This window comes from Ornithodoros turicata, chromosome 7 (assembly GCF_037126465.1).
Source record: "Ornithodoros turicata isolate Travis chromosome 7, ASM3712646v1, whole genome shotgun sequence".
Classification (NCBI taxonomy): Eukaryota; Metazoa; Arthropoda; class Arachnida; order Ixodida; family Argasidae; genus Ornithodoros; species Ornithodoros turicata.
Genome location: NC_088207.1, coordinates 20,154,105 through 20,213,520, shown reverse-complemented (window position 1 = coordinate 20,213,520; position 59,416 = coordinate 20,154,105). Strand labels below are relative to the sequence as shown.

General features: G+C 46.3%; 2 protein-coding genes across 5 annotated transcripts in view; one reads left to right on the top strand and one right to left on the bottom strand.

Annotated features, from left to right (window-relative positions):
• The first annotated feature begins 2,805 nt into the window (after nucleotides 1–2,805).
• Nucleotides 2,806–57,284, top strand: LOC135400297 (beta-mannosidase-like). 3 transcript variants are annotated; one of them, XM_064632107.1, is made up of 18 exons: nucleotides 2,806–2,958; nucleotides 12,717–12,852; nucleotides 20,155–20,301; nucleotides 22,482–22,630; nucleotides 23,436–23,641; nucleotides 27,721–27,791; nucleotides 30,625–30,815; nucleotides 34,882–35,029; nucleotides 35,146–35,288; nucleotides 35,363–35,539; nucleotides 35,615–35,697; nucleotides 38,768–38,946; nucleotides 39,526–39,708; nucleotides 47,141–47,238; nucleotides 50,174–50,318; nucleotides 54,482–54,705; nucleotides 55,580–55,771; nucleotides 56,925–57,284. In XM_064632107.1, exons 2-18 carry the CDS (start codon nucleotides 12,738–12,740, stop codon nucleotides 57,210–57,212), a joined length of 2,739 nt encoding a protein of 912 aa, XP_064488177.1. In that variant the 5' UTR covers nucleotides 2,806–2,958; nucleotides 12,717–12,737; the 3' UTR covers nucleotides 57,213–57,284. The 3 variants fall into 3 exon arrangements, with proteins under 3 accessions (XP_064488177.1, XP_064488176.1, XP_064488178.1); XM_064632106.1 differs by lacking the exon at nucleotides 2,806–2,958 and adding an exon at nucleotides 5,811–5,956; XM_064632108.1 differs by lacking the exons at nucleotides 2,806–2,958; nucleotides 30,625–30,815; nucleotides 34,882–35,029 and adding an exon at nucleotides 5,811–5,956.
• A 1,375-nt stretch (nucleotides 57,285–58,659) lies between these two features.
• LOC135400299 (solute carrier family 22 member 2-like) overlaps nucleotides 58,660–59,416 on the bottom strand; it is a 14,467-nt gene continuing 13,710 nt past the window's right edge. For both annotated transcript variants that reach the window (XM_064632109.1, XM_064632110.1), the window contains one exon: nucleotides 58,660–59,112. In XM_064632109.1, coding sequence (XP_064488179.1) covers nucleotides 58,953–59,112 — 160 coding nt within the window. In that variant the 3' untranslated portion in view covers nucleotides 58,660–58,952. The remainder of the gene's footprint in view (nucleotides 59,113–59,416) is intronic.

The window sequence follows — 59,416 nt, the reverse complement described above, 5'->3', positions numbered from 1 at the left end:
GTCACCTGAAAATTCTACATTTGTGCTAGGATTAAGCTAATGGCTCCTGTACCTCATAGGTTCCTTTAAAGATTGGATATTGTGATAGTCACGCTTTCTGTTGTTCTGCAGTATTTATTCTTTATTTATTCCTAGTATTCTCTAATAATGTAGATTTACTTTCATTCAAATGTTGCATCTTGTTTATATGTTTACCGTGTCAATAAATTCGTAGATGTGCATTCCTTTGGCTTCTGGATTTTCATTTTCTGTTTCCCGATAATATTATATAGATGGCCTGGCGGAGCGCCTGGAACCGGGGCGCGAATTCGATGGGGAGGGTATAGGAGAGAGCACGCAGCGCACATACACAGTTCAATCAAGTCGGCCCGCAGTTTTTGGTGCCAGATTTCGGCTTGCCTTCGCGGTTCCCTACGGATGATCTCGTGTGCGAGGGGGACGGTGGTTTTCGAGGTGACACTGTGGAAGTTACGGCTGCACTTCACTGCTTTTGCCACTCAAGCGCTGGCTCTCGTGTGGAGAGGACGTGCGGTTGGTCGCTCCGCCAGCGCCGCACCGCGTCAGTTGAGGCCGGGCTGTCGATGGGAGCAGATGCTCCGTCGTCACGGATGAAAGGTGAGCTATTTGCCGTAGCGGTTAGCCCTTTTTTTCCCAATGTGTCTGGTCTTGGCACATTTTTACCTAGCTCTGCACTCATCTTAAGCCTTTACACGACATGCCTGGACTTGTTTTGCAGTGACTTCCTTGCTGTTGAGTTTTGTAGCGTTGTGCATCTTAAGCATGGAGGAAGGAAACACAAGGAGCGGCTCTTCCCTGCAGACTAGCATAGCCACCCACTATCGGTCGCTCGAGTCAAAATCGCCATTACGTCCTGTCCACCACGTGATCTCCTCTAAAGTTTCGGTTTTGCAAGGCTTTGTTTCTCGCGTTGCTCTCTGTGTGATTTTGCTTTTCGAAAGTAATTTATTGTGAAAATGGCAGCACCATCATAGAAACGATGTATGGTAATGTGTTCCTGTCCCTGCCGCGGCTCTTGTTGAACTGGAATCAGCTCTGTCAAGGGAACACGTTTTGTTCGTAAGTACGCAGTCAGTTGTCTTAATCGCCTGCGTGTGTTTGAGTCACCTTGAATTGTTTGTTTGGGACCTGACCCTGTGCCGCAGATTCATTTCATATCCATTCATTCTGTACCACTTAATCAGTAAAAACGTACATACGTTGGAAGTCACCGTTGCCATACATCATGTTTCCGGTCCCGCGTACTCCTTTTGCATTCTGCACACTGTGACTGGTCTTCTAATAGAAGAGTAAACACTCAAACATACAGAAATAAAGTGCAAGAACACGTTTAACGTAATACTGCCCTCTGAACTGTGACACAACTACAGCTCGCGTCGTCTGTTCAGGTGGCGCCAGGCTGTCTGGAGGGTCATGTACGCCGTCACATGGTAGACAGCAGCATCCCAGAATGCAATGCGAAGCCGTCCGATGGAAAACTGCCGGAGGGGCCACTCCTTGTATTTCCTTTCTCCATGGTCTTAAGCCTTTTCTCTGTGCTGTCAGAGGTTTAGAGGTGTTCATTTTTACCCTCTGCCTAGCATTTTGCGGTTGTTATCTTGTGTTAGCTGCTGAAATTTATAGCATTATGCTTTGATGCTGCGGTTAGGCCTAATCACTCGTCTTAAGCCTTTCCCTGATGTGTTGTGTTTTCTCCATGCCGCTGCATGTTTAGCGGTTAAGCTGTTTCCCCAACAAGTATGTCTCGACTTGTTTAGCAGTGTTTTCGTAGTATTTTATTGCTGCTGTCATCTAGTGTTAGCCTTCGAGCTTCGTAGCGATGTGCGGTTACCCAGCGATTAGGGCTAAGCGCCCGTATGAAGCCTTTTCTCCGTGTTGCCGCATGTTTAGCATTTGCCATAGCAGTTAGACCTTTGCCCCACTGTTTTGTATGCGCTCTCGCATATTTAGATTGCTTTAGCAGTGTCTTTCTTGTTGCAATTGTTACCCGCCGCTAGTGTTTTGTCATTTTTTCTATCAATGGTGGTGCCATCTGGTGTGATGCTGTGCAACTATGTAGCCACCTGTCATCAGTCTCTGCAGCTACCAGCCGTCAAAAAGCAACGTGGCGGTCGCTGGTCACTCGGCCGTTCCGGAGCAATTTCTTCAATAGGCATCGTTGATTTTCAAATAAATTGTTTCTCTCCACTCTATTTCTGTCTATTTTTATTTTATCATTTTTTAATGACCACGAGTATCAGGAAACATGCAGGGTGATATGAACACGAGTTACATGCTCCCGAATTAGTGTGGTGACTCACTGGATGGTCCCAATTACTGTGGTCGTCGTAATTGCTACTTAATTGCTAATTTTATGGTGTCCAAGCTGCTTGCGTGTTTCATGATATTTGTGGTCATTCCCTACTACTATATAAACAATGAAAAAAATGTTTCGATCATTTCTCTGAGTGGGGGACAACGCGCACCTTTATATGAAACGGTACAATACAGATGGCCAGATGCAGATACAAGTGTTGTTCTATAGCATTCAGTTGCCACTTCGCTGAGCTAATTGAGTATCTGTTAAAGATATGTCCATTCTCCAGGCTTCAATGTTCGCTTTATAGCTCTGCCACTTAGTTTTCCGCAACAGCAGATATGCTAATTACCCGCGTCGTGCGACGATCCACATGTTTGAGTAAAACTTATACTCCTTACCTTCGCTAATTGGGTTATTAAAAACCGTACCCAGATGTATACAGTGTGAACTGCACTCCACAGTGCAGAACTTTGTATACTATTGTGGTGGAAAGCGAATTCCCCAAGAACAGACGGTCCCAAGGACGTCCTCACATTGTCATCGTGTCCTCCTCCTTCGATGTGTATTCCCAGAATGTCTTGAGGATGACACTCGCGGATTGTTCGTGAAGAGTCATTCAGGTACATCCTGTGCCAGTCCCGGTAGGTAGCTATTGGGATGAAAAATACCACCTTGTTCAATTTACCTGCTTAGCCTCTCCAACATTGAGTGACACATTTTTTTTGCTTTCTGGGCCGATCCCAGGGGCTGAATGGCATTCGTTAGAAGAGACATTGTTCCTACGTAAAATTTCTTTCCCTCCAAGAAGGTGTCTGTCTATGATACCTGGAGCGTTTACCGCGGAAAAGACAGAACAGCGCGATTCTGTAGCACTGCTTTCGACTTTTGAAAGTCCTACCCGAATGTCTCAACCCAAAAGCAGTAAGAAACATAGACTTCGCATTGCTTGAGAGTTGACACTTTAAACAATTCGTCGCCTGAGTATTCCAGTATTCCTGAGGAATTCGAGTACCTTTCAAATTGGGTTTGTCGGCCTTTGTGCTCCGTGCAAGACTTGTCTTCTTTTTTTTTTCACCTTCTAGGTTTCTGTCTTCTTTATAAATCATCGCGCTCATTTCCGTTATGGAAAATACTACACTTTATGCGGGAGTGTGTCAACATGAATTGACAGTAATCAATCAGTGAAACAGAAGTTGTCAAGATGGTGTGGGGTTTCTGACGAAAACAAATAAGGTACAATAAAACGCTGCTAGATTATGTCCCTGCTGTGTCATCACGCTCTCCTATATCGGTCCTTGATGACCTCCTAGGGACAGTCACAAGGATATCGTGAGGACATCTGTGAGTCCCATTTTAACACATGGGGGATACCCTGAGGACCGATTTCGCCCTCTGGCAGACGTCTTGTCTGTCCCTCTATGATAACCGTCGGATATCCTAGGGACAACATTGTGTTCTTAGGATTCAGTGGCGTTTGCGTGCGTGACTGAGGACGATAGATATTCAGTGTGTCCCTGATGCTGCTCGCTGTAAGTCATTCTTTATTTTGTGAACCACTTAACTGAACTCATATGTTCAAATGGAGTATGAAGGCACATAACATGAATGTGTTTCTTGGTATTGGCGCCTTGTGGTATTCATTCACATTTTTAGTTTTACGTTCTTATTTTCCTAATGCGACCGATAAAAATAGATATTACTCATAACAGAGTATATATATATATATATAGGTGTTAAAAAGTTTAAAGAAAGAATGCCGCTCCATTCCTCAAAAATAGGTTTTACTGCAGGAAATTATGAAACTACTTGGAATACACTCGTTCACACTTGTGCCACTGATAAGCTAATTTGCGTCATGAAACTCGAAAAATTGTCAACCCAAGGAGGCACTTTTCTTTCTGAATTCAGATAACTATGAGGGTGAAACACTATTCCAATCAAGATTTCGTGTTTTTTCACAAGATATCGACACAAATTTTACAGCCGAAAAACAGTCTCTGGGCGAAGGAGGCGGTGAAATTTGCCTTTAATGCACTCCTAACTCCGCCTTTATCGAGGGGAAGTGGAAAGGAGTGAAGCACTTTTGTTCCGATCGAAGGTCTTGTTGCGCATTCAGTAGATGGCAGCTGATGATAGACACGCTGATCGAGGAGAAAAGTGTGACTGTGGTGCAGTTTCATTTCTTCTTGCACAGAAGGGTAGGTATTTGGACGGAGCCAACAGTTCCGCAAACGTAAATATCCTATCTTGTGAAAAAGAAAACATGAGATTTTGATTGGAATAGTGTGTTATAGTGATTGGCTTCCGGATTCAGGAAGAAAAATGCTGCCTTTGCTTGGCATGTTTTGTAGTTTAATTATACAAATGAGCTTAATTAATGTGTGACACGAATTCTAGTGGACTCAGTCTCTGGCAAAAGTCTATATGAGTGTATTGGATGTAGTTTTATAATTTTTCAAATGGGGGAAACGTACTTTTAGGAATGGAGTGACATCCTGTCGGAGAACCGGAGTAGGACACAGGCTGAGTCTCCAGAGGGTTCCAACTCAGTGTTGTGTCGTGGGTAATCAACAGGATGACAGCACTGCAGAAGCAACTCTCTCTTATCTAGGAGACGAACAACTATAGCACTGCTGAGCGGGGACTGCCGTTCCATTCTGTGGCATGTGGTGGCAGACGTAGCTGGTTCAAACCTTCGACTGCCAAACTTGGTTATCAGATATTGCACATTCGTCTTATTTTATTCGAAAAACTTTGTTTCATGCATGAAACAAACATTGCATGCGAAACACACATGCTTGCACATGACCCATAAAAATATCACGACCATATAAATATCCCAGTAATCTAAACAATAAAAATGTTTCAATCATTCTAGATGTGGGAGATAACGCGCCTTTTATTTCCATCCAAAGGAGTAGTGCAAGGATGACGCCTATCGCATCCACTCTCATCAACAGCTGCGGAACTCTATGCCATCCCTTTCTTTCTGCAGCACATAGTTGATATCACCCAGTGGGAATTGGCAGTCTTCGCTGACACTAAATCTGCACTGCAAGCTGTTGAAAATTCCTGCATACGAGGTTCATCCGCACCCCTAGTCACGGATGTGTTTATGGCTTACCACCCTGTGTACGAAGCAGGCCACAGGCTGGTTGTCCAGTGGGTTCCAGACCATTGTGGTGTCGTAGGGAACGAGCAGGCCGAGAGCCATTGATATGAAAAGATACAATACAGATGGACAGGTTCAGGTACAAGTGCTGTACCAAAGCACGCAGTCGCCACTTCGCTGAGCTAATTGCGTATATGTTAAGGAAATGCTTAGGAAAATGTTTAAGGAAATGCCCATTAACTTTAATGTTCGCGGTGTAGCTCTCTCCTCTTTTTTTCTGCAAGAGCAGGTATACCAATTACCCGCTTCGTGTGACGAAACACATGTTCGTTCTTACTCCTCACCTCAACTAATTAAGTTGTAAAGCGTATACGTTCTCGTATACTCTCTAACAGTATGAGCAGAACTCCACAGCGCAGCATTTGCTACACTACTGTGCTGGAAAGTGAATTTAGTAGTGTTTCTGTGCATAACTGTGGACGATGATGTCCACAGTGTCTCTCACGGCTTCCCTTATGCTCTTAGCTGTAAGTCATTCTTTATTTTTGTGAAACCCTTGGGTGATCTTTGAGTATCAAGGCAGCTAACATGAACGTGTATATTTGAATTGGCACCTTGTGGAGTCTCACTATCAAGTCACCTATAATACACAGTATTCACCTATTTTCCTAAGGCGACCGAAAAAATTGGGTGAACATTATTCATAACGGAGGACTGCGATTTGTATGACATAGCCGTATCTAACTTAACACAGGTCGTCCGCGCCTCTAGTGAAGGGTGCATTAGTATACCAACATATGTGCGAATCAGGCTCCCGTGGGTTCCAACCCTCTGTTGTGTCGTGGGGAATGAACATCTTGACAGCGCTGGAGAAGCAACAACTCTCTTGCCTATGGGACGAAGGAGCATTGCACAGCTGAGAGGAGACCGCCGGTCCATTCTTCTACGTCTAGTGGCACGTCTCGCTTCCCACCTCCCTATGACATTCCCCTTATGACATTCTGTGAGATTCTCCCCCTATCCATGCTTGTAAGAGTTAATCGAATGCGCTGCTTCCGGGATGCCACGCAACACGCTGCAAGACGCTGCCTTAATGGCGTGTCTATAGTGGCGATAGCGCTTGCGACAAGTTGACGCCCCGAGATGTCATCACTGCGGCGTTCAGGAGGATCTGGAGCGCATCCTTCTCCATTGCCCGCACTACCAACCTTTCTGAATCACACTTTTACTGCCTCCTTATCAGCCGGAGTCTCGTCTCTCACTATGTCAAAATTGCTCTTTCCATGGCGCAATCCACGTCACCAACTGTCTGTCCTAAAACCACTTCTAAGCCATTCAGACTCCGTAGTACTCCGGTCGTCACTGTAAGCCTTCACACATTATTCCATTTCACCACATTACCGCCAGGAAGGGGCAGAATATCACTGCAGTGACGGCGCCTTGAAGAGGCATCTTGCATCTCTCCTCGAATTGTTGGAGCGCTGTGTACCTGGCACTATATTTTAGCGTTTTTCCAGCATTCCAGGAAGTAAGCGGGACCTATCCTCTTTGCTGCGCAGCTCTATACTGAGAAGCAATGGCGTCACTAGGGTACGCGTCACCTTGTGCGGGTACATGATGAATAACAATATCGTACCTCTGGCAGAGAAAATTTCGTGCTCGCAGAAGGCTTCTATGCTGCTGTTGAGAAACAGATGGTACCGGTGCGGCGCGTCACCCCCTCCCGTCGTGTCAACTATTTGCCTACTTTCGCCTTTGTCCAAAAATTTTTCGCGATTGCACAAATAGCTCTTTATTAAGTGGAGCACAATGCCACGCACGCAGTATCTCTCGAGCTTAAAGGAGCATGGGAACTGGGGAGAGAAAAAATGTTTTCTTCTTGATCGAGCTCAAATTTGTCATGTTTGTGTGTTTTCACACAATAAAGACTGCCCTAGCGAACATATTGCGCCCACGGCAGACGTTTGATTCCCTCGCTCAAGCTCTCCGCTTTTCTGCGGAGGCCACTTGACAAGCCAAGAAAACAGGCGTCACGATGTGACGAAGCACATGCATCTGCTCAGAGGATAGATGGCGGAGTGACCGGGATCGGTCCTAGATACTACGGAGATCGGAGTTGTCGGAGCCTCGTCTGCTACGCACGTTTCTCACAATTTCTTTTGACAGACGCTTCTTCCGATAAGATCATATGGAGGTCGAAACGGTCGATCTGTCTTGTGCAGCAGCTCGGGATCTGGTGCAGGTGCTCATTATTTGCCATTTGCATTGCTGAGGTGAACTTAGCGATGGGGTAGCACAATGCTTCAAATAAATTCGGACGTCGGCGCCGAGGTTCGCCACGCTTTATGTTGACTCATAAGCAGACTCATTGAAATGTAGGTTGCATATTCGGAGTTCAGTGTCAAGTTGAAGAACCTCAATCTCTCGAACTTCGTCGGCGCCTACTCTGCCTTTACTGCTCTCTTCCACCGCATGAGGCTCAACGTTGCCTTTACACCTGCCTTTCAACACCGACTCGGACAACTCTACTCGAACAACACCGGCTCGTCTTCCCTCTTCCCCACTTGTGGAGTGCACGGCGACCTCAGCCTCGTCATCCTGGCTCGTGGTCAATATCACCACGAGCGTGCACTAATGGAAGTCCCTATGCAACGTATTGACAAGCGGCCGTTCAACCTCGCGAATATCCTCGGACCGTGGTCCAACGCTGCACACCAGATGCAAGGCCTTCATCTTCTTGCGGAGTAGTTGTGCTCCCCCCGTCTGGTAAGGGCTTTCTGAAAGCCCCCATCATCGTCCCCTCATATTTTCCCAATGCACAATAGGGCAGTGTACTGCTTCAGCGGCGGCGAATCGCCCACCTCATCATTCTCCAATGTACATGTGTGTGTGTGTGTGTGAACAACCTCAAGAATTGAGTCAAGGCAAGCCACATACAAGGCCCCCTTCATGAGGCATACATTTCTGCAGCACATGTGTATATGCTTACCTCGCGGCATTATACGGGCTTTATCTCGATTAAATGGAACGAAAAGTGGAACGAAAACGGGACACGCATCAAACGGGAAAGGGCTACATTGAACACCGCCACATATGAGACGCCGATGTAGACGTACTTAACTTACGTACTCCCTACTCGTAATAACATGGGGTAACTTTGCCAATAATCCTGGCTGTTACCGTGGTACAGGGAGTATCCCAATGAAGACTACTAGAGATGCTTGTATGTTTTTTTTGTGGTGGGTAGTCTCCTTGGTCTACCCAAATCCCAGAACAAGGAGGTTACCACACGCCTCCCTCTCCTGTGCCACCATCATCTGTCCCCTTCCTCTTTCTTCCTCCCTCTTCTTCCTCCTCAGTGCGCACCGAGCCGCCACTTCAGAGCAGGCTGACCGCACCTCCCTATGCCCCCCCCCCTCCTACATGTAGACTGAAGCAATGATTATAAAAGAACCATGGAAGAACCACTCCCTGCTAGAAAATGCAATATACTTTTCCAGTGTGATAATTCCAGTATCATTTCAAATCGTATTCTGGGACCATGTATGCCATCTTCATATCTACATCCCAGTACAGTTATACCTGTTCTTGGGCTAGTGTGTGTACCGGATCTGTATACCTGTTCAGTATGTGTACCTCGTGCGACTGCATGTACATCCAAGTCGCATTAACTTATTTAAGCTACAAAAAGTGCATGCAAGGTAGCCCTGATGGTTGTGTTGTACTATTGGACCCCACCAGGATTTTTTTTAGGGGGCTGGGTGCAGGGCAGCATGTTTGGCATGGTGGTGCATCAACTGTGCCACAGCTACATTGGCTCAGAAACCCTAGGTTTCTGGAAGCCAGGGCCGAAGCCTCCCCCCCCCCCCCCTGACGGCGCGTCCATCAGTGGTGGGCAGTATCGCAGATACATGTATCTTCGATACAATCTTTCGGTACATTTTGTGTATCGGTATTAGGTATCGCGTGCCAAAAATGAGAGTATCGGAGTATCGGTATCGAAAATACATTTTTAGTGTATCGTGTATTTTAACGATACTCGATACTAAAAAAAGACGCGAATATTGAGGCTGTTGTGAGACTTAGGGTCGGCGGCGCTCGCTCAGGCGGTAGTACAAGCCAGGCCGCAGCGGCGTAGACATGTCGACCATAAATTCGTTCGAAGCTTACGTCCGCGCGCGCGCTCCGTCGTCAAGGTCGCCCGGAGAGGAGGCTCTGGGCCCTGCCCTGGGACGCGCTCGTGGGCGCGCGCGGCTTCTAGTTGGTTCCAGAAGAATCTCTTCCGTCTCTTTCAACGGCGGGCGCGCCGAAAACGCCTTACACAGGGCCAACCTCATGGCTTCTGGAACTGCGCTGCCCGAAGTCCCCCTCCTCAGTGCGCAAGAGCACGTCCACTTGCGTCCCATTCCGCGTCTGCCATGCGGAAAGAATAACCGCCGGCTTAGCTTGAGCACTGCAACCCGTTCTACAGCTCACAATTCACAACGGCCAACTAAGAAAATCAAGTCAGAGGAATCTTTCCCGCTCTGCGCCTTGCTTTAGAAACCGACGGCAGGCTCCTCCTGCTATTACACTTCTCTCTGCCAGCTGCTCCACCAAGTCGCGACAGAAGAAAGAGTCCTTCGGGGTGTCAAGGGGTATTCAAAATGTTCCTCGTTGACATTTATGCCGTCCTCAAGAGCCACCTGTTGCATGAACAGACATATTGTCGACCACAAACAGAAGGAACAAGGTCACAGGGCAGGCAGTTTACTTTGCACAGAGTTCGAACCAATGTTGTCAGACCAGGATCTCAAGGCTGCACAAGCACATTAAATTCTTCTCGTTACTGTCCAGCAATTGTGTCAGCTCTGATTCGTTCTCAGTGCTGCAGGAACTTACGCGTGTGATTCATCTTGATGTAGCTCTCCAGGTCGGGTGATTATAAGGGGAGATATCACACCCTGTTATTGGGACTTTTTCAACCATTTTCGGATCTACAATTTATTGGTTCATTTGTGGTGTTGTTATAGAGTCTGTCCTATTGTGAGTGTTCTAGCCTAAAAGCATTTCTTCATGTTTCATGAATGATGTCGTAAGGGAGCATGTCCTATCTCATCTCCAGTTAATAGCAAGTCAGGGCGTGTGGGGGCACTTTGTGTCTGTTGCAGATCGGACGATTGTAGTGTTAGGTCAAACCATCCCAGACATGCCAAGAATAACTTCCAACATTTAAAACATAGAGTGAGTGTAAAGACACACGACCATGCTCCCCACAATACCCCTCTGAATTACGTGTCCGCGCGCCTGTTTGGCAACAGGGAAGTAACAGTCTCAAGACACACGTACCTATGTACGAAACTACTCTTCTTCCTGTTTTTTTTTCTTAATATTTGACACTATAGAAGTTATCATTAGGGCTACGTGGCATAGGGTTTTTTTTGCCAGCAAACCGACAGAATGGCGAAGCGGGTTTTCAACCTGTTACCTTCCTTTCAACACTCCTTGTTGCGAAACAAATGCAGGGACACGTATAATGCAAAATGGGGTTAGTGGTGTGAACGAGCGTGTTTCTGCACTTCTATGCGAAAGGAATATATAGACCGAAACCAATTAATTACTCAGTGCAAAGGCAGGAAGGGGTCGACATTTTTTGACTGAAAATTGTCCACAGAAGGTCCTCTGTTGTGTAGGAGCTGTCTCAATGCTGTCTGGCTTGTATTAGAATTTTTGTGAACACTATCTTAATTTTTATGTAATTAATGAGCACACGCAAGCTGTTGGGCCATTGAATTTCTAGTAGTGGCACTCATAGGTAGTTTACAAAAAGTAAAGTCTACCGATGGCACGTTACAGCTGTATCGTCGTCTACTTTTCAAAAGCGTTTATTTTCCTCTTTGATATCCTAGAATGAATAGCAGTGAACATGTACAGCACATCGCTCTGTCGAGAGTAGACAACTTTTTTGCAGCGAATGAGGCACATTGCTGGTGCAACATCACAGGACTGGAGGAGTGACCTGGAGATGAGTCTGGAAGCCCTCCCGCCGCAACAGCGGTTTTACAGTTAAACTGCGTCGTAGTGAGACCTTTTTCAGCCGAAATGTTTTTCCGTGTGTGGTTTCCAGGGGCCACTTCACGAAATACGAGCTGTCTTTAGACATCTTGGATAACCTCTCCATGCTCCTCTAGAGGTACCGTAAAGCAGCAGGCATGCAATTTTATACTGCTGGCTCATTTAACAGCATGGGTGCTCAGTAAACAAGCGCCACGTTTCGTTAAAATGCACCTCGTAGTTTTTTTTTTTTTTGTGTGTGTGTGTGTGTGGAAAATTCAGATTTAATAAAACGGTTAACCTTTTGTCTAAGATCCGACATGAACTCCGCAGTTCCCGCCGTGTAGGGCAGCAGACATAAACGTGTAAATAACAATGGGAGCGTGACATCTGTGAACCGCTACCACAACCACGTCGTTTCGCGGACGTGGTGCATTTTTGCGTAGGTGACTCTCATGGTGATTCTGCTGACAGTTATGTTACCCACTTCCACAATCTACGAATATTCTTCCATTTTGAGAGAATATATATCAAGAACTATCTCGCTTGAGCAAACTCTTCAAAGAAGGTTAGAGAAGCCGGCTTCTTAGCCCATGACCTAGGTCGACGAATGCGCGATTGTTTCCCACTAGGTGCCGCGCCCGTCTTTTCACAGCAATTTCAGGAGTGATTAACAAATACCTAGAGTTTTCTGACATAAAATTTTCCGTGTGGGATCTTTCGGATTAAGCTTTCAAATGCCGCTGCCAATATTAACAGCTTGCCTGCTGCTTTACAGTACCTTTGAGCAGCAATCGGTCATGATCAATCAGATCAAATACTTCAGTCAGGTCGAGGGAAATACCCGTTCTTAATCATTTTGCATCTGCTTTGCGTTTTATTTTTTAATTTCTGTCACGTTACTAAGTGCCAATTTTGTTGACGTGGCTTTACTAAACGCAAATTGAGCACGATAAAGACATTGTGTTCCTGTAAAACAACACTGCGAAATGAGCATTTTCATTGCCTTACTAAGGGCGAGCAGTACAGCTGCACAACAATTTATAATATCAGTTTTGCTGACCTTCTTGCTGAACTCTGGCATTGTTTAATTCTGTCAGAAACATATCGTATGAAAACATATCATTAGCTAGCATCGCATTGCATCAGCTAGCAGGTGTGAGAACTTCTTAAAGAGGTCCTTGGGAATGTTAGCATGAGTAGCAGACTTCTTAGAATGGAGCATATTTAACCATGATAAAACTTCTTCAACAGTGGTCAGAGGTCACCAGAATAATGCCCCTGAAGTTTGTTTGCGTTATGGTGTCTGTTCTCTACGCTCTCAATATTGGGCGTGCGCTGGAATTGTCCTTGGATGGAACGTGGACAGCGCACAACAGCGGGAACTACCGTAAGTCTGACTTTATAATCCACTAAAATGTGACTGCGTACATGTACCCCATAGTCCTGTTTTAAATTCCATCATCTCTGTTCTGGGACTTGCAAATAACACAGACAGCAGCACCTTAACGAAGACGAACGATGTCTCACGCATATTCGCACATACCCTGACATCAAGACTGAAATGTAGCATATACTGTAGAAATTAAAGCTAAGGGGAAAAACATATGAGGGAAAAAATTGTAAACATAGCAGTAACCTTCTTCTTATACCTCACCTCACCCTTCTACTTTCTTCAAACTCTTACTCCCCCTTTCCGGTTTTACTCTATTATTCACTATGATTGACTCTTTCGTGTTCTGCAAGAACAACACAGATTAGGTTTCTATAAGAGCCAACGGTTGTAACAAGAGGGATTTGGAGACTTCTACTTCTCTTCGTCATTTTTGTTTTAAGCTCTGCTCAGATAGTATACAGCGGTGGTTTTCCTAGCGTTTCCGCAACATGCAGGTACAGTATAAGCACGTCTCGTGTGTAGTGCGTTTCAGAGCTTGGTTGTTATATCGCTCGAAGCGTTCTTATGTATCCAGTTTAAGCTTTCGATCCGACCTTAAGCTGGATTCCAGGTAACATGCACCCCAATGCGGACATATGTTTTGTGTGCATTGTGCGCGTCAGAGCTTTAAGGAAGCGTTGTAGCATTGCATCAGGTGCGCAGTATTTACACCATGACCCACCATTATTAAGATCTGGGCGAAGCAAAACTGTGACAACAGGAGCATGTTGTGGAAAGCTAACTCCAAATGAGCTGCCTATACATGAAGAATGAGCTCAAGAAGGTAAAATAATACAGAGTCCAGCTTGATGAAACGTCGTCAAGAAAAATAATATCGAAAGAATGAAGCACGAAGTCAGAGTAACTATTTAATACGTGTGCTTTCGGGCAGAGTCTGCCCTTCTTCAGGCAAAATAAGCAGTTAAAACATTGCTTATATAAGGAGTGGGATCGGTGAGAGAAAGAATCAAAGAACAAGAGAGAAGCAACGCAACGATGAAATCACAAAGAACAAAACAGAAGGCTATACATTTGATAGATGTCCGACGCCAAGACCATCGGAAGGAACGTACACCACTCTTTCCGTATGACGAAAATTTGTAATCGCACCAATAAGAGTCGTCCCATAGAAGAAGTCGAAGTTGTTCGTCCCCAAATGTTTTGTTACTGCATGTGCTCTCGGTCTTTCGGTAGCCATAATGGATGCCATGCAATCACAGGCGAAACGCGTTCGATGACACAGCAAATATATTCCCAGTATGTTTGTCTCGGCGAAGGGGTGGGTGACGGTGTTTTCTAAGCGGTGTGTGGCACTCAGTTTTGCAGCTTTTATAGCTTCTTTTGCCTTTCTTGCAGGTAATTTGAAGGGGTGTTGGGGGTGTCTTAGCGGGGTGTAGGGGAGGCTTGAAAAATCCCTGCGACCCGATTTTACGGAGCACAAAGTTGAAGCATTTGTTGAAGGTTACCAAAAAAGTGCCTCAATGTCACTTCGGGGATGGTCTGAAAGGTTCTGTGGCAAAGTGCAATGCGTTGGCGCGTATTAGGGAGTCTTTGTTTGCCGTCTCCAAATCCACCGCTGCCAAATAACGCCGCCATCTTTCTTCGTAAGACTGCTCGGGAGCTCTCGCAGGATTCCGCCATAAGCTGCGAAGATTTTGCGACGCGCGCCCTTCGTGAATCTACACTTCGTCGTAACTTTCCCGTACGACGGAGTTACGACAGATTCCGTCGCACGAGCTCTTTGTGAATCTGACCCCAGAACACTGAATGTTGAAGAAGAGGGGTGCTCGTGAGCCCAGGAAACTTCAGCGTTTTCTTTCTCGTCCTCGCAGTTTGGTTTTGAGGGCTAATTTTGCGACGTCCTTCCCCGCCAAATGAGTGTCGGCTCATTACCCCTGCTTCAAGTGAGTAGAGCAACTGTATCGGGCGCCGTGTAACGTTGCCCGATGTCAATTTTATGGTACACGCCCGTACCTCGTCATCCAGGCCTTGGTGGAGACACATAATCCGAACAAGTGCACAAGTGCAGGATGAGTGCACAGGAATGGCGCACTGGTGCAGGATAAGCGTAGGAAGTGCGCAAGTGCAATACGAACAGTTTTCCAACACTGCCATGACATGCTTTCTTCGTGAAGCGGTGCCAAAACTCAACGGGTGTCTCTTCACGGGATCCATCGAGTGAGTCGATCTCAGCTGTAGCAGGTAATCCGTGCACCATCTTCTCCAAAAATAATCGGAGACTTATGACAGGCGGGAAAGATCAGCGGGTGGTGATGAAGATGGCAATACGCAGTGCTATAAGTCTTCGGCAATTAAGCAAGTGGACTGGCGTTAACGCAGCTGGTTCATCCGGAGATGCATGTAAACACGTTAGTTGGCGAGAGCTTATTGAAGCCTCAGAGTCCTGCAACACTGTCGTGACCTCCTCGAAAGTAGTGGACTGTCTTCCAAGCGGTCTTCGAAGATAATGTTTCACTGTGCGTACCAGGCGTTCCCACCAGCCGCACCACCAGGCTGCCTTCTCGGTGATGAATTTCTTGAATTGAATGTTATACCGCTCTTGGCACAGTGGTCTCGCACCGTATCCTTTCGGATGATGGTCTTCAACTTCTGGCTTTCTTGAGAAGCCTTTTTGCAAGTCAGCGCGTTATCGGAATATATGGCAGAAGGTAAGACGCGGCGTGCAGTGAAACGACGAAAAGCTAAGAGTAATGATCTGGCTGTTAGGTCAGATACAAGTTCCAAAGGCACTGCTCGTGTAGTCGCATGTGAGAAAAGCGCGATATAAGATTTACGTTCTTAGAGATTACGTTTTTAAGATTTACGTTACGTAGAGAATTGCTACCCGACCGTTCCAGCACGGTCCTGCAAAGGTAAAGGAGCGTTGGTAGAGCAGCTGCCTTTAGACGAAATAGGGCACAGATGACGCATTTATGGATCAATTCTTTCGTTATTGTCCGCGCCTGAGGGATCCGCCACTTTTATTGTATCTCGTTTAAAGCGTCCTGAAGTCCACCATGCAGTACTCTTTGCCGGGCTGCCTCAGCTACCTGCTCCGTGAATTGGTGTTCACGGGGAAGTACAGAATTCAGTAATTCACAGCTTCGTCCAGTGGCCCTAACCGTAGTCTAAATTTTAAGCGCATCACGCCTTCGTCATCTACGTAGGGTCGCAGAGCGGATACTTTAGATTCAGACGAGAGTGGCCGTCCAGTGTAACTCCGTCTTGTTGACTCCCATAGCGTCGAACCTCACGTGATATCAGTTTCCATACCTGGTCGGAAGCAACAAGCTGGCCAATGCCGTTCACTTGTCGCAGCCCAGGAAGCCCGACGATATCGGCAATGTGCTATCCTGAAACGTAAGGATATGCTTGTTCTCCACCGGTGTTACCGGGATGTCTCGTCAAATGACAGTCATAACGATAACGCTTAGCCTGACGTTCTCCTGGCCGTATTGGCTTCGGACAGTTACATCGCGGATGAGCCGTTTCGTGGGCCTAGAATCTGTCTCCGCTGAGAAGGTGTTGATGTTGAAGGTGTCATGCTGTGTCTGACACCACCCACACACGAAACGTTTGTAGAAGAACTGTACTTCAGTGGGAAGTGGGAGTCAGACGTACGGGACTCTGGCTTTCTTCGACCTCTGTAACTTTTACGTTTTCCGCTCTCCTGGCGATCCAGTTTGGGTCGCACATCGCGTCAGCATGCCTCCGGAGTTTGCGCACTGTCCTCTGAAATGATATTCTTTTGAAATATGCGACGCTCGTGTGCACCGCAAACACCGTCTGTGGTCGGCAAGGTCTTTCTTTTTGTCTTCGAGGGAAATATCTGCATCACATGTCTCGCTGCTATGAGATTTTTCCGTGCAGAAAAAGCGACTCGACGGAGACGACGTGCAACTATGCAATGCAAAGGCAGATAGTAGTTAACTCTTAGCAAAATGCGTTGTTTCCCACTAGGGTGCTCGAAAACTCCACTTCTTTCTCGACTCTCTACTTCCGCCTTCAGAAAACTTAACAGCTCGTCCAACTCTTCGGAAATAGTTGTCAAAGTGGCGATATCGCTCTCTGCCGTACAGTCAGTGACGTTTCAGAAGTCTCTGCTGCGGTACCAGAGGAGGCACAGTAAGCGGGTTTCGCCGCCGCGACAATAGTGTCGCCGCTGGCATTTCCCGCCAAATTCCGGCTATTTACTTTCCATTGGCTCCGGTCCCCCACGTGACCTTTCTCGATCATGATTGGCTGAGGCTCATTTAACCGGTGGATTCGCCCGCGTTCGTTTCTCCGAGGCGCCGACCCGTCGGACCGTTGTGTAGCTGGCGTCTACGTATGTGAGCAGACAGTGATTTCGTTTCGTGGATTTCGAAGATGTTCGAGCCATGGACGAACGCCTGAATGAAAGGTAAGCAGACAAACGTATGATGCATGTCAGTGATCAGACTTTTAATACTGTCGTCTAACTGTGTGCATGGAGGTACGCCTTGTCTCGTATTACATCACTTTCTGCCGGTTATCAGTAATGATCTGGTTGATGATTCTGCGTGGTGTTACTGGTTGCGTTTTGTTCCGCTATTTGAATGTGTCTGATGTTTAATACACTGGTGTGCATGAAAAGGAAAACAGCGTGCATCGCGTACGCAGGGCTCCTCGAATTTTGTCATTAGTCGACATTAGGCGCGTAACGATAGCATGTCTTACAGAGCGTATTCAGCCAATTAACGTTGCCTGTGCTCGGGTTTACCATATCGTTAACAGGTTCTTTTTTTTTTTTTTTCATTCAGACACCTACAGCTGTTCGTGGCCCTGCGATCCGCGAGCATGTGGCCCCTGTCACCAGAAAATTCGACATTTGTGCTGGGATGAAGCGGATGGCTTCTGCGACTCATCACGTGCTATATATGTGTATAATCATATTTACTTTCTCCAAACCGAATAGGTTCCCTTAAGGATTGTATAATATGATAGTCACGCTTTCTGTTGCTCGGCACTATTTATTCTTTATTCATTCTGCAGTATTCTGTAACAATCGTGTAGATTTACTTGCATTCAAATGTTGCTTCTTGTTTATATGTTTACGGTGTCAATAAATTTGTACATGTGAATTCCTTCGTCTTCTGGATTTTCATTTTCTGCTTCCCGATAATGTTAGCAGATGGCCTGGCGAAGCTCTCGGAACAGGGGGGGAGGGGGAGATAATTCGAGTGAGAGGGTGTGGAAAGGGCACGCAGCGCACATGCGCAGTTCAATCAGCCAGCGCGCGCTTTTTGGCGCCGTTTTCCGGCTACTTTGTCGTGATTCGTTACTGGTGATCACGTGGTCAAGGGGGGCGGTGGTTTTCGTGGCGAAACTGTGAAAGCTACAGCTGCACTCCACTGGCGGTACGAAACCTCCCACGGTGATACTCAAGAACGATGTCGCGCTGTATTGATGCAAGAAGGACATGAGACATCATGGCCGAGTAAGTGGAGATGGGCACTCTCAGTGATTTCAGTTCGCAGATGTTCGTTAGCACATGGTCATATAATTGTCGTGAATGGGAGGTTTCTAAGCTTATCAAGGTGCTGCTGCTCGAGCTTCCCAGGATCACCGAAAAGTTCAGTGAGAATCGTCATGGCGCCGTCATAATTGGCCTCGTTCGTTTGCAGTCCCGGTGGTGGTGGTGGTGGTGGAAGGGCACGCCGTTGTCTGCCTCACAGAGGTGGGCAACGTCACGACTGACGCAGGGGGCGGGGCGGTGAGCGTCCCGGGCCGACGTCTAAGGGAACTGAGCAGACGTATGTCTGAAAGCGTCTGAGGAAAACTCAGACAGCACATCCGGCACCGGGATTCTTACCCGGGTACCCCTCAGTCTCGACGTGGCAATATAGCGGCCGCAGTTCCGACCAACAGCGAGCGAAGACAGTGAAATTTGTCAGACTTGCTTAGTTTAGGATTGTCGTGTGCTTTTCTCTTGTTGCTCGCAGAGGGGCTGCGATTGTGTGGAGGTCTCCTCGAAACTTGTGTAGTTGAAGACTCTACGGTTTAACCCCATAGTTATTAGTCGGGATCGAATATGCTGGAGAAGATACAGCAGTAGCTGCCGTGGAAATGGACGTAGCCAACAGTCGTTGAAAGTTGAGGCGCAAATTCGCAGTGACTTCCGCTGCCCACTCTTCGTAATGTAGCACTGAGGCGTACTCAACCTCAAAGTTCTCAAAGGGTGTTTGGTCCTTGGCTTGTCCATCAAGTGCTTGGGGTTCCTTGCTGTAGATGACCAGCTTCTCCAGGAAGACGTTGAGCGCCCCTGCGGTTACGTTAGCGTTTTGAATAATCGCGGTACACTCTTCTTTAACTATCTTGGTGTCTTGCGTGTGTCTTGCTGCTCATTAGGCCTTGATCCGATCAAGGGCATTACTGTTGTTAGGCATGAGGAAACCTCTCCACGCTCTAACATGAGACTAGTTCCTGGATTTCGGCACCAAATGTTGTGGAAAGGTAACTCCAAAAGAGATGGCTATTGTTGAAGAATGAACCCAAGCCGATCCGTGTACCAAAGCCAGAGAAACCTTTATACACGTCTGAATAATACAAGCATCAGAAGAACACGGAAACACCTTACAAACAAACAAACGGACACTGACCGCGGTATTCTCGCTTTGCCCCGGGTGATCCCTGCGCTTCGATGAATCCTCAGTAGCTTTGGTCAATGCATTGCAAAAGCTACTGGAAGGGTCCGTCGAAGAGGAGGGATCCCTCAAGGCTGAGCGAGAATACGGCAGTGAATCTTCCCCTTCTTCTACCAATCAAGAGATGGCGAATGTTGGAGAAAAAGGGTGCTCGTGTGCCGAGGAAACGTCAGCGTTTTCTTTCATGCAGTTTCGTTTTGAGGGTTAACCTTGCGACACAGTAAGTACACATTGTACGCATGGTAAGTAGAAAACACAAAATCCAACATTACAGAAGACATCTGTATAAACTAGAGTAGCTTGATGGGCTTGTTGGTACATGACTCGGAGAACAAGGAGCAGTCAAAAACAGGGACAACGACACCAGAAGACACACAAACAGAGGCTCCGACTCAGGAGCCTCTGTTTGTGTGTCTTCTGGTGTCGTTGTCCCTGTTTTTGACTGCTCCTTGTTCTCCGAGACATCTGTATAATTCATATAGGTATATATTTTTTCTGTTCTATCCTCTGTTTCTCTCTCCTAACTTTAAACCTGATTGTTGAATGTGCATTTGAGATGTTTACCCTTCTACCGGTGTCCCTGATTTTTCAGGTCTCAATATATCATCCCAAGTTCCTGGTGGCATATACACGGACCTCCATCGGAATCACGTCATAGGAGAACCCTACTATGCCTACAACGACATTATGCTCCGTTGGGTCGGCCACGAGAACTGGACCTTCTCTAGAGAATTTGACGGTTAGTGCGCAATTTCAGGGTGGCCTCGTTTGCCTGTTTCTGCGTAGCGTATAACTGGACTGTGTTGCATTGTGTAAACAAGTACGATATGGAACTCCTGCACCAGCGATCGGATTCTCCTATTCCCAGACGGAACTCCCACGTCTTCCCTCCCCCCCCCCCCCCCACCCCAGAAAAAAAAAAAAGAAAAGAAGTCTGCGGAGTTACTTCAACACAACCCTCACACCACCTCAAGCTGCACATAACTGCATCTACACCTAAACATGGATTTTTGCAGCGCCTAACATTCGTGAGACGACACATCGTAAAACGGTTTTATCTACATTCCTCTAACTTAACGATTGTTCTTCCTAGAATGAGTGATACATTGAAGCGGACGACTTTTACAGCGACAGCTGTGTGAGGGAACTTTTTGTCATGACGGCATGGTTCCTGAGGTCGTATTCGGCGCGCCATTGGTTGGCGCAGCAGCAAATCGTCCAGATATATGTTGACACAGTCCCCTTAGAAGTCCGCTCAGGACGCACACTCCCCAAAGTGTTAGTCATGACGTTGCCCACCTCTGTGAGGCCGGCAGCGGCGAGCTTTTTCAGCAGTACCGCAACCACCGCATGAAAAAAAGAAAAAGGAAAGAAACGGCAGCCGTGCGGGATGCAAGCAAGCGTCGTCACGTCAGTGTATCACACCCTATGGGGCGGTCACGAAGAGTGCGTACAGCGTCTGCAGACAGTGAGTGCAAGGCTCGGCGCGCCGCTGCAAAGCGCGTACTGTGTAGCACACCGAGCGGGTACGCAGGCAGACTCGCATTGGCTCCACGAAGACAACATGACCCAGCAGCGAGGGGACGCAAAGCGGCTGTGATGAGATGAAGCGCAGAAGACCCGAGAGTTGTCTACGTGTTGTGTGCCGAACAGAACCGTGAGGCGTCTAGCCCTTATTGCGCGTGCAGGATAGATACAGCTGTCGTTTTCACTGCTTCGCGCTGTCTGCGAAAAGGCGAGATTTTTTTTATACAATTCCCTTTACGCTATGGCAAGATTAGTTTGGCACAGATAATACCTGCATCGGAGCTTTGAACACTGAAGCACGGTATTAAGCATTTTCAGTTTGTCTATGATGTGTCACTGTCAGGCATGATTAGAGCACTGCAAAGGGCCTGACAGCTCGATATCCCTACCCCGGCCCAGCCCGCGGCCAAAATCAGGCCACAAAGTTGTTTTGACAGCGGGCTGGGGTCCTGTCCGAGAGTTATTCGGCCCAAGTCGGGACGAGCATTTGTACGCCGTCCTTTCACGTAATCCTGATCACTCGTTTTGAAAACAAAGCAACCAAGTGCCTGAGCAAGTTCCTCCGCCTTTCTGCTATACCGCTGCAACATAGGCCAACGTGAGCCCAACCTGTTGCCAGAAGCACAAGCGTGATCAAAGACTGCGCGTGCGCATTCCAGGTATGAGTGGCTTACGCTGCGTTATGAGCTTACGGATCGAACCCGTTGGATGGGCCGCATGACTAATCCGCTTATGGCGCAGCGGGCTGGGCCTCCATCAGGCTAATTTTTCGGCAGCCTTGTTGGGCTAGCGTCCAGTAAGCCACCATTGCGTCAAGGACGGCCGCGCTGAATGTCCGGCAACCCGATAGGGACGGCATCAAGCATATAAAATGTACAACGCCGATATATTAGAATTTACATAGATAAATATCTCGGGAGACGCTATCTTTATGAATATAACAGAACACTTAGCCGTTGCAATTTAGACACGTTGGTTGCGAGACGCAAACAGTTGAAAGTCGAGGCCTCATATTTTTGTGCAAATGCGTTCGAGGCATTTTCGATAGCCAGTGCTTGATTGAATCAACTAGTTTTCATGAACCAATGAGAACTTTCCGCCAGTGTCCTGTTTTTAATGTTCCAAGATTTAGCTCACTGAGTTCCCTGGCCCGTGTGCAGAGTCTTCATAATAATGAAATTGGTGACATTGACGTTTTTGATTGTACAATGTTCAACTAATTAATTTTCCACTGCTTTGTACCAACCATTGTACCATATTACACGCCTATCGCGCTGTTTATGGACAAGCTAATAAAACTATATATAAACTATATATCTCAGTATTTTTATGCACGCAGCGACTGAGAAGATATATTCGTTGATTACTACAAGCCTGTTTGCTTCCACACAGTTCCCGCGGAAATGCTGCAGAAATCCAAAGTGGTCCTAGTAGCCCATGGCATCGACACAGCTTGTAACGTCCCCGTCAACAACCACTTTTTGGGAAGCACAGTCAATATGTTTGTTCGATACGTGTTCCAACTCAAAGGCAAAATCGGGGTAATGTGCACTTTTTCACATTCTTGACTTCCGTGAGTCTTATAGAAATCACCTATACCGCACCATCCAGCCCTACTGCTGGGCGATGAAGCACTTTTAACCCTTTAGTAGAGTCTATAATTTTATTATGAACACCATATGTTTTTCGCACTGTACTAGGCATGTTAAAGTTATACCGGATTTTTCGCGAAAGTCCCAGGCTGAATAATTCGTGAACTGGTGGCGCTATCGAAGAGCTTTATTTTCAGTGAGCATCCTTGAGACATCGCCAAAGAACTGATAAGTGAGCGGCTTAATTGCACGGGCTCATTAAATTTCTAATTTTTAAACTTCGCTTCGTGAGACTTCCGAAATCTTGTTTTATCGGCAGGAACCCCTAGCGAAAAATATTCCAGCAAAAAGGAAAAACAAAAACAAAAAAGAAAAACATGTCGATTGTTTTTTTCGAGTCATGGGGAGTTCCATTGAGTCTGCCTATTTTGTCGGAGCAGTCTGCGTTTCTCCTTGGAGTGACCTTGGCTTGAAGGCCTCTCCAAACCTCCCCTTGGAAGACTCCGGCACTGTTCCCAATTTGCCAATAGAACAGACTTGGTCATGGCGGAGCGGCAAAACTTGCTCCGGAAGCTCTCCGAATCTGCATCGGAATTCATCATTAGAGAGCCTCATTAAATACTTCGCTTCTGCACCTAGCTGGCATCTTCGGCAATTGCTGTGGGTTGTTTCGTGGCTTGGACTATTGCGACATTTCCGAATTAAATGTTGTAAACACGTATTTTTTTTTTTGCATTCTTTTCACAACATGCAGGAAACTGGGAATCAGATTCAAGTAGCCTGCGAGTCGCCCGTTGCTTACGCCTTGCGCCAGTACGAATTACAGGCGAAGGAATATCCGGTCTACCCAATATGTCCACCCAGCCTTCAGAATGGAAATTGCCACATCAACCACATGAGGAAAATGCAATGTGCTTTCAGTTGGGATTGGGGACCATCCTTTCCCTCCCAAGGAATTTGGTGAGTTATACATTGGTCTTCCGGTCTTGTGTGCAATATTCTTATTACACATCTAGCGATAGAAGATAAATTATTTTTCGGCAAGTAAGAAGCGTAACACAACTTAGGGCAAGAGTATGTAAGTAGGAATAATGTCAGAATCGCACTCCTCGCACAGAAAGTTAAGGTACAAACAGAGGTGCAGAAGATCACTACGCATGAATTTGGATCGAACCTTTGTGTGATGTATCATTCAATGTTCCCAAAGCATGGAATTGGTTGATTCCGGTCCCTTTGCTTTCGTGTTCTGCTTCTGGGGCTTGGAGATTAGAAAGAAGAGCTGAGAGACTCTCGGCCAGACAAAGGAAAACGCGACAAAGACTGATAGGCCTTTATTACGATTCGACTGAATCTTCTTTAGTCCTCGAAAAAAAAAAAAAAAAAATCCGACGTCTGCTCTCCGAAATATGCCCTTCTGGTCCCCCTATCATAATCTCTTTCTTTGTGATTCTTTTTTTTTTTTCCTGGCTGAGGCAAGATCCGGTGAGTACAGTGGATGTTTCATGCATTCAAACCGCTGAACCTTCAGAACTCACGTTGTTGAGAGTCGGTGTCCTGCAGAAGGAGAAAAAGTGTACAGCATTCACGTAGCTTTCCGCGCAATAGTTCTTTCAAAATCCGGTTTAGCTGGCACGACAAACTACAGTAACTGCTCCACCTTTTTTTGATAGTGAGTCAGCAAAACACCTTTCCTGTCCCAGAAGACTGTAGCTACAGAGTGAGCGCGGGCAAGATTAACGGTATTCGCTACAGGTCAGGTTCATGACCGCATCCACAACCGCGCTGAATAAAATAGCCTGTTCTTTGTTTCCGCACGTGCGCGGGTATTAGTATATCTGCACATACACGATCGTGGTATTTGTAGGAAAAAATCTGCACAAAGAAAATGTTAGGTTACGAATGTTTGTAACTTTCAGCACTAAAAACTTTCTCAGGAACGTTGTGCCGTCCATAGTTGTGCAAATAGTCAGTTGAAGGCAGATGTGAGAAAATTACTTTTATGTTGTAATGCTCATGCCATTACTCATTATTTTCTAGAAGCAACGCATTTCGTTGCTTATAACCTTTTTGTGGTTAGTAATGCATTACTAACGCCATTACTTTCGTCACTTAATTATATGTACCAGTCGCCATGAATCCCGCAATATGGGCATTAGTCACCGGTATATTCCACAAATCGGTGCAAGTGAATTTCCCGTGTATGCATAAAGTAAAATTCGTGAACAAAGAGAAATGGTCGAGGAAGACGACAGTTAGGGACTACGCAGACACGTAAACCTGAAATGCCCAGAAGCTAACGAATTCAAACAACTCAAGACGAAAGAGGTGCTGACGCCGGGAACCAACCCGGGGTTTTCTGATCTCCGGTCAGATATGCAACATTGTGCTGGCGTAGTGTAGCAGTTAGGACATCTGACCGGAGATCAGAAGGCCCAGGGTCGATTCCTGACATCAGCACCTCCTTTTCCCTGAGCTGTTCGAATTCGAAAGTAAATTCCGTTTTAATGGCGCACGGACAACTAAAGTCAGAAAAGGGTCGGAGGACCACATGTCAGGTTTAAGACACTGCAATGCGAGGGATGGACCACTTCGACGCTACTTTCGATCCACCCTCAGTTATGGCTCCCCCTATAAGAAATGGAAAAATACTCCAAAAGCCGGGAGACGACATAACTGGACAAAAACGCCCAGAAAGCTTCTAGAATCCTGGCACATACGTGATGACCACTCAGTTTGTAACAAAAAACGTGCATTCCCGAGCAATACTCCCACCCCCTTAAATATCGCCCGGTTGTGGAATCTCTCATTCAGTTTGGCACTGATGATGTTCGTCGCATGACGGACGAAACGTCTGAGTAGACCTTTTTATTTTGTTATGTTAAGTCGGAGTCCTCTACTTTTTTTGTCCTATAGGAGATGTCGACAAAGACACTGCTGATAAAATGCGGACTTCTTCAAAATGTTGTATTTCTACCCAAATTTAAATTTAAATTTAGATGCCGCGCTAATACGTAGCCTTAACCGCGCCCGCGCCTTTCTCGCTTGTCGTTGGGTCTTGAGTTTCTTCGGCCTCGGAAAACTCGATTGCCGTCATTCCATAGACTGTTGTTTCGTGTCAGCGTGATAGCGATGCGATGCAACCACGTTTCATCAGCTGCAACGAATCGCTCCAGCAAAATGTCACTGGAATGCTCAAAATGCTGCAAAATCTACTTGGAGGCATTCATTCGGCGTTGTTTCTCATTCAGATTTTCCGGCACGCACTTGACTGACGGCTTCCACATGCCCAGCTCCTCATAAACTACAAAGCCAATGTGTTCCATACTGGGTCTCAGCATTTGTTTCAACCGAGGTTCGCCGTATGGGGTCATGGGCACAAACAGCAATTTGGTCTGTTGACACGGCCTCCTTGATCTTCCGGCGTCTTCGATGCCGAAATCCCCACACTGTAAACTGGAAGACACCCTTATGGGTGTAAATGGCTTGTCCTATAACTGACACCTCTTTTTACACCGTACATGGTCTGGAACACCCTTTTTAGAGGGTGTATTCCGTGTAAATCACCCCTGGAAAAGGCGCTTTTCTTTGAAAATGCCCTCTTTTGCACCCTTTAAACACCCTTTTAAGAGGGTGTAAGATCGTTAAACACCCTCCTAAAAAGGTGTATAAAGGGTGCAAAAGACGGCATTTTCAAGGAAAAGCACCCTTTCAAAGGGCGTTTTACACGGGATACACCCTCTAAAAAGGGTGTTCCAGACCATACGGTGTAAAAAGAGGAGTCAATTATAGGACAAGCGATTTACACCCATAAGGGTGTTTTTCAGTTTACAGTGCACGCTGAGTATGATGGGCACTCCTCGCGTAAAAGAGCTCACAAAGCACTTCAATCACTACCAATTTTTTGAAGTCCACCAATTAACCTGCCTATTAAACTGCACCATGCGAAGTGATTCATTCAACAGATGTATAAATGCCCCTGAATTTGATTTTAAAAATCGCGATCGTGCGCGACGGTGGCAATGCCCGGAGCGAGCCGACCAGCCGCTCACGGCATTTTGACGTCACTAGGGTTAAGCGCGCTGGTTGGTTTAGAGAAACGTCATCTGCTATCTTTCACTCAGAAGGGCGGCGTAAGCAACACCGATAGGATAAGATTTTTTTTTGCTGTTTCTCTGATTTATCAGATACAGTAAACGAACATTGGCCCACAAACACTGTTCAAGGCATGGTTCAAGGTTAGGCCGTGAGATTATGGAGGCCACAATGATTGAGACGTCCCCGAACAACGTTAGCAAAAAGATCGGTCAACCTGTACCTGCTCGAGCTCGCATTTGTCGCGCGCGACCTTCCGGAGTTGATGGGTTGTGGAAATAAACTTGAGTTTTGAGTTGAACGGTGTTCAGTCCGTACATACATCCATACCACTTTTTATTAGGCACCATGCATGTTTGCTTTTAACTATAGTCATATCCTCATCACTATTGCGGCGTATTATGACCTTAGTTGTCGATGTGCCATAAAAAGGCCTCAAAGTTTTCTTCTGGGTGAACGGGAACTTCATGACAGCCCGAAGCTCAGCCTTGACAATAGACCTTTCCTTGTTTAGAAACAAATGACGTCAGATGGTAGAACAGCGCCGCCAACGTGGTAGACTGGAACTACTATGGCAAAGAAATCAATACTTCACAAGAAAACCACGTTTAACTATAGCTTTTCATGTTTGCAAGATCTGTGTGTAGTTCCTTACACATCATTAGTTGTACAGTCTTGTTCGCACGAGTTGTTCTAGAAGGGCACTTGGTGTCCCCATATAAAGCAAGCGCGAACTAAGCCGGGCTCAGAACTCACATTCCGCAGGGGATTACGAGATTGACTTTTGATACGGTGTAACTCTTGGGATGGAGCCTTCTTTTCTTTGCGCCGTGGACTGGGAATGAATACACCAAAGAGGCTAAAGACGTGACCTCATTTGTGTGTGCCATTATACAAAGATGCTACCTTGACTTTGTAGGCTAATGCCTATTATTCCTCATTTTAAGGAAACACATTGCAGTTGAAGCCTACAGTGGTGCCATCATTCGTGACGTCTCCGTTGTAACGATACCGCTGTGTAAGTTTTCGAACTCATCAATTTCCTGGTGCTAATACCTCTTAATGCCGAACATCAACTGGCCTGCACCAATGCACGTTGTGTTGGAAGCCAATGTCCCTTTATAGTGACCATAGGTATTCCCGTGACATACGTTTAAACTGGACATGGTGAGGAAACACCACAGGCTTCGCATCCACCTCCATGCCAATGTCAATTCAATTCCTTCATGCGTGGTAATACATTTTTTGTTGGCCGTGAGTGTACTGTCTTCAGTGTTGTTGTTGTTGTAAGCCCAAAGTGAACTGCTGCGTGGGACTTCTGGTATCAACCACTACTTCTGTAGCTTCTCAAAACCTGGTCGATCAGCGTCGTGGAGGAGTGGATGCGTCCGGGGACCAAAATACGGAAATCCGCATGTAGAAACTACGTTGTACTAATGACAAATTCGGGTGGTCATTTCATGGCAACACGGCATGGCGATAAAAGGGATTGAGCGTAGACTAACTGGTGCATGGCGATGATGGAACGAATAACCCAGAGACACGGGACACGAAGACAAGCACAAGGGTTCTCGGCATGGCGCTCGGAAATTGTTCGAAAATTGCTCGCGCTCGATCAAGTCCGTTGCCTGGCGAACATGAGTGCCTCGAATCTAGCGGTTTTTGGTCGTTTGGATCACGCTAGGAGGCATCTCGGTCACTCGTCTTCGGGTTTGGTCGTCTGCTAACCCACGTGAACTTCGACATGACAGCCAATGCAAACCCTCACAACGCAGCACCCTCGCAATGCACCCCCGCAGCGCGGATGTGACGACACCGGACATAGTTGCGCAACCCGTCCCAAGCAGCACAATGCACTGAAAGTCGAGTGCAATAGGGGTGGACGGGTAGATGGAAGGCCTTGAACAGATTCGTGAAACTAAAGAACATTGATAAGACACATACCGTTCACCCCTATTGCACTTGACTTTCAGTACATTCTGCTGCTTGGGGCTGCTCGACCGTTTCGAGACCCGGCGAAAAAAGTGATAACTGGTAAATTCCGGGTGCTCGGAGAGCCCCACGCGAACACCCGAGATTGCTTCCTTTTCACCAAGGGAACATGACTGCAAGAAGGAATGCAGGATCTTGCAAGAAAAGATGTCACAAAATGACCACCCGAATTCGCCATAATTGACGCTTCTAAGACAGATAACGTGCACCGCAGGCGAAACATGCTTGTAATGTAATGTATGACGTCAGAGAACAAGGAGCAGTCAAAAACAGGGACAACGACACAAGAAGACACACAAACAGAGGCTCCACTATCAACAAGTTTTTACTGAACTACACAAGCACATTTATACCCAATGATATAGAGGGGGAAAAAAGGGGGGGAAAACGGAACATACGTGGGGGCCATAAAAACACGAGGAACAACCGGATCTAACTACTCAACTCCAGCTTTTAGTCTGCATTCCAAGAACCCAAACTCTTCCCTTGTTAGCGATATCGACGGCTCACTAACACATTTATCAGACCCATACTTCATTATCAAAAAGGTTGATTTTGATAATGAAGTATGGGTCTGATAAATGTGTTAGTGAGCCGTCGATATCGCTAACAAGGGGAGAGTTTGGGTTCTTGGAATGCAGACTAAAAGCTGGAGTTGAGTAGTTAGATCCGGTTGTTCCTCGTGTTTTTATGGCCCCCACGTGTGTTCCGTTTCCCCCCCTTTTTTCCCCCTCTATACCATTGGGTATAAATGTGCTTGTGTAGTTCAGTAAAAACTTGTTGATAGTGGAGCCTCTGTTTGTGTGTCTTCTTGTGTCGTTGTCCCTGTTTTTGACTGCTCCTTGTTCTCTGAGTCATGTACCAACAAGCCCATCAAGCTGCTCTAGTTAATGTATGACGTGCTCGCGACAGAAGGACATGGTCGCTGTCCATCTATAGAGGAGAGGAGGAGTAGGTATTAACGGCTGCCAGTAACAGGAGCAGGACAAGTGGATGAGGAAACAGATCTACTCCATGATAAATGCGCGAGGAAAGAAAAATGACGAAACGTTGATGAGTTGACGAGCATCTAGGGTACGCACTGAACTATACCGAGCAAAGTGTAATACAATAAAATCCAAACACGATACTTCGCATTGAATAAATTTGTGCAATTTTAAAGGTTTTTATAGATGGATGAGTACAGCTTGTGAAGGGTACCGGAATGTTTCCCAACTGTTCATGCTACCTCACAGCTTTGTACGCATCAAAAAGGCTGTAGACTGACAAAAGAGCGGCGTTCATCACGTGAGAAGCGTATCCGCTTTATCTCTACCCTGCTCATTATCTTTTTTTTTTCGCCTCAGTACGTGTTGTAGAAAGCTATCGCCCTCCATATCTGCCTTCGAATTTACGACACTGTGGTCAGGGTGAACGGTGAAGGCAGCCGTTCCCAAGCAGCACAATGTACTGAAAGTCGAGTGCAATAGGGGTGAACGGTATGTGTCTTATCAATGTTCTTTAGTTTCACGAGTCTGTTCAAGGCCTTCCACCTACCCGTCCACCCCTACTGCACTCGACTTTCAGTACAATGTGCTTTTTGGGAATTGTTTTTCTGCTTTTCTCAGCCTGTGAAAAAGAATCAACCCAAGCAGCACAATGTACTGAAAGTCGAGTGCAATAGGGGTGAACGGTATGTGTCTTATCAATGTTCTTTAGTTTCACGAGTCTGTTCAAGGCCTTCCACCTACCCGTCCACCCCTACTGCACTCGACTTTCAGTACATTGTGCTGCTTGGGAAATCACACATCCAGGCAACTGCACAAGTCATAACAAGTCAACTGACAGTCATCGTACATCTTCTCCGCTTCCCTTCACAGCAAAACACACGTCGCAGTGGATTCTTAATGTGACAGTTTTTGTGGAGACAACGACCACCGAGCGAATGACGCCGTTTTCCACATCTGTACGAGTGCTACTGAACGAAAAAGCCTTAGGAAGCAGCGCCGTGACCATTCAACCAGATGAACACGGGGCAGCGTCCGTACACCTTTCTTACACAGTGCCTCAAGTGAGATTCTTCTCTAACGTGTCTGTTTCTGCTTCGGCACATGTAATGCTCGGACCCACGAAATGTTTTGTAGTTGAGCGCGGCTACAACAACAACAAGGGAAACACCGCCCTCATTATCACCTTGGTTCCCTGCTGGGAACTGAGAACTACAACAAAAATAATAACATTGCGATCCTAACTGTGGAAAGTTTATTCGCATAATTCGTATGACCTGCTGTGATTGTGTCACGTCACAGAGTCTGGCTCCTCCCTGTGCACGTAAACAGGTGTGGCTGCTTCGAGTTGAGCCAGTTGGTCTTGAGTGAAGATCCTACTTAGGGAATAATTCACTAATTAGAATGCAGAAAAACACGTTTACTCTCTGTTGCGAATTGTGGCGCTTATTTCAGTTTTGTTTTGAGACCAAAATCATAAGAGGTGCAGGTTTTTTGGAACCCTTACAAATCGGCACTACGATCATTTATCGTGCACATCAGGTATACATTCGTTTGAGTACCAGCAGGGCGATTTCATTCAGATTCAGGCAGGGCCCTAACCTTTGGGTCTCCGATTTTTTCCGTCATTTTTTAGGGGATAGCCCCACCTGTGGCATGAACACTGGCGTTGGTCCCAGGTACCGAGACGACGTGGTAGGCGAGATATAAAATAAAGAGCGTCAGGGGTGAAAACAACGGCTGAGCTCCTAAGCGATTTCAGCCCACTTTGAAGCAATCTACTCCGGCGTCTGTAACCACCACAGCCTCCAGTCTTCCACAACCTATTCACCATGTCATAGGCTCTGGGGCTGATTAATAATTCTTGTCGCCGACGAGCGAAACCTTTTGTAAAAAATCCTAGAAAAGCCATCCCTACCGAATTTTACGCACTTTTTTACCCATTTGTCTGCGTTCGTGATTTTAGCAAAACAATGAGCTACAAGTTAAACGAAAGCCTAATTTTCGCTCTGTTCAACGATGTGCAGCACAATTCTCTATCCTGTTTCGTTTCGCTAAAATATTCGCCGCAGCTGTCAGAGGTACGAAAATTTTGTCAAAGTTCGCGAGGCGCGTGCGTAAAAAGGCCATGATGGATTTATAAACAAACAATTCTGGTTCACGACGAATACCTTAGCTTTCTTTCGACATACAATTCATGGTTGCTAAAAGCTTGGTGACTGAGTTACAGCGCTCACAAACTGCCATACTTCGCCACGCCCGACGGACCGGCGTACTTCGCTGTCGCTTGCAGTTTTCAAGCATGTGCATTCACTACAAGTTTATAAAAGCTGGTGCATGAGCCACAATACACCTACCAGTTCATAACGAATATATATTCACTTCAGAAGCATTCCACTTTGCAAACAATAAAAAATAAAGAAATGAGGGAAAGAAACGAACAAGTCGAATGGGGTCAATACGAGCTCGTATGCGGGCTCGTAGTGTCTGATTTTTCTCTTTTTTTGTCTTGGGATGTACGCAGCACAACCTTTAAGGGAGCCCGAATAAGAAAGATGTCATTCACATACGGCAGGACGGGGAAAAGCAAGCAGTTGTGAAGCGATTCATGACGTGATCCATAAGAGAAACGTACCACATGTTCAAAAACGACCACACGGATATAAAGCTAGGGTTGACGAAGTTTTACACACTTCGGCCGAAATGGGTTCGAGTGACACCCCATCAGTTTCAGTATGTTTGCACGTACTGTGCCAACTTCGAACTTGTCGTTATTGCCGTGAACACAATCTCTGCACGTGATCTGTGTAAAGACAGCATTAAACTAATGTGTTTATGTGACCCACCAAGTGAAGCATGCCTGTTCCAGGAGTGCCAAGCATGCGCCGGAGCTAAAAAGTTAACAGTGAAGACTTTACAAATAAGTGCCAGAAGATGAAGTTGTTCTCGCGTTGTGGGAGTCCGGCGACCTCATAAGAAAGATGATGAGCTGTCGCGCATTCGTCAAGGAGCTCCGCAAGGGGGTTGCACTCTTCATAAAGCACAACCACATTCGCAACATTCAGAGCAAGGCCATTTGGAATGAGAAACCTTTCCCGAGACTCCGACACACTGTCCTTCACTTCGATTTTGCGGAGAACTGCACGATTAATTTGCCTTATGAAGTCCAGAGCCAATATTGGCAGAGAAGCCAAGTATCTCTCTTCACGTGCGTTGCAACGGCAAAATCTTACACGGTTAGCCTGGCAACGGTAAGCGATGACCTGCGCCATGATACAGCGCACGCGCTTTTTGCGTTGAAGACAATATTGGACACCCTTGATGACATACTGCCGGTGTTCTCACACGTCGTCTATGTGTCGGACGGTGCAGCGGCGCATTTCAAAAACAAGTATCAGTTACACGAGATGCGCCGTAACACTCTGCTGACACTCTGGATATTTTCAGCGAGTGGACATGGGAAGAATGCCTGTGATGGAGTAGGGGGCTCGCTTAAACACGCAGCAAGTGTGTACAACATGCGGTCTCAAGCAACGGACGTAATTCGGTCGGCTCAGGACTTCGTTTCGGTGCTGACAGAACGAGGGCACGCAACGCATATCTTGCACCTGCCTTCAGATGAAGTGGCAGGTGGCAGCATTCAGGGAATCGAAACAGACCTAATGGTCGTCGGTGCGGCCAGTACCCGGCCTTCGTTCATGTCACGTTTGGTACAAAGCTGACAGAAGTGCACACGAGGATGTTTCCCTTGGGAGAACAATGCGTGAAATGACGACCACGCTTTAATGCATCTTTAAGGCACTGTTGTCTTTGAATAAAATGTGGAAAATTAAGCGCCTATTGATCTCATTGCCAGTCCTTGTTCCTCTCTTTACCGGTTTTCCTTCATTTTTCTGCAAAGTGGAATGCTTCTGAAGCGAATATATATTCGTTATGAACTGGTACGTGTATTGTGGCTCATGCACCAGCATTTATAAACTTGTGGTGAATGCACATGCTTGAAAACAGGAAGTGACGGCGAAGTACGCCGGTTCGTCGGGCGTGGCGAAGTATGGCAGTCTGTGAGCGCTGTAACTCAGTCACGAAGCTTTTAGCAACCATGAATTGTATGTCAAAAGAAAGCTAAGGCATTCGTCGTGATCCAGAATTTTTTGTTTACAAATCCATCATGGCCTTTTTACGCACGTGCCTCGCGAACTTTGACAAAATTTTCGTACTTCTGACAGCTGCGGCGCAAATTTTATCGAAACGAAACAGGATAGAGAATTGTGCTGCACATCGTTGAACAGAGCGAAAATTAGGCTTTCGTTTAACTTGTAGCTCGATGTTTTGCTAAAATCACGAACGCAGACATAGGGGTACAAAAAATGCGTAAAATTCGGTAGGGATGGCTTTTCTGGGATTTTTTACAAAAGGTTTCGCTCGTCGGAGACAATAATTAATAATCAGCCCCAGAGCCTATGACATGGTGAATAGGTTGCGGAAGACTGGAGGCTGTGGTAGCTACAGACACCGGAGTAGATCGCTTCAAAGTGGGCAGAAATCGCTTCGGAGCACAGCCGTTGTTTTCACCCCTGACGCTCTTGATTTTATATCTCGCCTACCACGTCGTCTCGGTACCTGGGACCAACGCCAGTATTCATGTAACAGGTGGGGCTATGCCATAAAAAATTACGGAAAAAATCGGAGACCCAAAGGTTAGGGCCCTGCCTGAATCTGAATGAAATCGCCCAGCAAGAAAAAAAAATTAAATATATTTTCTCACCAAGTTCACTCCTGACCGCAGTAAACAAAACTGTACCCTGATCTATGTCAAGATATAAAGCTTTGTGGTGCTGCTCGGTGTCTCAATATTTGAGCCATTGAAACTATACTCTCGACCAATCGTCGCTTTGTAACAATCTCGATTCTTTACTATTGCGCATCGTTATTATAATTTGTGACGCTAGCTAAGCGTTACTGACCTTTCCGGAAAACGTAGGACCTCGATCCTCACTGCGGGGCTCAACAACCAAATTATCACGAGCACTGGGGTGAAGTATCCCCTCTGGCGATGAAAGAAACCGATCGCCCTTACCGAAATAGAGCTGTGCTGTTGTGATGCTCGCTACATTGCTGATATTTACGCAGAGTATGAATATAAAAAGATGGTGGCCGAACGGATATGGAGAACAGAATCTGTATACCCTAAAGGTCACCGTAGCATCGAGTGGAGAAGAATCCACAAAAGTGGTCAAAATAGGCTTCCGAACTATCGAGCTCATGCAGACTCCAGTCAGTAAGTCTGTTGAGCAACATATATGTCGACTTCTGTCCGTGTTCTTTTTTTTAAGCGTCGCTGATTGTTTTAATATGTACCAAAACCTCACAGTACTTATAAAAGAAACTTTCCAGATAATGGCGCCGGTGGCCTTGAGTTCTACTTCAAAATAAACAACGTTCCAATCTACGCGAAAGGAAGCAACTGGATTCCTGCCGACATATTGCCCGAGCGTGTAACTAAAGAATATCTGACGTATCTATTGCAGTCTGCTAAGGTAAGCCATTTTGGTGTACACATATCTGGCAACTAAACGCTGCACAATCACCCCTTCGTCTATTTCTTTCTCAGTTTGCTAACATGAACATGCTCCGTGTTTGGGGAGGCGGAATTTATGAGTCGGACTTCTTCTACCAAACTGCGGACGAACTTGGGATCCTAATATGGCAGGACTTCATGTTTGCAGTGGCTCTATATCCAACCAACTCCGACTTCCTGGAGACCGTCAAAACGGAAGTTCGGCAACAGGTAGTGGAGATCTCTTGCAGTGAACTTTTCCAATGCTGCCGAACGCAGCGCTTCATACACAGCATATCTGAATAGGTGCGAAGGTTGCAGCACCACCCATCAGTGTGCGTCTGGGCTGGAAACAACGAAAACGAACAAGCTATTGCAAGTCATTGGTGGTGCGTATCAGATTCCTTTCCACTCCCTTCGTTTCTTTTTACATTTGTAAGGGGGCGTAGAGGAAATGTAAACTTGTAGGATTTCAGAAGTCCTTTCAGAGTCAGTCCTTTCAGAAGTACCTGACCTGTATATTTGTAGCGCATACATGCACGGTTTCTTACCTCTCACAGCTTATACATGTGTCACCTGACGCACGTAACCCTCGTTCGCTTACCTATACAAGTTTTAACGCAGTATAGAGCACAGCATTGCCAAGGACAAAACATCACATCGACGTCAGTTTTCTTAGTCACGGTCTGAAACAAATGATGCCCTGCGTCGACCAAACCTATTCACGTTGTCATCAACACGATTTCTGCAGTAGCCGTGGTTAATGTAATCCTTATGCAGATCTAGCGTTGCAGGAGTGCAATTGCAGAGAATTTACGACTAGGCACCGAACAATTCGCGGTTTCTTAGTGGGTTGTGCTACAGTGAACATAGGCAGCACAACTGGCCTGAGGGATTTCTTCTAAGACTGCCTATGTACTCTTAACGCACGTGACATAGTACGGGGAGACGTACGATGTATGCGGAATGTAGAGAGAGATAGAGAAAAAAATCAGTGGCGATTCAGCGGTAAATGCGAGAGAAATCGCGCTTTTCAGCGCTCTTCAGCGCTTTTCCGGTCCATATTTGACTTCCGGGTATCCACATCCAGTCTGAACCCAACTTCCGGTTGTCCACTTCCGGTATAAACCCGACTTCTGGCTCTCCACTTCTGGTCTAAACCCACTTCCGGTTGTCCACTTCAGGTCTAAACCCAACTTCCGGTTGTCCACTTTCCGTCTAAACCCGATTTTCGGTTGTCCACTTCTGGTCTAAACCCAACTTCCGGTTGTTCACATCCGATCTAAACCCAACTTTCGGTTGCCACTTCCAGTCTAAACCCGATTTTCGGTTATCCACTTCTGGTCTAAAGGTCTAAACGTCTTAAAAAAACGTCTTAATTAAATTTTAATTGCCCTCAATTACTTTCAATTACCCTTTAATGCCCTTTAATTACATGAGATAATCTTTTCATTTAATACGCTTTAATTATGTTTACTTGCTTAAGTTACCCTCATTTCACTCTTAATTGACGTTAATTACTTTTAGCTACGTTTAATAACCCGAGGTTAGCTTCACTAATCTTTAATTTCATTCAGTCTTTCTCTTAATTACATGTATCTTACAGTCAATACCTTTAAACTCAACTTTCTTACTTTAATTGCCTTGAATTACCTTTAATTGCCGTCAATTACTCTTACCTCCTACTCTTAATTACCTTCGACTATTTCAATTATATGTCATTTGCCTACATTTACATTGCCCTCTTATATCCCCTTTATATATGTCCACTTATACCTCTGCTCGGTGCTGCTCGGTCTGCTCCAGCTTCCATTTTGACACTCCTAATGCTAAGGCATTAAAAGATGGCCTCCCTTCATGTATGTGGATAGGTGCGGGTGCTTTCTGGCTGCATGACAAAAGAGACACGGAATGCAGGAGAGATGAAAGAACGACTTGCAAGCTCAAGCATCATCACCTAGATATGCAAAGCCAGGTCGTTTAAAAGACGCGACGTAGCCATTAAGAGCCCGCGAGCCGCAACGGTGCTCTCAGTAGCCGTAGCTAGACCGAGACAAGACGGCATGAGCCGCACCCGAAGAACACTCGCGAACCTCAGGCCGTCCTCAAAGTGTCATCGCGTCCTCGTCCGTGATGGGACGTCCGGAGGAAATCCGAAGAGTGTCATCGTGAGATCTTCCAGTGATAGTCATTTGCGTACATCCTGCGGCTGCCAGCCGGAGGACATATATAGGAGAAGTAAATTAGTTTAATAATGCGATATGCATTTCTATGCCTGCGCCCATTAATTAGTGTTTCGGTTTGTTTGTAATAACCAAATTCAACCGAATCAGCAATGACCATGTATAAACTACAAAAATACTACAAAGAGGAAATACAAAAACAATAGTGGTACAAATACAGATTGAATGATTTCAACGGATACTCCATGCATTGAGTTCAATGTGCGATAAATTATAGCTTGCTAGAACTTTCATTGTGATCTTGTTTCCATGAACATCCGTGCAAGGTCCCTGATGGGATGCTACACGGAGCATTGCCGTCGAAGATACAGAAAAGTGATGGCATATTACAGCGCTTGCTTGACTTTCGGTTGATCTTTTAATCAACTAAGTAGGAAACACGGACGTTACCTTAGGTGTATCCTTATATTCCAAGGAATCTGTCACTGGTGTGTTGCTTATACATGAAATTTAATTAAATTTAGTTACCTCACCCTTGGTTTTGACTGAGATGCAAGGAAGACTCTCGTACATGCGGGAGTTCGGAAGATAAGCAATATATAGTATATATTTTGTCTGTGAAAGGAAATTCCACTGTTGGATATTCCTTTCAAAGTCGGCTGCCTTAGTCTTACAATTAGTGGCACATGACGTTTTATATTTTTTGCTTTGTATACCACAGCACCCATTGTTCGTCATCGAAAAACAATGAAAAGTGAGAGACAGAAAATGACAAGCTGGAGGCCGAGGTTGCAAACTGCAAAAGAGAGAGTCCGTTTCCACTGTAAACGTCTGCTCACTTCTAAAAGTGAGGGATGAAAGTAGATATACTGGAGGCTTTTACATGATCCTATAGTGCTCCTGAGAGTATCCCAGTCTTGTCCCCAGATGTTGTCCCTAGAACCATCTCTGGAGTCCCATTCTAACACTCTTCTAACAAATTGAGGATCATGTGGGATATTCCCAGGATGTCACTGTTGTCCCACAATGACATCCTGAGGATGAGTGAGGGATGTCAGCGTGTTCCTGGGGCATTGATCATCAGTAGCAGCCACAGAAAGCCACCCTGTCTTTGAAATAGCTGCAGCGATTTGCAGAAGTAGACGACATCCTGACTTTTCTATGTCGTCGTGACCAAGGAGTGAAGTGAGCCTTCCACATCTGGGTGGCGTTGGCTCAAGTCGTGTCTCGTATTTTCACTCGTTTTTAATTCAGTTTTGCTCTTTGTTGGATTTAGGCCGATTTTGCCCCCGCACGAAAGAGACTACATAACTTTGTACATCGAGACAATTATGCCTATTGTCTTGGAGGAAGATCGAACACGTCCCTTCGTCTCTTCGAGCCCATCAAATGGAAAGCAGACCGAGAAAGAGAATTGGATTGCGACAGACCCTAATAGCGTCAAATACGGAGATGGCATGTATCACCCTTGTACACGTGCTTCAATTAAATCCCCGGGCTAAATAATTCGCGTAGCCGTGCACCAGTCGAAGAACTTTCTTTTCTAAAAGTATCTGTCCGATACAGGCTAGAAGATGCGCATCGTGTGAATGAGTGGGAGACGCCCGTTATTTAAATCAAAATGCAAATGAGTTTCGTGAAAAACATGACTTCTAAAGAAGGGCGCCGTCGGCATTAAAGGCCCTTTTGGGACCTTCAGTGGACACCATTTAGACAAAACTCTGCCACTGAACTCTGCCACTGGTCATTTGTTGCATTAGTTAATTCGTTTCGGTTTACATATTTTTGTCGCGGCTGGCCGCCGTGAAGCGCAACAGGACGCTCTTCCACTCCCTTATCCACCAATGAATTACGTGTTCTTGAGCTTACTTCGCAACGGGAGGAACCCGTTCGCGAATTATTCAGCCCAGGTATTTAACTGGAGTGCCATGCATACTATCAACTTGGCCGACGTGGATCAAGGTTTTCAATTCATAGTTTTCAAAATTTACCTTTAAATTTGAAAAAAAAAATCAATTGACTGCTGTTTTCTAGTTCACTACTACAACTACGGTTCCAACCCGTGGAATTCAAACACATACCCCAAAGCCCGCTTCGTCTCTGAATACGGAATCCAGTCTTTCCCATCACGGGATACCTTTCTTACGGCGGCACCAGAATCCTTCCTCGAGTACCCTTTCAAGATGTTCATGGGCTTCCGCCAGCATCATACAATCGGTATGTAGAACCGTGTCTCAGTAGTTAGCCGAATTTTGATATCTTTTTCATTGTTATCTACTAGTCGCAGCGTTCGAAAAGACCTGTTGCTGATATGACTTGACCTTCAGCAGGAATTGTCTTAATTCAGTCGCTTTACCAACTCTTGCTTTTAATCCTAGTTATCTCCAAGTAGGAATGACTAGAGAGCCGTTTGCATACAAGAAGTTGTAAATGAGAAAGAGAAGTGTGTAAGGTTCACTCCGTAACCATAACGGAAGCACATATTTGGCACACCACGAGGTTATGAAGCCATTAAAGGAACTGTAAAGCGAAATTCGACCCTCCTGTTTCTGTGTGCGATCTGATAGTGTTTGCCTGTGTGATATTGCACACAGAGCCTAAGCGCTCAAAGCGCGCTAATTATTACACATCATAAATTAGAAAAATTAAATCGGACGGTAGGTTGCGCCCCGCAACAGGTAAAAAACTCATGATCGGAGTACTCCCGTCAGGTGATACCTAAGTAATAGATGATGAACTTATGACCCGCTACTAATTACCAATAAACACTACTTTAAGAATCACAAGACAGCCATGAGGGACCATGTTTAGATATAAAATCATGCGGAAGACACTTAGCCATGACCATATTATCTTTTCTTGGCAGACGATATAGATCATCTCGTGAGTGAAACACCGACAACTTGCAAAGATGGGAGCTACAGTGAAATAGAGGCTAAAAACAGTCCAAGTATCGGGGGTAGACATTTATTAAAATACGTAGGGCACACCGGCAGCACAACAGGATAAAAACTAGACTTAAAATACAGTAAGCGTTAACGTTTCGGGACCTATCCAGGCCTCATCATCAGAATGAGGTTCATCCGTCACGCGTCAGATACCTCCGACCTAGATACCCCCGATGTTCTAGCTCGTGAAGGTCGCTGGGGAGTAAGGAAAAATCTAGAATCCTGGCACATCAAAACAAGTCCAAATTACATCCAGGTCCGCTTCCCGATAGGTACGCCCCCCTGTTTTAATAGCTGACACGTTACGGATGAACCAGGTCCCCCAAGGTCGCCATTTTCCCATGTATTTGTTCCTATCCCGATCGGTGCAATGCCGGAGGCCGCCCTTAGATACCCCATTGTTACCAGACGTTGGCTTGCGTTTGATTGTAGCGCGCTAAAGATCCAGTTGAAGCACAATCCAAGCCAGGCCAAGTCACCGAAGGAGAACGAGGACGACGAGGACGACTGCGTCTGCGGCGCCTGATACGACAGGTACGCTATGTGATGCACGCAGCCGTGCACTAGATCCTGCCGATCGCTCAACACGTTTAAAAACGGGACCAAAAAGTGAAACACGACACAGAAAGTTGTTATACGCGTTTTATTTGGACATATAAAGACTAGATTCATTCGCAGAAACAACAAAAACATTTTGCCGCTAAACTTAGCACGCTGAAGTGATCCGGAACGGCAACAGTGAGGTATCTAGTGGCGGCCTTCTTCGTTGCACGCTTTTCCGAGGTGAGTTTGGGGGACCTGGAATGAACCTCATTCTGATGATGAGGCATGGATAAGCCCCAAAACGTTAACACTTACTGTAATTTAAGTCTTGTTTTTATCCTGATGTGCTGCCGGTGTGACCTACGTATTTTAGTAAGTGAAATAGTAGCGACCTGCAAAAGCCCAGAGCCCGCACCAATGACTGCAATTGGACTGGTATGAGGGAAAACATGGGAAATTTATCAGGAGAAATTGAGAGAGGGTTACAAAGATGGATATGTGTGGAAAAGGTCTAAACTCTTTGCTTCACATGCTTGTGGAGTCAATGATATAGGGATGTCTCTGAAGTGAAGCCTCTGTTGAAGGCACTGGCATGTCCCCTCCTGAGTCCCTTCTCATACTGACGAAGCCATGAACTCAGATGATGTTTGATAGACAAGGTGATTGCCTATGTTCTATTAGAGATTAGGACTGGAACGTGTTTGTAGCAAACCCTGTGCACGTTGCGTTACTGGTTGGTGGGAGGTGTAACACTTGCGCGGGGATGTTCTCCTTCCTTCCTTGTTTGTTTACTGCTATCACTCATATGTTCATTCATAAACACAGTCATCAATAAAGCAATATTTACAAGCTTTGATGTCTGTAGAATGTATTTTACTGTGTAGTGGCTGTCCGGTTACGCCAGAAGGGTATATGTAGGGCTCCGTGTTTTCGGAATTACCCGAAAAAATTCGAGAAACCACACTCTGGTAAATTCTTAAGGAATTCGGATTAATCCGAAAAACTCGGCTCCCCTTGGCACATGTTTTCCCTGATAACCGGGTAATTGTTGTTGTCCTCATTTTGTGCCCCGAGTTTCTTCTGACCTCCGATACTGGCCCCACCGCAACATAATAATAGTTTCCATGACCGTTTTCTTCGGCGGTCATCTCGACCACTTCAGGATTCACCGCCGGGGTATTCCCCCTGTCTGTTTCCGGATTTCCTTATCCTACACGTGACCTAAGTACTAAAATAAGCATTGAACCGAAGTCATACGGAGTGCTCTTCTTGGAAGGGCAACTATGTGCAGTGCTGACGACAAGATGGGACGCAAGCGAGAGTTGTCTTGCGACTACGTCAAGCAGCACCCTGATTTCGGGGGGTTCACGTAGTCTCGCGGTCGCGATGCAGATGTTGTCGTATATAAGAACTGCCGCATAACAGTGAGCACCGCACACGGAAAAGGCGCATTTGGAATTGCGGAACAACTCAGTGTGCGTGGCACGAAATGTATTGCTAAGCTTGTGTCTCTTTAGTGTTGAAGCAATAGATGCGAGAACTGCGTTTTCGCTGCACGACCGTGCGTGCGTCGTAAAGTTTTCTCCGAAAACTCTGAAAACCTGGAACCCTAGGTATAAGTCAGACCTCTATTTTGCGTGAAAGGAATACTGTTGTAATCTTCCCGTGTTCACGACTAAACCATGTACTGTACCTCTTGTCAAGATGGCCGGCATTCAATGCTGCCCACAAGCACCTCAAAGAACAGTGAGAGCTTCACCTCCGTGAAAGCGAATAAACATGAGGGAGAAGAATGAGGCCTTGCCGACGTAAGAGGAGAGGAGTTTTATTTCGGGATCAGCGCGACCGGCTGGTCTGGACTGTGCGCTCAACGGAACTGATTACCGAGCGAGGCGCGCGGTAGCGATGTTGATGAGGCTGGCCGCGTTGCGTCGGCATCGTCATCACGACAAACATATACATGGCCACGCACCAGCAACTGCATCACACGTCCAAAAGGCAGAAAAACCTTTGTATACTTCAGAAGGAAAGTTTTCCCATATGACATGTACAGTACATACTTTGAGGACTTTTCTACAGTGCTTTCCTAATGGTTCCCAGAGCCACCGTGTAAATTGTTTGTACCGAAACTTCCTGCATGTACCATGGGCAGCGTAAAATTATAATACGTAACTTTACTGATAACAAACAAACAAAAAAACAAAACATAACAAAAAATGAAGGAACACGTGAATGAACTCACTTGTTCACTTCGCTGTTCCTGATAAAGGCGTAGTCGTCGCTTTCTCTCACGTAGCAGTAGGACAACTGGAACACTGTCCAGCCACTGTATTTCAGTGTACTGATTTCTTGAAATGCAACCGCTGCGCTGCATCGGTAACGTCTCACTTCGCAGCAACAAAGGCATTCCTCTGCCGTCGGCGTCGGCCACCAGACCTGAAGGAGCAATAGCATGTTTCCGCCGTGAGGCTCTCAACATTTTCATTACACATGAGGACTGTTTCCCACGCGGCCAGGTGACGGCGATGACGGCAATTCATCCTCTGTCGACGATTCTGCAGATGGCATTTGGTCGTGCTGTGTCTCCGGCGTGACTGCTGGACTATCCGAAGCTCGACGGCATTCAGGTTTGGTAAATTCAACATCACACAGCGTGTAACCCAAAACATTTCGCCATTACGGCTTCGCCACAGATCGGGACGCGGATGACAAAGGCGGGACTAGCCATAGCCGACACGAGCCAACCCAGTGTTGTTGGCGCATGGTTTTCCGCCGCTTGAACTGGTACCTGGAAAGCGCTCGCTTTTTTTCTGGACTGATGGCAGGTTTTCGTCAGGGACGTTCGGCAATTGACACCGTACTCGGTGTCGTCGCTGAAGTGCAACAAGAGAAGGCTGAAGACAACCTCACCGGTGCAATTTTTCTCGATGAAGAGAAAGCTTATGACAACGTGTTGCACAGCACAATCGTCGCGACGCTACAAGAGGCTGAAGTAGGACGTTGCGCCGTCTCATGGACCCAGGACTTTGTCTCTGACCGACGCATCTTTGTGCGCACAACGGAAGGTGACACCGCTTTCCACCCCGTCCGTCGTGGTGTTCCACAGAGAAGTCTATTGAGCCCTCTCCTCTTTGATGTTATAATGGCTTCGCTTCCCGCCGAGCTTCGTGATCATACCCGCATCATTCTGTACGCAGACGACATTGGCATATGGACCTCTGCCACCCGTCGAGACACTGACCAACGCCGGTTACAATGCACCTTGGATTCTATTGTAGAATACCTTGCCGACCGAGGCTTATCGGTATCCCCTGTTAAGGCCGTTGCAATGGCATTCACCCGGCGCTCATTCCAAAGGTATTCATTTGTCGTCTGTGGGGCACCGCTGGACTTTGTACCTCATTGTAGGTGCCTTGGCATGACATTACACAGAGGCATGACGTGGTCTCGGCACGTAAAAACAATAGCCACGAAGACCAGCAGTTTTGTAAATGTTCTACGTTGCATCGAAATATAGTCGTGGGGCCCTTCATGCGCCGACCTCTGTCAAGTTCTTACAGCGTTGATTCGGGGCACATTGCGGTACAACCTGCCTATTGTACACGACCTCAGCATATCCGGAGAGCGTGAGCTTCTCAATATTCAGGCCCGAAGCCTCCACTGCTGTTTAGGAGTTCCGAGAACGACAGAGACCTACTCTGTCAGAGGCACGCGACACGCCAGCAGCCATCCTACGAAGCGTGGAAACACTCCGGACATATGCGCGGTACCTCACTCAGCACCCCTACCATTATCTTCGGCTCATTGATATTGGTTGTCCGGACTCTAGCTTTGGTATTACTATAGTGTACCTCCCCACCATATCATCAGTGCGTTCCTATGCCCCGCCAGTGTGGACTGTTCGCAGGCCTCCTGTGTGTGACCACATTCCTGGTCTTCTGAAGAAAACTCTGTACCTCCCGTTGGTGCTCATCAACTTACGCTGGAACGTCTCAACTGAGCTTACTCTCAACGACTCTCTGTGTACATCGATGGATCAGTTTCTCAAGGCGGGTCAACAGCAGCCTTTTATATGCCACATGAAAACCTTGAAGTGGCGCACAAGCTCCCCTACGAAACGTCATCTACTGAGTCCAAGCTCTTCGCCATACTGACCGCGTTGAACCACATAGCGGTATCACCGCCTGGCGCTTGGGTTGTGTTCACGGACAGTAAGATGGCGCTAGAAGTTCTAGCAAATTATTGTTCCCGAACAGTCGGCGGCCTAGACACTATGATAGTCGCAATATACAATCGACTTCTATCCTCGGGTCATAGCCTGTGTTTCTAATGGGCACGCAGTCCCACCGGCCTGCACGGAAATACAAGCGCAGACGCCTTAGCACGTCGGGCACATGGGGACGTCACTTTCAATAACTGTCTCCTATCACTTTCAGCCCCAGCATGTCGGTTACAGACACAGCGACTACGTCACAGCGGCACTCGGCGTTTCAAGAGGACGCTGTCCTACTGAATGATCATCTCCGGTCTATCCACTCATCGATGGACACACCACTGCTCGCGTCAAGAAGCGTCCATTCTACGTGGTGTTCATTGCAGCCAAAAAGACTCACACTCAGACAGAGGACACACAACACAAACTGCGAACTCTCAACTAAACTTTAATCCCAGTGCACAGATAAATTTAAACAGTCATAGACAGAAAAAGAAACAGATAACAAAAAAGGCAACAAGGTAGAACAAGATCTAAGGACATGAGTCAGACAAGTTCGGTTACCAGTACCCTCACGATATCAAGGCAAGAGCTACTAAGGGCAAGAGTGAACGAAAGGTTATTTTATAAACTGAGATATTCCAGCTCCGCTTGGGACAGGCCTGTGGAAGGCTAGCTTACACAATTGCCTGCGCTTCTCTTGATAAGCGAAGCTTCCGCGATTTCCCGTACCTTCTTGTCTTTGAACCTGGCCAGAATCAAAGTTCTTTCAAAAAAGGGGGCACAACCGCACCTTGAACAATGCACTGCTAAGTGGCCTGACGGCGAACCAACCAACCAACTACCCCAGCTTGCCACCCTTGTGAAGCGTCCATTCTACACTGACTACGACTTAGTGCCGCCTGGACACCTCTGCTTCTCTGTAAAATGGGTCTTCTCCACTCGCCCAGATGCCCCACTTGCGCTGTTGAAGCTGATATTCAACATCTTCTCCTCGGCTGTCACAGATCCGACACTCCTCGAGCCACGCTCAGACGACGTCTACTCGAGCTGCGGTGCACGGACTTTTCACTGGCCACTCTGTTCGGCCCATCGACATGAGACACAACGTTCTGTGACCATAGCAGTTTTGACTTTCTTGAGCGATTCAGGTCTTATAAACAGCCTGTGAACTCCAGTCGTGCAACCTCATTCTTCAGTGCCCCACTCCCACCCTCAACGCATTAACCTCATGCTTTTCTTTTCAACTCATCTTCTTCTGTAATTCATCTCACCCTTCTTTCACCATTTGTCACTCTTCATCTTTTTTTGTCATCTTTGTCTTTAATCTAGCTTATCATTCTTTCACCGTTTGCTAGTTTATCCTTAATTTCCGAATTCTTTTCTTTATTTATTTTATTCTTCTTTCATTTCTTTTTCTTTTTTTCTTTGCGGAATAGTAAGCCGACGTCCCGTTTGGCTGACCTTTCCCACCTTTCTTTTCCCTTTGGACTACTAAATATATCCGCCTCAGCCCCCACTATTGTTGTTTACGGAGTACACAGCCTTGTGCTCGCATGCAATCTTTGAAATTTTAACTACTAAAAAAAAAAAAAGGAATTCGAAAAGAAATATTTTGTAACTGAGATGTACTCTTCGTAGGCTTTCATAATATCATAAGGTTTACCCTGGGTTGAAATTCACTTTACAGTTTCTTTAAATGAAAGGAAAGCTAATGAATGGACCTGCTACATCAAATGCACATGTTTCAAGTACATGTCACCAGTATTGAGACTAAAAGAGTATAATCGCCTCCTATTCTTGCTAACAAGCCTCCGTTGGGAAAGTAGTCCAAAAGCCGGCCTCCTCAGCTTGTGAATAGTGTTCGGCAGCCGTCTATGTCTAGTATTTTCAGCATATTCCCAATGCAATCTACAATCATTATTAATCGAGGTCTCGCTCTTAGGCACTGAAAACAATATGGGTTTCATCAGTCAGGAATTTAATTTGCCATTGACGGGGGACACAGCAAAAGACTTTGACATGGTAGTGTATTTGTCCCAGGTAAGCGCATCTCTTCTTTGTTTTGTTTTCTGCCTCATTCGATGAATTAACGCTGAAATGCTTATTATTATTAGTGGTGATGGTGGTGATGGTGATATGGGTCGCCATTGTCGGCCTCACAGTGGTGGGTAACGTCACGACTTACGCCCTGGGCCCTTATAAGTAGTAATGTTTAGCTATCAACACAATGAGCCAGTCACAGAACAGTTCCATTCCGTTATCTGGATGATTATGGCGCTCAGGGTTGTTTGGATTTAATCCAGTCCATATTTTTTATATTACCTACGCAATTTTAGCTGGATCTTCCTGGATTTGATCCAGCACATAACCAGGAGACCGTCTGCGTCACCTATTCTAGCGACAGCGAGGGTGAGGAGGCTAAGAGCAGCAGAGGGCGTAGGTGAGAACACCATCGCCGTCTCCTGCGTAAGCGTCGTGCCGTCGTCTTTTTTATTTTTTGTTACCATGACAACGAGAGCTGCTGGTTCGCGCACGTGTAGTCGCTGTTGCGTTTCGCGGCTTTGGCATGTCTGAGGTTCCGGAAGAGAACGTTGAGAAGGAATGGCCACGGTGGCATGAATACCTACTGAGCGACGACTGCTTAAGCAAGCTAGATAATGACCTCTGCAGTATCGGCGTATCTTTTCAAACACAGAGATCGCGATACGCAAGTCTCTACAGAACACTACAGAAACACTGACTACGGCGAGTTTCATAACTATAACTTACTAAAACTTAACTTACTAAAAAAAGATATCCACGAAGACTACAGAACTGGACGTCACCGGGATGTACTGGATCAAAGGCTACTGAAATGAGGCTCACCTACCATGCCCCTGTTCCAGTAATTTGATGTTTACTTAAAATTTTCTATTAACATCTGGCCACCAGTCTGTGCTATAGGTATTCCGCTACAGTGATTTATCCAGCCCCCCCCCCCCCCCCCCTATATTACATCCCTCAATGTTTTGAAGATACGCCCTTAACTTTTCTCCCTGCCGGGAGGGGGGGGGGGGCTTGCTATTTCAGCCGCAGACACATTCCGGTAATGACACGTTAAGTTATGACACGTGGTTCCCCATTTTTTGCGACACCCTCGTGCTCGATATTCTGGATAAGCCACTGTTCTGCTGTACTATCAATACTACTACTTATAAATATATGCATCTAACAAATATTTTGCTATGCTGGTAATCATGTTTCCGAACGAAAACAGGTTGATGTGATAACAATAGCTGTACAAGACGGTCGCCACCAGTATCAAGGTCAATGAGTGGAGAAAAAAGGTAAAACAAGAGGCGGGAACGCTTCCTCCTCCTCTTGTTGCACCTTCCGCGGGCGCTTTTATGCGACAATCAAGCAGGCGGGGCTGAAGCAGCACTTTTATTTTTTATTTTTTCGACTATTTCTGTTGCTGTACTGTGCATAGTTTGTGTTGAGTCTGCGGTTATCCTTGGAGGACTCCATATTTCTGTTAAAAAAAGTTCAGGTTCGCTTGGGAATAGACCTCTACCTGTGAAACGTCATCGTGACGTCGGTAGACAGACTGAAACCGAAACGAATCGGAAGGGGTGGGCTGGGCTCCACGAATGGGCACTTGTTCGCTGCCTCCTACTGAAAGAACAGTAGGCCTGAAGGTCGCGTCCTTTTTCGGGGACCATCGAAATCCCCTCAAGACCGTGGCTTTCGTGCGCGACCTTGTTCGCCTGCGAGTTTCGAGCGTAGTTCAAGTCTACCAAATTGGTGGCGCTGCCGAAGACTATGTCGTGACTTGTTTACAAACAGGGAGAAGACAATTTTCAAAGTTCGACTGAAAAAATAAATTTCTTCCAATGAAAAATTGTCCAAAGCTTTCCTAAATAGTGGCAAAAGTTTCCAGAAGGTAATTAGGCCTTGTTTGTATCTGTCCCTTCTATGTTGTTCCAGCCTCAGAACATCAGTTTCTCTCTTGCCGAAGGTCCCTCAATCCTCCGGCGGGTACGTCGCCAGTTATAATTTTCGTTCACTTAAACACCCTGTATTGTGGAATTTAGTTACTCCTGAGTTACTGAGGCGTCTGTATAAAGTGGTAAATAATTACGCGTCCCATTAATGGTGGTGTTTCCCACTCTCATGCTCAAGATTTATTATGACAGCGTAGGGGACACTAGGGGTGACAGAAAAAAAAACCTCACATCCAGCGTCTGTGCTAACTTCCTCGGTCCTCACACACAAAATGCAGTTTTGTTACAGATATTCGCTTCTGAAGCTAAATAACAAAGACGGTTAAGAGCATCAGCTGTTTACTATATACATTAAAAACAAGACTTTCGTGCAGTAGGCTGCACTTCTTCAGGCTGAAGAAGTGCAGCCTACTGCACGAAAGTCTTGTTTTTAATGTAAAAAGTAAACAGCTGATGCTCTTAACCGTCTTTGTTATTTTTGATTCTGCATCGCCGGAAACTTGCACATTGCTTTTCTTCACGTTCTACTTCTGAAGCTACTTAGATTTCTTAATTGTAACTTAGTTACTTGGAAATAGGAACTTTTTATTCGTGACGATAGGAATCGTGATAGCACTCCGGGGACGGCACAATAGACCATTTCCATGTACGTGTCGTCCCCGGCGTCGGAATGGAAAACGTCGCATTTTAACCTCAAAATAAGGCACGTCGCGTTGGAAAGTAGCAAGAGAAGATTGCCAAAAGAATGCGGGATGAGTGAGAGCGTATCGTACTGATCAATGACTGCAAAGCGTCGTGAAGTTTAGGCCAAGAAAGTCCGCGCAACCTTGACACAGATTACCTACCCCAAAATGACATGGCAGACGCATGCAGGTGGCAGTGCATTTCGACGTCAGGGACGACACGTACATGGAAATGGTCCGTTTCACTGCTTTATTGTTTGCAGCGTTTTTGTTTTTCTCCACCGCAGCTGTAAACGATTTCCTCTACAGATCGTGCAAGCACAAGGCATCAAAACCGGAGTGGAGTACTTCCGACATCTACGCAGTATCTTACACGATGATGAAGGCCACAATATGGGTGTGTTGTACTGGCAACTCAACTCAATTTGGCAAGCGCCCTCATGGTCTTCTATTGGTAAGTCACTCACGTGTAATTATTCAAATGGAATCTTTGGAACCTCTTCCTCTACTCACCAATCAGTGCCATAAAGTCTTAAGGGACATAGTGTCTCCCTATTTCAGGCATGGGAGGTCCTTCTTCGCGAGCTATGTCGTTCATGTTCGTCTGTGCGTATGTTCGTCTAGGTTTTATGAGTTCTTTGCAGCGCCAAGACCTTGTCTAAATGGACAACCACGGTCTTCCACGCAACGTGTCATAAAAAGTAAACTCGTCCGAAAGTGGACACTTTCCATAATCGTGTCGCCCATAGCGGCGGAATGCCAAACGTCGTACTTTAACACAAAATGACAAGCAAGCCAACATAGCTTTGGGTGACCTTCTTGGCTTTTTCCCTCTCTCTGTTGAAATAAATATATCACCCCCCCACCCCTACAACAAGAACAACAACAACGAAAGAGAAAAAAAAGTGGCGACGCTTTTCGGACTGGCACGTCGCATGGGAAAATAGGCAGACAAGATCGCAAGAAGAATACGGAAATAATGAAAGCCTATTGTACTGATTACGGGCACAAAGCTTCATCAAGTGTGGGCCTCAAACATCCCCGCTACCTTGAGACGGATTACCTAACTTAAATACCTCAGACACAACAGGTGTCTGAGCATTCGCATATGCTTACTCGGAAAATGTTCATTGTGGGACCGACATGGGACGTTGGCCACATACCACATACTACAATCATTTTTATTGAAATAAATTAGTTGAAAAAGTATCCTTTTTTTTTCTTTGACAGAATACGGAAGTGCGATCCTGATTTGTCCAAATTCGCTACCCTAGCACAATAGTAACAGCTGAAAAAAAAAAAAAAAAGTCCGGCATTGGCAGCTTGAAAAGAATGATTACTTTGCTGCTCTCAGTTATCCGCCAAGCAGCGACGGAAGGAAACGATGGCCCTCCCCCTCCTGTCTACTTCTCGTTCTTGCAATGTTCTTGTTTTAGAAGAAGACAAGCATTGAAATGAAACAGAATGGGCAAGGTGCATGTCCTTCTTCGCCGCTTGGCAGAGAATTGAGCGCGCCTCATCTGCGCTTCTCCAGGCGGCGCGCCGAACAACTGCGGCGACAGCGCCACAAGATGGGAGAATTTGAAACGGTTGAGGAGGTGTTGTTCCTCTACATGAGTCCCGACCGGCGGTGATGGTATGCCGCGGAGAGGCGATGACGGTGGCCTATCTCCATGGCCGCGCCGGTGGAACTGAAGCCGGTGCTCCACCGGTTGCTCTTTGCGTGTCTTTTTTCCGTTTTAACTGCTACTCAGGAAAAATTAGATAAGGGAAGCAAACGAAATGTGGACGATTCTGCTGATCAAAACACGGCCGCTACACGTTCGCCAGCGTTCGTAGGCGTCGAGCCGAAACTTCACTGCCTATTCCGCTTCTCAAGTAGCCATATTGGCGCATAAAGTTATTTGAGCGTGGACATATTCTGTACAAATCTGTCAGATTGCGTTAAACTGGGGGGGGGGGGGGGGCGGAGAGATTCTTAGATAGGTATATATTTATAGACGTTTGTGACACATCTCTATAAGATGGGGCTCGTGATGAGCCACAACAAATCCGCTATCTGACAAATGCAAATGTGTCTCTTCACGTGTCTCGGCTTGTTACGCTCTTTACAGCATGTAGATGCAACAACATGCCCAGATTATTCACTGTTTGTTTCACGATAGGTGAAACACCCTGCATATATGTATAATGTTGAAAACACTCTATATTGTGTGCAATAGCGTGAAAGTCACAAACAATGCCTTTATTGAATACTTCACAATTGTACGGGTGTGCAATTGTTTCGACTTGTACGCCGATGCGTGAAATCCAGGACACTCTTGGCTCGTTGTCCCACTCCCAGAAAGCCGGTCTCACGTGTGAAAGTGCATGTAGTGCGCACGGACGCAATTTTCATGGATTGAAAACGCAGTATAAAGTAGCACAGCAGTCAGTTTAAACATCCAGTTTTCTTCCTATCAAACTGTTAAGCAGTAAAATGCACCATGCGAACTAATTCACACCACACACTCATAATTATCGCAGAAATTGAATTTAAAGTACGCCGCAAAAAGCCACGGTGCGCCACGGCGGTGAAGAGCAGTACCAGCCTGTGATCTGCCTGGAACCTCGCGCTGACGCTGTAAGGAGAACGCTCGCTGATTGGTCTAGAGAAATGTCGTCTGCTACTCGGCTGTTCGGGGTTCTGAAAAAGCCTTCCTCCTCGCTCGGTAGTGATTCGGTCGCTCCTTTTATCCCCAATTCTCCTGGAGAACCGGCAAAACTGGTTTACGGCGACACAAGGACAAGGCACCGACCCCCGCTGACCGGCGAACCACACACACACACTTTCATCAGATGTCTCAATCTGAATGCTTTTCGACGGCCCTTTGTACTCCTTTAAGGTCGACTTTATAGTGCGCCGTGTTCGTTTCCCATTCGCACACGAAGTTTTCATTAGAGAGTTTTATTGCATCGTCGCCTTTGCGCACGTGCAAAACATAAAGAGAGCTCCGCGCGTTGTGCAGTACCACGACTCAATCGCTTATGTACGCAAAGGTGACAGCGTACAATGCACTAAACTCACTATTATCTATTTCAGAGCGCTATACTGTTCTTATGCGTGCCATTCAAATATATATCACCCGCACCCTCAAATATATCACCCTCTTTGAGACGACTAGTCACAAAAAAGTCAGTAAATACGTTTCGCTTAAAGGGACTATGAAATTTCCCGAACCCCCATACTTTTTTTCGATGGAAACTGTTCTTCCCGCAGAGAAACTAATATGCCACAAATTTTTCCGGACGAAATCGCTCCACTCTGCGAGGAGCGCGCGCTGGAAATGTCTCTTCCGCGTTCCTTCTCTCCCGCGCATATTTCCCTGCCGATGGTGTAACTGTACGGACCGCTCTTCGGTTCCCCGTTACGTCACCGGTGTTGCACAATGGCAAGTAATGCAGCGAGCTCGCGCTGTGGCTGCCGCCACTGCCGAAATCTGCCGATCGCGCGAAAGCTGCTGTCATGGAGATTTCCACTCCCGATGAACGCATACGCGGGATCCTACGGCGCATGCTCCAGGCGGGATTCCTCGGCTCGGCAACACGTCACGATGACGTGTTGCTGAGCCGGCCGTGGTCGCGTCAAGTTACCCGTTGTGTCTCCGCTCGGCAGCTCGTCACGGCGCGGCGCCAGCTGTCCTCCCTTCGCCGCTCCGATTAAATTCGCTCCCGAGAAATCCGCTCGCGACGAAAGTAAAATTTCGGTTCTAGACTCAAAAAAATGTCTTCCTTCGAACGAAACGAAGAAAAAAATCGTTTCATAGTCCCTTTAAGGCCAGCGACACTCAGTCACAAGAGCGAGCGGGCGCTATCTTGTATCCGCGCTATGTCAGCGTCGCGATGTCATCTATCGTGCGCGCGTGAGAACTTGCTCTCAGTTGCAAGCACCAGACCAGCCTTGACATCCTTGACACACTCTTAGAAAAAAAAAGAAAAGGTTCGAAGAGGTAACCGGCTCTCTTACAGCTTCTGCTGTATCGCCCCATGCGGAAGGGTACGACAGGACTTTTTACCTCCTCGATTGCGGCGCCATCTTTCGGAAGGAAACATACGCAGGGTGGTTATATAACATATATTATATATTATATACAGAGTGCCCTAGGACAATCCATTTGCACACTTGAAGGGTATACATTTGACACCCAGGGCGGTAACGCTACGACCCATGTACACGGTTGGAATTTACCACTCTGTGAAATGAATTAAACTTGACACATTTGTGGGACTAGCATTGGTGACAAACCATTACCACCTTAAAAGGTATAAAATTGACCAGCATTTTTTCTAAAGAATGCAGCATTGAGCTCAACTTGACATCTTCGGGGTGCTCTCATGGACAATACATGGATTATCGCACAGCAATCACCCACGCTTCACCATCCCACGGGGAGCATTACGTTAGCCGTCTTTGTCTACAACCGTAGACGGCACGGGTATGATGCGGAAACAACATGGCGCTTCTGCTCGCACTTAGAACTCAGTGTCGCTACTCTGAATTTAATGACTCTAAGGATAACTTCACGGGTGTAGAACCCAGACCAGTATTGAAATTTAAAAGGTCTTTGTTTTACGCAGAATACGGAGGCAGATGGAAGATGCTCCATTATTTCGCTCGCCGGTTCTTCAGTCCGCTCATTGTGGTACCGTTTCTCAACGACTACCTCTCCTCGACCGGGGAACTTCATGCTTACGTCGTTAATGACCTTCAAGAAGATTTTCCAAATGCTGTGCTTCATATTGATTTATACTCATGGGGAAACTTTGCTCCCGTTCATCGATTCAGCGTTGTTTTGGACGTGGTACGTGCGTCGCTTTCTTTCATTATTATTAATGACTCAGCATTAGAACGGTCACGCGAACGAAATCCCAGTGTCGTCCGTCGGTGTACAGAGAAGTGGAAAAGGGCGTCGCGCGAAGGAGCTCGAGAGGTTGGCGTGCAATACGCTGTGTAGATGGCTTTTTCTCCCGAGCATGTGTAGCTACGTGAGTGTGTGAATGCGTGGTTTACACGTATGGATATGGTCCCTTGTACGAGCAGTGTGCGTGACCGCTTACGAGAGCGTAGCCGAAAGAACGAGAACATATATATGGCGAGGGAACGTACAAAACGAAACACACACACACACACACACACACACACACACACACACACACACACACACACACACACACACACACACGCACACGCACACGCACACGCACACGCACAACAAAATCCATAGGAGAATCTCTAATGCTAACTCATTTCCGTCATATCTGGCCTTCGTGCGAACTTGCTTATTTATTTTTATTCGTAAAATTAACTCCCGAAAAAGTGCGAATTTTTAGGTCTCCATGGAACACATCCAGTTCGTGAGAAAGTTAGTGTCGTGAGCGTTGTAAGGACCGATATTTGCAATGCATGATACTGAAACCGCAAAAAAAAAACAAAGAAAGATCTGAGGGAGCAGTGTTTTTGGGTGTCTCGAGCTCTCCTAAGATTTAATGCTTACCAACTTGCCAATCTGTGGAACGCTCCGTTTGAATTTGAATACTACTCAGTACGTCCGTTGTGAGACACGCTATCTGGAGAACGCTGATGTCACACGTCGTGCAGGCTGCGATAGTGGTTACATTGGATGTCTTATACTAATAAAAAGGACGTTCTAATTGGCTCACTTATTTCCTCTACAGCGTCGGGAAGGCTCTGTACAAGCGTACGTTTCGAGGTTAGGTGACTTTATGAACATGACATCCTGTACCTCTGCTACATGCTTCCTTTGGTTTACACTCACTGACAAAATGGGACGACCTCTGGGACCTGCAAATTATCTTCTACCTGAGACCCCCAAGAATATCAAGGGACTCAGGAACGCCACCCTTACGGTAAGTGTGTGTGTGAACACGTGTTAGCGTAGATCTCACACGTCCAAAGTGCGCGCACAAAAAATAAAGAAGAACAAGAGGCACCCAACAACTTATACGACATTTAGTGGGTTACACCGTTTGATGGATCCGATTTTCATCAATTGTTGTGGATATATTCACAGCGCATTTCACTGACGCCATATCGGGGCAAAACGTCTATGTGGAAGCACCGCTGTGCTGCGAAAATTTATGTGTCACAGTCATTCATGTCAAGCACACACTGTCTCGGAAAATATGCTACATAGTCTGTGCTCTGTGAATCGTGTGGGTTTTCGTGTGGAGGTATATACAGGCCCGAAGAAGGCCAATGAAAACTGCAGCTGTCGCACGCGTGAATAGCCGGTTGTTGTATGCTGTGAAGACGTCTTCGCGTGAAGAGGACGCTTCGATAAAGAAAGAATATGGACCAACGTCTCCGACAAAATGCCACGCGGAACAGGAAAGGCGCCGCTGGGAACATATACAGGGTCGATGAAGGGCCCATCTCAACTGGCCCTTTGGATCAATCGTGCATTGTTACGTACCCAGTGTCCGGACAGCGAACACCTGGAAACGTGTATTGGTGCATAAAACGTACAGTTCTTCGCCCAAGCATGATCTGTATGCGCAAAGGATCATTTGATGAGCCGTGGTGTGACCCATTGGAGACAACTGTCCACAGATCTCGCGACACGAGCAGAGGTGCAGTGGCGCCACGTAATGCAACAATACATAATGAAAAAGAAAAAAAGAAAACAAGACTAGGGTGACGATGAACAAACAAACACACACACACACACGTTTGTATTTTCGTCGTCTCCATAGTTTTTTTTTCATCGCGTATTCTAGTCACCACCACACTCACTTCCTAACCATTCTTTCAATAACGCAGGAAAGCACGGCACGATTATCATTAGGGATTTAAAATAAATATGTTTGTGTTTCGTCGTTCACAGTAATCTATTCCTGGCACTACACTTCTTTGGTTCATTTTTAAAGGCAGTCAATCGCAGGTACATTTTAGATTATCTTTCCAACGTAGTTGCATAGGCAGATCGCGTTTAGGAAGTTGGGACGGACTATACTCGTAAATGTCTGCTATTTTACAGATCAGTCTTTTTCTCCTCTTCAGATAACCAACGTAAGTGGCCCGTTCGCCGGGCATAACTTAATGAAAGACTTCACCGTAACTGTAGCCACTAATTATATTGCGTTGTTTGTGTGGCTGAATGCGCGCAATATCAGTGGCTACTTCTCAGACAACGGATTCGTGATGTTGGAACCAACGATGGACCTGCACTTCTTTACAAAAGAAGCTATCACGCCGGAGTACCTCAGGTCTGCGATAACAGCAGTTTCCCTTCCTGACACTGCCACAGCCAGCACAGGGACAGCGCGGGAAGCAGTTGTACTGTCATAGGGTTCTGTGGAAATTGTGCTGTTTTGGCGTCGTCGGATTGAATAAATCGAATAAATACAATTTTAACACATACTGTCTATTGATAAGTCTTGAGGAAAACTAACTAACTGCAATAACTACTTACCCGAAAAGCAACTATAGTAGATAACTAATTCATCTGAAAAAGAGTGTAACTTTCAGCTGTAACCAGTTACGTTTTTCAGTACATTCAAAATCGTAAGATCGTTGCAATAATATTTGAAAGCATTCGCATTTATTTTCACTATCGTTTGCCACATGTTATTCGTTGCTCACACAACTGTCCGTAGCTATAAAAGAATGGAGATGTGAAAAGAGTGGGGTGTACCCTGTTACCAACTTTTATTAATAAAACATTTAAAGTACGCTAAAAAAAATCCACCCGTCAAAGTTCATTCCTCCCAGAAGCACGCTGTGAAAGTAAATCATAATGGGCCTGTGCATGCCCGCTATCGAGTATGGTTACACGCAGTGTTGTACATAGCGGTACAGTTGTACACAGCGGTGTTGTACATACTAGTAGCCCCACTACCGTATTTGCTACTTTGTTCAGTTCAGTAGCGGAGTAGTGATCGCGCTACATTTTAAATTGGTAACGGAAAAAGTTTTTCCGCTACAAATACGGGTATAGCGGCGGACACTTTCTCCACTACTAGAGTCACTAAATAAGCTACGCTTCAGAGTAGCGACACTGAGCCGCCATGTTGTTTCGGATGACCTCCAGCCCCACCTCTATTTTGGCAGTAGAAATAGATGAAGGTGAAGTTCAGCAGTGGAAGAAGACGACACTTCGAAGAGGGCCAAATGGATGGAGCTGGAGGTCATCCGAAACAACATGGCGGCTCAGTGTCGCTACTCTGAAGCGTAGCTTATTTAGTGACTCTATCCGCTACCGCTACTTTTCATAATATGGAAGACGTGGAGCACAGCGAAAAAGTGACAGAACGATGAAGCAGAATTTCTGCTTGTTATCCCTTTTGGTTACTTCTTAATCAGGCAGCCTGATGTAAACAATGTTCCTGAGTGTCACTAATTTTCATGAGCTAAGCGAAACTGAATAAACCAGAGGTATGGCCGAGCAGCTTAAGGCGTCCCCGCCCGTTGGCGGTAGCCAGGGTCGTGCTGAAGACTGGGAGGTGACGGGTTCGAATCCTACCACCGGCTGTGCTGTCTGAGGTTTTCCCTGGGTTTTCCGAAGACTTTCCAGGCGAATGTCGGCACAGTTCCCCCATGAAGTCGACATAGGAGGCAGACCAACTCCTCTGTCCCCCACTCCTTCCTGCTGCCCTCTCTACATCTGCCCACATCTGTACGGCGCTCATAGCCACAGTTGCTCCGCGGCGCTAACACGAAATTAAAAAAGAAGAAAAAGATGTTGCTAAGAAAGTCACGCAAATTCAGGATTGGGGACACTGATCTATAAGCTGGAATGAATGGTGTGCTGAACAACGACTGCAGCCGAATCATGTCGACGGGCCTGCCGAGAGGTGGCTACCGGCTACTCTACTTTGAAGAATAAAACTGCTCTCTGTATTGCACGTTTGGGCCTTGAGGGTAAAATAAATAAATAATAAGCGAAACAACGGACGTGAGAAAATCGGTATCGTATGTGTAATCGCATTATCTACATTATTATACATATAAGATCATGCATCGTTTCATCGCATTTCAATAGGCCTGGTTCTGGTAAAACCCTTATGTGTGAGCCCTTAGCTTGACTCGCTAGAGCGCGCTACTTATATCCTTTAAGTAACTCATTCGAGATGCTCGTTCCGAAGAGAAAGGAAGTTCTCCAAGTGATCTCTCCTCTACAGGAGTCACAGATTTCGTAGTTTCTTCCGGTCTTCTCTTGGAAGCCTTTGCAACCCGTAGAGGTTCTATTCTGGTGGGGAAAAAATACAAGGTGGTCCGTTACAACTTGCATACTGCTGCGCTCTAATTACCATACGATACGAGGAACGAGCAACAAAGTATACATGTAGCGCATGCGATTAAATGGATTGCGACCCGGGCGATACACGTAGATCTGGACCCGCCCTGCCTGGTACGCTAGGACGTTTCACAGCCACTTATAATGGTGTGCGCTCGTACGAGCAGCGAAAGGCTAGCCATTTCAATGTGAATGAAAGAGCGGTCTGATCAGTATGGGCTTCCCGTCAGCACGATATTCTTTTCAGGAATGCATT

Excerpts from the sequence above, each read along its gene's own strand:
- LOC135400297 (XM_064632106.1), top strand. The coding sequence starts at position 5,912 with ATGATGTCCACAGTGTCTCTCACGGCTTCCCTTATGCTCTTAGCT. Across the intron at positions 5,957-12,716 it reads CTTCCCTTATGCTCTTAGCT|TGGTCAGAGGTCACCAGAAT; the intron begins GTAAGTCATTCT and ends CTTCTTCAACAG. Across the intron at positions 23,642-27,720 it reads TTTCCCTCCCAAGGAATTTG|GAAACACATTGCAGTTGAAG; the intron begins GTGAGTTATACA and ends CCTCATTTTAAG.